Source organism: Conger conger, chromosome 5, assembly GCF_963514075.1.
Source record: "Conger conger chromosome 5, fConCon1.1, whole genome shotgun sequence".
Taxonomy (NCBI): Eukaryota; Metazoa; Chordata; class Actinopteri; order Anguilliformes; family Congridae; genus Conger; species Conger conger.
In genome coordinates, this window is record NC_083764.1 from 41,544,740 (window position 1) to 41,615,565 (window position 70,826).

Sequence of the window (70,826 nt, forward strand, 5' to 3'; positions counted from 1 at the left end):
AATAGTAATAAATACCGAATAAATATCTAATAAATTACTCACTGAGTGAGCCTTTATAAACTATGTCCAATCATTTAAATTTGCCACCAGTAGACTCCAATCAAGTTCTTGACACATCTCAAGGATAATTAAAGCAAACAAGATGCATCTGACCATAATTTGAGTGCAACAGATAAGGGTCTGAATACTTATGTAAATGAGAGATTTCAGTTTTTAATTTAGAAAATGTTCTAAAACATGTTTTCACTTTGTCAGTATGGGTTATTGAGTGTAGATTGGTGTAGAAAATGGCAGTTTTATCAATTTAAAATTAAATGTGCAACACAAAAAATGTGCAAAAACTGATCTGAATATTTTCTGAAGCCACTGTAAGTATTTTGGATGCGCATCATATATTTTTAAATTACAGAAATAAGTTGGTTGATATAAGTCACATAGGTATGTTTGTATTTATTTTGCTGGATTGTTTATACTTTGAATCAACTAGTATGCCGAAGGCTCTAGTAAAATCTCATACTTTTAAAAAATGTATTTTGAAAAAAATGGTTCCAAAAGAAACCCTTTGATTCCATAGAAGAACCTGTCTAGATCAAGGATTCTTTGTTGGTCAAAATGGTTCTTTGTCTAGGAATTATCTATGATAGAGGGCGGTGTACTGAGGTTTTTGTTTCGTAATTTAGATTATTAGTGCAATGTTATAAAAGCAGGCTGAAAACACTGCATGTATAAAACCAACTTTAATATCATGTATGAATCCCAATTGGGAAATTCAGAGCAGCACAAGCTGATAGGAACAATGCAGGTAGCACACACACACAGGTAGCCCAAGCATTGGCAATATATCATCATGCACAAAGCTACAACTACTACCTGGAGTGAACTGGCAATTTTAAGTTGAGCAAATATTAATTTTCCAAATATCGAGAAGGGACATCAATAAATGGAAACAACCACAACAAAAGGTTATTTTTATTACAGATTTGTCCTGTTGTTTTATATAATGCCAGTCACAGTCTCAAATATACAATCAGCATTGACCGTAAAAGCAATATGAACTGATTAGCATGGTTGTTGGGGAAAAACAATGTCAATGGTTATTGTGTTATTTTTTAATGATATCTTTTTAATGAAATCCAAAGCAACACTCCAGTGGACTTCCAGTAACAAATGGTGGACTACTAACATGCAAAGTTAAATGGGTCTGGATGGAGGAGCTTGAGTTCAGGCTATAAATACTGCATTGCTTACAGTAAGTACAGACAAAAGAAAAGTAGTTAATTATGTTTCTGTGCTTCAGAATTACATGGGCGTATGCAAGAGGTCCAAAGGTATTTATTACTGTTACATTATTTAGGCGTCTGCTTATAGTAACTAATGGTGTTATAACTGTTACTAACTTGGCTTTCACATGACTCCTCAGGAAAAGTACATCAGTGTGATTGATGCCCTACCTCTCAGTAGAAGCTATTGGCACCTGGACTACAGGCTGTAATTTCGTCCCTGCACCATCCGTCACACCCCTGCTGTTCTACTTATTGCTCCTTTAAATGGTTCCTGAGTCACTCACAGTTGCACCCCAGTGATGGAATACTGTTACAGTTAAACAGAAGGGGGCTGTTTGTATTTAAACACATTCAAGTCCACTGAAGGCATAAGGGAATGAGGCCATTTTGACACCTTGGGCCCTTGGGAGCCAATGACCATGCTGGCCACGCCCCAACAGAGAACCAGAGCAGCTGTGATGCGTACACAGTGTAGCCACGGCGACATGTCCCAGCTGGGCCCGTTCTCCCCCCTCCTGGGCTGGAAGGCTTCAGACACAGCCCTGCTTCCATTCAACGCCTCCAACCAAAACGGCTCCTCGGGAGCCCTCGTAGCGCTGGTGACGGGGGGCCTGGGGGCCGGCGGAGAGCTTCGCTGGGCATCTCTCCTGATCGTCACGCTCATCATTCCCACTATCGGGGGGAACATCCTGGTCATCCTCGCCGTCTCCCTGGAGAGGAAGTTGCAGAACGCCACCAACTACTTCCTGATGTCCCTGGCGGTAGCAGACCTGCTGGTGGGGCTGCTCGTCATGCCTGTTGCCCTGGTAACAGTGCTCTTCAGTAAGTACTGATGCCAGAAACCTACCGCACAATTGCACAGCCTCAACATCAAATAATCATCCCCAATTTGCACTATCCAATCTTTTATTTTCAGTTTTGAGGGTTATCTTCCATGCAAATCATACCTTGCACATGCACACAGTTTAAGAAAACCTACATTTTACATGAAGAATACTGAAATGCTACTCTAATCCTGCCAAATCCTTTCCATAAACAAACAGCTCAATATCCCTTTCATTGTTACATTTCATCCAGTCTGTAGACTTCACAGTTTTCCATTTGGCACTGTACAGAGTTAATTGCATATAAAAATCTAAATGTATATTTATTCAACAATCTGTTTCAATTAGAGGTTACTGTATGCAAGCAATTCAAGCAATCTATGAAGTGTACTTCTGATGGCCATCTGTGTTGTGTAAATTTTGGGCACAGATGTGATTCCTTCCATCTGATATGAATGTGCTCTGTCATGACACAAATTGAGCACCATCTGATGTAGATTCTTTATTGTCCTACCCACTCTGACTGAGTCACAGTTGAGCCCCTCAACTAAGGAGACAGGTGGAGGAAAGAACTGAAAATGAAGCCAGACTTTGATAAAATAAGTTATTGTTTTGGATTAAAATACTTTTCTTCACTTAACTGTGCTTGGCCAGTGTATTGGAACCTATTAAATACTCTCAAAAAGTGAACACCCCGCCTTCTGGTCCTCTTGTCTGAATTGCACCAAGCAAGATCAATCAAACACAGAAAAGTATTTAGAATCCAAAACAATTAAGTATTTGACCCAGTAGACAGTAGACCAAGTAAGCAAATTCTAAATACATGCCCATATATAATTATTATAGGTTACATTGAAGGATTCCCGTTTGGTGTCATACTCGTGTGTTATCACTGGTTTGGTGCTTTTATAATATTTAGCATAAGAAATCCACTTAATTGGAGGCTGTATTTCTAAAGCCGAATACAATTAAAACAGTTTGACTACAATACAATATTGATCGGCAATCAAACTATCTAAGACTTCTTTGAAGAAAGTAGTGGGAATTGCGTCCAGTGAGCAGGTGGATGACTACCCCTTCACTGATTTTACAGAAAGAATTTAGAATTCCCAAAGAGCCACTAACCATCAGGTTCGTCTAATTGTCAACAGTATTGGAATAATAACTTGGATATTAAAGATCTTATCATAAAAAAATTATGCAAACTCCCTTCATTTTGACTGAGAAGCATAGCATATTCGCTCACAAGGCTGGGAAAGATTTAAAAGGTTATCAATGGTAGAAAATACAATTCTGGGGTTATTCACTGATTATAGAAAAATATTCTTCCCATAACGCAAAGCTTTGTACACATATTTGGATTTTATAAAGATCTCTCAGTGGACTGTTAGTTAGCTTTTTCTCCACTAGGGGTGTGAGTGGTTAAACGGTAAACCAAAACTGAGTTGTACACGTTTACCAAAAATTGCTGACCACTAACTGATTCTGTTGTTCTGAAGCTGAAATGGTAACCTTAGTTAAATAAATGCAATTTCACAACCAGTGACAACACACAAATTGGTCTTGCAATTGAAAGAAAGATTTTGGCTGCGTAAGTTAATAACTTCCATCAGGCTAGTCCTAGCAAGCAGTCTTTGGCTATTTCAGGGGGTTAAGAATGCAAACAACACAGGGAATGGAATGCTGCAGTAGTTAGGCTATCAAAGAATTTATTTGTGTATTAACTCTGTAGCTGTTAGTTCACTTATGCTATATTGTATGGCATTTCTTAAGATTCACAGAGGAGTGTTTATTTGTTGACATGTGAATTGAAACTACCGTAAAATTGAACTTAGCTTTCCACTATGCCATGGGCTATATATATATATATATATATATATATATATATATATATATATATATATATATATATACAACCAAATAAAGCAATACATCATTGGACAAATGTTGCACGCGACATTACTAAGTAGGCAACTTGAACAATAAAGGCTATAACCAACAATTCTTACCCTAATAGTGCAATCACTATCCTATATAAGTGTTGTGCTAATGTGCTTGCTCACCATGGTCTGAACACCGCCGTACAAGCCTTTGGTATCAGACCACCCAATTATTAAGTAAGCAAAAGTATTGGAATAGAGAGTAGTATTTAAGTAAATGAAAGTAAATAACACTTAATATTTGGTAGCATATGCGTTACTTGCAGTAACTGCATCAAGCCTACAACCCATTGACATCACCAAACTTACTGCAGCTTATTCAGTTATTGTTTGTTTGGGGGGGGGGGGGGGGTGTCCCTTGAATCTGCTCTTCAGGAGGTGACATTGGGTTATGGTCTGGTGATTGACTTGGCCAGTCTAAAACCTTCCACAAAAAGTATTTTGTTGTGTTGGCAGTGTGTTTTGGGTTATTGTCTTGCTGCACGATGAAGTTCCTCCCAATTAGTTTGGACGCATTTCTCCAGACCGAATACATTTATAGACTTCTGAATTCATCCTGCTGCTCATGATCATGAGCAGATCCCTTCTTTCTCCACACTTTGGTCTTCAATCACTTCGTTAGAGGTTCATCTTGGTCTCATCAGTCCATAAAACTTTGTCCCAGAATTTTGTGGCTCATCTCTGAACTTCTTTGCAAATTGGAATCTCGTCTTTTCCGATTCTTACTACCGATGAGTGGTTTGCATCTTGTAATATAGCCTCTATATTGCTGCTCTCTCAGTCTTCTTTGAACGGTTGATTGAGATACCTTCACCCCTGCCCTGTGGAGATTGTTTGTGATGTCACTGACTGATGTTTTGGGGTTTTTCTTCACAGATTTCACAATGTTTCTATCATCAACAGCTGTTGCTTTCCTTGGTCAACCCGTTGGATGTCTTTTGCTCAGTACACCAGCGGTTTCGTTCTCTTTTCTGGACATTCCAAGTTATTGTATGGTTCATGTTGGTTTATATTTTCTAACACACAGGCAAAACCCAAGGCTAAAACCAAGAGTATACATTCAGAACTATTTATTGTTTAACCAAACAATCTAGCAGGACACATCTGGGCAACAAGAAACACCTGTCAGTCACATGTTCCAATACTTTTACTTTTGGGTGGTCTGATACCAAAGGTGATATGTTCGAAGTTGTTTAACAAATCTAGATAAAAATACCAGGAAAAAAAGCTGACATTCTGATCTGTCATCTCATGTACATCTTTTGACCTCAAACTCAATTGTCTTCAGTGTATAGCAAAAACCATGGAATTGACCTTGCTGTTCCAATACTTTGGGAAAGGGAAAGGGAAAGGACTCAGGAACAAGGGCAAGGAAAACAAGGAGGCTAGAACTGGGGGACGGAATACAAGGGCTCGGGAACAGAACAGGACAAGACGAACTAGCAGCGTGCAACTGAAAAGGACAGGTATAAATACACAGGGGAATGAGACAAACTAGGCGGGGCATGGGAGTGAGGGCGGTCTAAGAAATAAACATCAGGTGAGACACATGAAAGATTAATAGGACAATAACGAGGGGGAAACGAAAACGCGGACTGGATTCACAATGACACACATGTAATACAAACGGCTCCGGACTAGAGAGTAGACAATTGCAGAGAATCAGGAGATGCAGAGATAGAGAGAGACAGGTGCGAATACTTCGCTGAAACTAAGCAAGTCATCAGTGATAGAATAGGGAGGCGGAGTTACAGAACAGAATTGAAACTGGAGATGCGTTAGTAAGTTAGTTAAGTGATTTAAATTACAAATACCCAAAACTAGTGAATGTTAGTTTGTTAGTTTGAAAAACATATTAGTGTGTTAGTATAATTAGTACTGTACAAATTCTATGTTAGTTGGGATTAGTATATTAGTGCTATGTACAAACATGAAATGGAGAGAAAGCAGGAAGTAAGGAATGTAAGATTGGAAGGAAGACTGAACCCCGGAACTACCGTAAACACCCGAATAATGGGGCACGCAGACAAGGGAGTGACTGGGCTAGAAAACATTCAGACTCAGACATCACAGGGGAAGACGAGTGCAAAGACTAACGAATATAAACAGAACACCAGACATGAATATAAAAAATTATAAATTACAAGAATGATGATAATAAACAATGATAAACTAACACACACAACACAGGAACATAACAACATTTTTCAAAAAGGCTTCAGGCTTCTCAATGTTTTCTTTTGCATACTTCAGACACTTAATTTTGTGTTGAGGTCATTCAACTCTGGCATATAGGTCTTTGTTGTTTAAAGTATGTTGTATTGTTTTCCTGTGAACAGCTAGAACTGTGTTTGCTACTATTTTTCTGCAGCCGTTTAGCAATGATTTGTGGGTTATTCTGAGCATTTCTCACCAGGTCTCAGACCATTCTATCTGAAATCTTTTTTGGTCTTCCATTTATCTTCCATTGTCTAATGGACAGTGGAAATAGGTGACCGTGGATATAGGTAGTTTGAAACATTTTTGAGAGATTTGAGAGATTTTTGTAGCCTTCTCCTTCTTGGTGGAAATTAAACATCTTCATTCAGAAATCCTTGGGCAACTGGTTGTTAACCATGGAACCAGATGGAACAGCCACTGCAGTTTGATACTTTAGAAGGCATGGAGTTACTTCAGAATAACAGGTTCAGCCCTGGAATTATACCTGACTCATTGAAGCCCAAATGTGTAAAGTGCCTGGACCTTTGTAATCATCTTTTTAAAGTAACAAAGAATAATCCAAAAGGGTTCCCAAACTTTTGCACAGGGCATTTTTCCTTCTTTTCTTTTACAATTTACAAACAGTAAAAAATGAAAATAAAACTTGCTTTAGAATTTGCAGAAAGGTATCATGTTTAACTCTATTTAGAGTTCAGGTTTGCTTTTGATCACATACAGATTCATTGTAACTGACATTTGAAACAGGGGTGCCCTCATGTTTGCACCCCACTGCACTGATCTTTCTTCTTACTTGAACAACTAGCCTGCACTGATAATAATAAAAAAGCAGATGGTAGTGTGTAAATCAAATGGTAGTGTGTAAATGAAAGTCAACTACCATACCCAAATGACACCCCAGGATAGTGTTAAGCTATATACATGAAATGATTAATTTGAGGTAGTGATATTTGCTTCAGAAGCCAGGTAAAAACCATCACCTCAAGCCACAGTCACCATCACATGTAACAGTTGTCGGCTACTCTCTACCAGTCTTGATATTACACAGAGTCACCAGCATTGTCACACTAACTGAAGCCACAGTAAATACTTTCTTTCTCTCCCTCTCCAAGATTCTGGGTGGCCCCTTCCAGAGTTCCTCTGCCCCATCTGGCTCTTCCTGGACGTCCTGTTCTCCACCGCCTCCATCATGCATTTGTGTGCCATCTCCCTAGACCGTTACATCGCCATCAAGAAACCCATCGAGCACAGCCAATATAAGTCCCGGGCCAGGGCCCTCACCAAAATCGCCACTGTGTGGCTCATATCCATTGGTAAGCAGCCCCAACTCTCCTAAATTGGCATAACTATCATTATGCAGGGTTATACTGACGTTCATCTGGCTGTGAGAGTGATATTGCCTGGATTTCAGTCTCCTCTCTGACATTATAATTCTTGAGGAAGTATAAGTATATTCAATTTCCGTAAGGGTTGGCTTAACATTACAATGAACCAGCATACTTTGAATTGGACTTGTTGTTTCAATTTTCTAGTTAGGGAAAAACAATGCCTCAGGAGTTCCTCTGCAGGTTTGATTAGTAATCATACATTATACATACATATAAGTCTAAAGACTTCTCCCTACTCCTCTTATGCAAGCATCAAACACAGCTGTGACAACCCATTACATTTTGTAATTATGGGAAGTACAGTAACATAATTTGGCAGTCAAATATGGAAGCATATCCACACCAAACTTAAAATGAAAACACAAATTGCCAATTACATTCCGTTTTCATTCCATGAAAATGAAAAACAACATTTTAAATAACAGTTTCTTATTGTAACCGCATTATCCATGACAAAAATCAAATGATAATTCAATTAGCCCTTTAACATTTAATGTTCATGTTTTTGTGGCACATGGTTGACATAAATGAAATGAAATTGCATTGTTTCCTTTGGCCTTATCATTTTCAAAAGAGCATGTGTGCTCAGTCAACTTACCCTGTATAAATAAAGGTTAATGGGAAATTCAACAGTAATGTCAACCTGAGCATGAAAGAATAAATTGACTTATTTATTATGTCCCAAACAGTTGATTATGACCATTTTGAAATCTGATCAAATGTAGGCTAACAACAGGAAAATGCTTAAAAATTGATTTATTAGTCCCATTACCATTGAAATCAATGCTATTTGGCGGCCATCTTTAAAACAGGATTTGTGAGGGAATGTCAAATTGATTAATTGTGTGCTCCCTTACAGGTATCGCTATATCCATCCCAATTAAAGGCCTGAAGAACACCAAGACGACAACCTTCAATAGCCACCATACCTGTCTGCTGAAGCCTGACTGCTTCAGGGAGTTCATTCTGTTTGGCTCCATAGCAGCCTTCTTTGTCCCACTGACCATCATGATGGTGATATACCTGCTAACGATCCAGGTACTGCGAAAGAAAGTGTACCTGCTCAAGTTCAGATCATCACAGAACTTTGGCACATCCACTGTATCCACAGTCTTCCAGAGGGAGCTGCCTACCATCTCCTCCCCTGAAATGGTGGCCATGCTGGATGTCCCCCACAAGGATCTGGTGAAGGGCCACATAGACCCCATCACACTGGAGGAGGTTCCTGTCCGCAAAATGTCCACCATAGGTAGGAAGTCCATGCAGAACCTCAGCAATGAGCAGCGTGCATCCAAGGTCCTGGGCATAGTCTTCCTCCTCTTTGTGGTCATGTGGTGCCCTTTCTTCATCACCAATGTTATCTCAGCGGCCTGCAGAAGCTGTGACGGGCATATTGTGGGCAGGCTGATGGAGATCTTTGTCTGGGTGGGCTATGTGTCATCAGGGATCAACCCTCTGGTCTACACCCTCTTCAACAAGACCTTCCGGAAGGCTTTCAGCCGTTATATCACCTGCGACTTCAGCGGGACACGCCCGCCCACGAGAGCGTCACCCAGGGTCCTGAGCTTCCGTTCCTCAGCCACCCAGAATTCTAAGCTCTTCGTGAAGCACGGGATAAGGAATGGGGGGTACCAGAGTCCTCTGTGTCTGCGGGCCGCCATGCCCACCCAGGCCTCTGCCAGCCTATTACTGGACACGCTCCTCCTCACGCAGAATGAGGGCAACAAACAACCGGAGCAGGACAGCTACGTGTAGCAGCAGCTGCAGCCTTTCATACGAAAGAGGAATTCTGAAGAGTTCTCTTGATGAGGCCAGTCTTCAAGCGGCTGGGCCATGAATTATTTTCACTGAGGGATTTGGTAGGACTGAGCTAAGGAGAAAGAACTGGCCTGTGCCATGTGAACAACATAAACCCTCTGCACAGACAGTGGCCAGTGACCAGGATGTGCTGATTACCTCTATGATGCTTGTGAACAGCACACATTTCACTAGATGGATGTGAAAGCAGGACACATAGAGTGACACATACCAGGAAAAGGACATGTCAGATCCTTTGATGCGTTACAGCAATTTCCGTACACAAATGACATTTCATTCCATAAAATATATCTGCAAACCATATGTATGTGCAGCTTTGGTGACTTCACTAATAAAACTTTTATGAATACACATTCATAATGGTCCAAGAATACAGTCAGAATATTGACAGTCAGACAGTTTGTGCAGGTTGTCCATTTTCAATAGCATTTGATTAATCCACCTATACATACAAAGATGTCGTGCTTATTCGCTTCCCATTTAATTTGACTCATTGTCAACTTGATCTTGAGGGTTTACAGGACCTCAGTGATGAACCACTGCCAAAATAAATGGCTCTTTCTTATCAGCAAATGATAAATCCTCAAAGCAAAGGCGTCGGAGAGACAGCAGATGTGAATGTTTGCCAAACACAGACTAGGGCCATATGAATGTTTCTGTGTTTGCCCCTTGTTTCACGTTACCTTTGTGAAGAATTTGTGAACATGAAGACAGTTTGTCATGCAGTCTGAATTTAATAATTGGCTGATTTAACTGTAAAACCTTGAAGACTTAATTAGCTGCCATTACATGCCATCCTGTACAGTGGCAATTAATTGAAGACATCCTTTGAAGGATATGAGCATATTAAAATTGAATGCTGTGTTAACTATCAGGCTCTTGACGATTTACATGAGTAGGTTGGAAATATTAGTACAATCAATATACAGGTTGATCGACTGCAATTGAATCTCAACATTATTTCAACATTGGAGGGTTCTGGTGAGGAAAGTTGAATGGGATTAGATCAATTGTGCTACATTAGTGCAATAGCAATGTGCAGACCTTTTTAGTATTCACCTTTTGGTCACGCACCTACCAAATATGCATGTGACTTAATGTTATATTAGATCAATGATGTATGCCATGGTGGGGCAGGTAGGATGGTTGCTAGATATGGTTTTTCATGAGGCACAGCTGCACCCGCCCCCACTTAGTATCTCCTGTCCACAACACAATCTGAAGGACTTGCACCAACAAGGATCCCCTGAGAGCTCAGAGGAATAGTTCTGATTGGCTGCATGTCAGGGGGCTATCTAAACACAGAGAAGACTTGCAGCTGGGTTTTCTCACTGACAATCGATCATGCAAATATCACACTACCTTTTTTGGACACAACATAATCCCCATGGTCTTTTGGCACTTGGCCAAGGTATTATTAACAGTGGTGTACTGTGCAAAAGGGAAATTACTTCATTTACATAGAAATATCAAGGACATGGTTTTATAAACAGATAAAAGGGGAAAGTGTGAAGCTAACCAGAAGGCCTTTGCCACCTTCCCTTCTTGCTCAGAGGCACTGTGTGGATAATGACCCCTTTGTACAAGCTGGTCTGTCATATATTCTTCTTATAGAGTTCACATTGTATGCACGCTGTTGTTGACACATTCAAAATCATGTGGTCTATTGCCATCTTGCTATAGGGGACAGCACCAATCTACAGCTATTCTGCAAGGCTATTTTTTGGGAAAGTTTTTCGTGTTTGCGCTGAAGAGGCTCCATCGCAGATGGTTGCGATGCTGTAGGAAATGGTAGGAGTTTTTTCAGCATTTGTGTTTCAGCTTCTTGCATCACCTGGACAAAGCTTGTGGAACAAAGCATCCACAACACTTGTTTGTCTGAGACATTAAGAATCAAACATGAAGCTATTTAATCTCAAACTGTCTGGTGAGTTACAATTACTTTTGAATATGTTTCGGGCAACTGCGCACACTCAAATTCCCTCCAAAAAAACTAGTGCATTTTGCAATGAATTTCAGGTTTCAAAACTTACCCTGATGAAAATTCAAGCTGAAACAGCTGGGTTGCTAAGATGATGTCTGATTTCAAGCTGAGTTTTCTGGACTTCTAGCTGGTCAACGCTGGTCTGTGGCTGGTCTCTAATTGGACACAGCTGGTCAAAGCTGGTTAAGTAAGCTGGTGGCCAAACTGGGGGAGACTATATAGGCTACATATTCCACCAGCTAAAAAACATCTTAAATGAGCTTGATCAGCATAGGCTGGTTTAAGCTGGAATTTTCAGCAGGGTAGTGCTTTCAAAATATGAGGATACCTCCCTTTCTAAACATACATTTGAAAAACAGTAAGAAGTCATCACTGATGAATATTACAAAAATAAATGCACATTTGTAATTTGGAAATTATGAATACCATTAAAAGCTAACACCACAATAGCAATGTAGGAATACAAAGAAAACATGGACACTTTGCTGCAAAATACCGATGTACTTTGGCTGAAACTTCTGCCTGTGCAGAGGTCAAAAGGAACATACAGGACTGAGGTTAGATGCTGTGGATAGCAAATGGTTAAAGCCTAAAAAATATGTTTAATCCATCTAGGGTGTGGTTTACTGTCTGAGGCCCTGATACGCTATATCCCATTCACCAACAAGTAATGATGTATCAACCAGCTACTACTAGAACACAGCATGTAAACTTTCACAATCTATTAGCAATTAATTTCACACAATGACTAAACTATAACAGACTGTGTATACACGGTTGTCCATATACACTGTTCCTCCCTGTCTTTACCCTGTTCCAAACCAACTGCTCAGTAGTCACCCCACACCTTCCAAAAGGGAATGCTTCTATTACCACCAGGAGAAAGAATCTTAAAGAGTTTGGGGAAAGACACATGGACACAAACAATGACAAAGCAGAACTGTTAGCCCCCATGGCCCACAGCTTCCAGGCCCAACTACATCCCATAAATAAAACATACAGTATATCAGACCCCACAATCTCTACCACAAACACTCCAGGTCCTGCCTCCACCACAGGCTCTGCCTCTACTCTAGCCCATCACAGCCTTCCTTCTCTGACGTCCAGCCTGACTATAAAACAATTACAGTTTAGTTCAACAATTGTACTAATCAGACACACTCATTCCCTCAAAACATCAGCACTGTGTGTGTACATCCCTTATGTTTCAAGCTCTACAGTGTGTTACAAAACATTGGGCACCCTGGTTTAAATGTCTGTTACAGTTAACCTGTATGTGATTGAAAGCAAACCTGAACTATAAATGGTACAGTTAAACATGAGAATTTTAAAGCAAGATTGTTTTTTATATTACTGTTTAGAAATTGTAAGAAAAGGAAAAGGGCCCTGTGCAAAAGTTTGGGAACGATTTTGGATTATTCTTTGTTACTTTTTAAAAAGGCCAAGACCCAGGTGATTTACTTATTAGAGCTTCAATGAGTCAGTTGAGTATATTCCAGGGCTAAACATTCAATTCTGAAGTAACACCATGCCTTCTAAAGTATCCAACTGCAGTGGCTGTTCTGTGTTAACAACCATGGATTTCTCTAAACAGTTGTCCAAGGATTTCAGAATGAAGACGGTTAATTTCCAGAAGAAGAAGGCTACAAAATCTCTCAATGTTTCAAACTACCTATTTTCACTGTCAGAAACATTATTAGATAAATGGAACAGTTGGTGTCAAAGCAAGGTCTGGAAGACCAAAAGAGATTCCAGATAGAATGGCCCGAGACCTGGTGAGAAATGCTCAGAAGAACCCACACATCACTGCAAAAGAGCAGTGATGTTTCCCAGTTCGAATCTTGTTCCGCATTGTCCATCTGTTTGGCTCAGCTCCTTGTCATATTCCCCCACAACGTTCAACACAACATGCTCATAAAATGAAATCCAGTTGAAAAATTTTCCCACACAAATACAGCCAGTTACTGAAATAAATGAAATCAAATGAAATTATCTTCCCCATGGGAGACATCGCAGACTATCTGTGCCATGCTCTTTTATTCCCTCTCGTTTTCTGCTATAAACGACTTGGGTGTGCCGTTCTGTTCTTAACCCCAGCCGTTCGATCTGACAGTCTTCTTGCCAACATATTCTACAGCCCTTCTCTTATGACATTAAAGACAAGCTGAAATCAAAAGGAACTTTTTCCTCAATTTAGGCAATTCTTCATAACCACAAACAAAAAAATTAAAAAATTAAAAAAATATCTTAATTTCCAATACTTGTGTATGTTTCTTTTTCCATCGACCTCCTGTAAAAGGGGATATTATGAGATTTGACGTCATTGTGTTCCATGTCGATGAAATGTCCTACAATTTTCTGTTTCCTCCAATCCATATCATTTTCACACAGCGGTGTGCATCCTCATTTGATGTCCCCGCCCTTCAAAAATTCCCCCGAAAGATCAGTTTCACTCGAGCATGTCATATCACAGAAGCTAGTGCTGCTCTAACTTCCATTTCAGCTTGTTTTTAAAACATCAGTTCTAATTGAGCAGATGTTTTTATTGTGCTCTCTGCAACCTTTCAGAAAGTGAATCAGCTTAATATTACTACAGCACCATGACATTTATTTCTGAAACAATCCATTTGGAGTGCTTTCCACTGGGGCCTATAGTAGCAGTGCGCAGTTCATAAGTGCAAGTGTTTATGCTGTAGAGGTAATTTGGCTGAGGTTAGCTCCAAGCAAAGCTAAACACTAAAAACACAGTCAAACAATTCTGCAGTATGACTAAAGGGCAGATTCATGCAACAAAGGGCACCTGATAAATGACAGAATGTGTCTGAATCATACATTACAAAGGAATTTTATTCTACAAACAAATCTCACAAAAACAGTACTGGCGTATCACAAAAAAGCCATTCAGAAATATACTGTGGATAATTCCTTCAAAAACATCAAAGTGTGTTCGCTATTACCCAGAAGGCCCCTCCTCACTGCTTCTGGTACTCCAGGAAATGGACATGATTGCCTTAAATGAAACCGTCAAATCCTCCAAAAATAGGTAATTTATTTTATCTGCTCCCAGGTGACAAATCCAACCTGAAATCATACCTTCCAGGTTTGGTAGAACAAAATAGAAAGTTGACAGTAGGCGGACAGTGAGTTGAAGATGGGCACAAGCCCAATGGGAATCAAAAGAGGAACATGAGTTTCCACAAACCCACAACACCAGAGGAAGCCATAAATTCTGCTCTTTGTTTTGGATGTTACAAATGAGTTCACACACGAAGCAGAATGGCAAGATATATGACAATAAATTCTCATAAGGAATTAGGAAAACATTCCAAGCGCACGGAAGGAATTCTTCCTTTCAGTAAATGCACGCGAGCCGGGCACAGTGGGAGTCTGAGTACTCTGAGGTGTGTGATGGTTTAGTACAGGATTCATCAAATTTGGTCCTCGAATCCAAATCCAGCCCTGGTCATTATCTTTTCTCCCTGGTTATTAACTGAATGATTAGTGCTCCTGATTGGCCAGACTGTCTTCACACCTGACTCTCGGGAAAAGGGAAAGGGAAAAACCAGCAGTTCCGGGCCCACAAGGACTGTGATTTGATGATCCCTGGTTTGCTGACTGCATAGAAAGAGAGGCTGCACTGTATCTGAACATGACGAAGTCTTCTGACATCATTGAGTCCCTCACCTGGTAAAGAGGTCCTTAATCCATTGTTATCAACAACTTCACATTTAAATAAAAGCAGCAACAGTACTCAACAGCCACCATTGACCTTATAACATGCCAAAATCCCAAAAGGTTAGTATCCGTCAAATGTCCTGTTACAATGATAAATGCATTGTATCTGCAGATTTACTTCATAAACTTTAACACTGCAGAAGACTGCCACCTATCAGGAGAGAGGCAACCATTACATGACAACCCAACTGTCCTATGAACTGAGTGCTGCCAGAGAAACATTTTACTATTGACATGCATGCGTGGAATGGAGACCTAACATCATTGTTTGTTTGGGATTACTTACTGGCTACAGCCATGAACACATAGAATACAGATTAAAACATACACCAGCAGAAACACAAATTCCTTGATCCAGTTGTCTGCCTAAGCACTCCAAATTAATTCTGCTCATGGAAGGAGAGAAAATGCAATGTGTTACATTCCTAAAGATCAAAATCAAAAGGTCACATTTCAAAATGCTCTGAAACTTTCACTTGTCTATCTAATCAGACATCTTCATTGGCTATCTTGACAGAGCAACAGCGAGACGGATTTAGAAACACTGCTGAAGTCAAATACAGATAAGGAAAGCCAAATTCCCACAAAGATTTGAGAACAACAGCACAGCAGTTGTTTGAAAATCTGGCATGAGAAGCAAGTGATGCCTATCAAACACCTGTTTTGAAATGTTGTTTATAGTGACATGCCAATACCTGTAGATGCATCTACAGGAGGTAACGGGGTTTGCAGGCAGAGATTTATGATTATGGCTTTGATTGAGCTTGGTCAAGTTGAAATGTATCATATCATCGACCACAGACACAGCCTGTAATGTGAATAAAAACTCTTCACACCACCAGCCCTTACAGGAGTAGATACGCTCTGATGTGCTGTCCTTTTTCCCTGTCCCCCTGACATTAGCAGTGCCCAAAAATGTTTAACCCTTTCACTTCAAAACCTGTCACGTTTAGCATACTGGCTTGCAGTCCACTTCTATGACTGTTCCATCACGCCCATGTCATACAACTTTAACAAGATGATACTTGAATTATTGCTGGAATCTTGTAAAAAATACATCAGAAACCATGGACTTTTGCTCCTTTGGATGCTTCTGTGGCCTTGTTAGTATAGCAGGCTCTGTCTGTTCAGTCGGAACACTGTCTCTAGTTTGGCTGAAAAGACCCATCCACACGAAGAATGATAACTATAATGACTATATATCATTTAAAAAATCGGATGGAGGAGTCGACACCACAACTATAACGACAACAACAGTGACAAATTATTGTAGGAATCAGTTTCAATTTTCATTTTTTTTTTTTCATTTGCATGATTCTACAACATTGACACTGCCCATTACATAGCCCAGAGACTATTACAGAATGTTATCATTAAGCAGTGTGGATGCTCACATCATTATTGTTATAGTAATTATAGTTATAGTTGTTGGTGTGGATGGGCCTTCAGACATTTTCCTGCCTACTGGAGCATTCACAATATTGAACTACAAAGAAATATATTAAAACCAATTAAGTAGTCAATGGACTACACTCAGTAAATGCTAGTAAGAGAACTTGAAACTGAATATTTATCTTGATTACATACAATATTACACCCACCAATTTACACATGTCCATGTTTGCATCAACCAAATTAAAAGATATCTTGCCACGCAACATTATTATAATTCAGGTGAACCAAGTATCATTTGACCAATGCCATAATATGAATATGACTGAGAATAGCACTCGCAGTCCATCCCAATACCCTGTAATTTCTATTTTAATCAACATGAAGTTCAGGTCAGACAACACAGGGAGAGGTCTGGGTTTATGTACACCGATGAAAAGACAACCTCATAACATTAAGATACTCTTTGACCTTATAGAACAACATCAAACAAGTGGACCTTGAAGCAGTCCTGAGATTGCCCAGAAAGCACACCATGAAACTATCAATAAACACTTGTGTTCAAAAACCAATCTTTCAAAACAACCTTACTCCCTTTTTAAGCAGTATGAAAGCCAAAAATGCCCAAAGATTCAACTCATATCTTTGCCAGGGACATAATGTATTGTCTTTTTTTCTTTCTTTTTTTTTTAAAATAAATATTGTATTTTTAATAAATTTTTTCCAGATTTTTCCCTTTTTCTCCCAATTTGGTAGCCAATTGTACCTCGTCTGATTCAATTGGAGGTAGTCGTATTAGATGTACCGCCCGTACCCCGTCCCTCGGCGGCCCGAATGAGAACGACACGCCTTCTTCAAGCCGTCTCGTCTCATGCCCGTTGCCGTGATTCCGAGGCGCCCGAGGTGCTTATTGTGCGGCGATCTAATAACCCTGCCAAGTCCCTCCCTCTGGAGCAGCGAGCCAATTATTGCTGCCCCACGTGAGTCGGCCAAACTTGGCTTTTGGCAGGACCGAGAATCGAACCCCGGTCTGCAACTGCAGCAAACTGCAACCGCAAGTTTGCTGCGTCTTAGCCTGTTGCGCCACCGCGGCTCTTATTGTCTTTTTTTCTGAGTTTATTGACTGTAGGTGTTGCACACATAGAGGCGCCAGCAATCATTACAGGAAGAGGCATCCCAAAGATCAATCAACAATTTCCTTTAGATTATCTTTGATACTTCACAGTGATACATATCAGCGATTAATGTTAATACTAACACTAGCAGAAGTACACAACAGTAATTTGTAAAATCCCTTATGATCTTCCATTAGCCAACACACCTTCAAATGAACTAAACATTCACCATAAACACTTGGAATTCAATATGAAAATGAGTTGAAACATTACATTACATTATTGGCATTTGGCAGATGCTCTTATCCAGACCGACATACAGTTGATTAGACTAAGCAGGAGACGATCCCCCGATCTTGCGTGTCCCAGTCATTTACCTTAACCACTACGCTACAGGCCGCCCCAAAACGATACACAACTTTGCTTGTGTGAGGGTGAGATTGTGGTGTCTCACGGTTCACGTACTTAAACATGTAAGCTAAATTAAAGAAATTGTAAATTTTATGGAGGTAAAAACATATATTATTGAGGTTTTATTGAGTGCCCCAATGGGTTTTTTATTTTTTTTGAATGCGATGAGAAATTTCTGATTTCTGACAGCAGTACAAGCTACTTTCGAGGTAGGCTACTCGTTTCTTGTTTTTCACCCTCAAAACGTACCAAATTTCAAGACCCCTGAATACTGAGAAGTAAACTGCCACTTCAAAAAGAGACTTCGGAGCCAGGGCCAGCAATATCATAGGGCACTGCTCCACTGTGTTCAACAGGGGCATCAAACGTCTTAAATATACGCAGTGGAGACTTCAAATATTAAAAATATGTCCAGTTGGATGGATATAAGGAGTACAACTGGGATTGTAACCTGAAGGTTACATGGTTCGACTTTAAGACTCCATTGAAGGCTCTGCCATTGTACCCTAGAGTAAGGTACTAAACCTGAATTGATTCAGTATACACTCAGTGACCACTTTTATTAGGTATTTTTATACTTATTCTTGGAATTATTCTTCTGTGGTTACGTGTGGTTATTTAATAGACTGCCTATTTTGCTCTGACCTCTCTCATTAACAAGGTGTTTTTTCCCCACAAAGCTGCTGCTCACCGGATGTTGTTTTTCGCACTATTCCTTGTAAACTCCACAGTTCCCAGCAGATCAGCAGTTTCTGAGATACTAAAAGCACCCTGTCTGGTACAAACGATCATTACATGGGGAAAACCACTTAGATTACATTTCTTCCCCATTCTGATGTTTGGTCTGAACAACAAGTGGATCTCTTGGCCATGTTTGCATGCATTGGGTTGCTGCCACATGATCAGTGGATTAGATCATCGTATTAACAAGCTGGTGTACAGGTCTACCTAATAAAGTTGTCACTAAATGTATAGCCAGCTGTATTAAGTGGACAGCATTTCATAAAAATAAAAAAAATAAAAAATGCAAGTAACTAGGAAAAACAGCACTTGCTAATGCCTGTAATGTAAAGTACAAGCTTATAAATACACAGCAGAGACATTTATGAGTTGATCGCATGATAAACTAATGCAAATAATTTCTTCTAAGTGATCTAAGGGTTATTAAATGCATAATATCGCCATTCTATTAGCCAGTCTACCTTCCTAGGCGCATTTTACTGTAGGTCAGATTAAAATGATGTGCAGTAGACAAATTCAATCACAGCTGGGTATAGACGGCAGTCTCTGTGTCCGATGATATCTTTGGTTGGAATGGAGGGGAGCCCCTGTTATCTGAAATAAAAGAAAAAAGAAAACATATTGAACAATTGTGGAGGGGGATGCAAGGCAATACAAACTTCCTGAAGTCAAACTACTTACTACTAGTTACTAGTAGTAGTTACTAGTTACTACTGCCACATGCTTTTACTATGTTATACTTCACTATGCTGCCATGGCCCCAGATAATGTGGAAATCTGAACTTTATGCCAATGTCAATTTGATTTAGGTCTACCCCAGAGTTTAATCCTTATCAGCCTTACTAAGGTCTTCCCCCAATCTTATCAATACCAGTTTAATTAAAACATTAGTCTTAATGAGGTATTTGCCAGTTAAATCCTTACTAGTCTACCCTAAATCTTAGCAATACCAGTCTGAACAAAGTGTACACCAAAGTCTACCCTAATGCTGGGTTCACATCATATGTGGGTTATGAAATGACCTCTTTCCAACGGTGGGAAAAAGTGGTAATTCCGAGTAAGAAAATGTGAACTTTCTGACAGCACCAATATCTCCAACCTGCCAGTCAAACAAGTGTGTGATTGTAGCAAGAAAGATACCTTTCACATATTATTTTACTATTTTGTGTATTTATATTTGCATTTAACAAGGCACATGATTGCCTTCATGAGTTTCCCGAAGCGTGTGTGCGTGACCATGTGTGACCACTTCATGCCATAGCAAAATGTTAACAGCTTAACTGAGTTATACAACTCAATCGTAATCATGCCAAATTGACAGAAGCCTAAGCCCTGGCCTTACCCATGCCAGCTTCACTGAAGCCTCAGCATTGGCCTACCCATGTGATCTTGACTGAAGCCTAACGCAGATCTTAACGTTGTGAGCTTGACTGAAGCCTAACGCAGGTCTTAACGTTGTGAGCTTGACTGAAGCCTAACGTAGATCTTAACGTTGTGAGCTTGACTGAAGCCTAATGCAGGTCTTAACATTGTGAGCTTGACTGAAGCCTAACGCAGGTCTTAACGTTGTGAGCTTGACTGAAGCCTAACGCAGGTCTTAACGATGTGAGCTTGACTGAAGCCTAACGCAGGTCTTAACGTTGTGAGCTTGACTGAAGCCTAACGCAGGTCTTACGGGTATGAGCTTGACTGAAGGCTAAGCCCCGGTGTTACCTGTGTGATCTTGACCGAAGCCAAACCTCTGGTCTTACCCATGTCGGTCTGAGCCCGCCCAGCCGGGCTCCTGTGTTGGCCCTCAATGTGGGCGGTCATCTCCTGCCGAGTAGGGGTGGAGTGGCCGCACTGGAGGCAACTGTAGCGCCCCCTGGTGTGCTCCCAGAGGATGCGGCTGCTGAAAGACTGCCCTAAGCAGGGGGGAAGGGGAGAACATACTCAAGAAAGCCTTTTCAGTCTGTCCAAAACCTGGCACGGGTGGCTCAATGCAAAAGAATTTCCAACCTGGAACATCTGATCAAATTAACGCATCTAAAATGGATCCAGTTGCCAAAGAGGAAAATATTATGACAACCAAAGCAATGACAAATTGGTTTCATTTACTTGCTCTTTATTGATCTATTATATTAAATTGTTAAGGGAGCAGGAGACATCTCTACCCTGGACCAAGACATTGATGTTCAGGGATAAACAGAAGATTCATTAAAATAAAAACGAAGACATTGTAATTATGAAACATTCTTCAAAAGCCTTAGAACACCTCATAATAAAAGGGTTAGTCATTGTGAAAGAATGTTGTTAATACTAACTGCAGCAGCTGTTTTTTTCATTAGAACATGTTTAATCTGTGAAGCAAGCAATGTAAGCAGTCAGATTTCATTCCAGGCTACAGAGAGGCCTGCAAGACATCTGCCACAAAACCACATCCATGCAAGCGTTCTTTCTTTCACTTTCTCACTCACTCACACACACGCACACATACACACAACACTACTCACAGCCAGACAGCCACTAGGGCCAGGGAGGGCAGCAGAGGCAGGGGATTGTGGGAAAGCGTGTTGGAATTAGGGGCTGCTACTGTTAACACAGGAACACTCTAGGGGAGGGCTGGGGGCCTGGCTGGGAGGGCTAGGGGCCTACATGTACACATCCCATGCCCAGTGAGTGGCTGGCTGATAGGAAAGCACACAGCACTCGAGTCAGAGCCACACCCAGGAAGTGTACAGGGAGCACCAAAAGGGTGGGGTTTCTGTGCCGATACGCAAAGCCGTCGCCTCAAGACTCGAGTGCCGTGACGGGCCGCCCCCATCAGTGCATGTGCGGACCGCAGTCTCCGTTCCTCACCTGGGCTTCACCTGCACTTATACTCTGACTGCTGGGATGACTGTTCCTTCTGAGCAATAGGGGCCCGGGCGTGTCTGGCAGGACAGTGCACACGACAAAACACACAGTTCACTCAACACTGGAATGGCCGAGGCTGCGATCGGTCAAGTTGACTGACGCCAGCCCAACACAATTGTCGGAGAAATAGATCACTATGACAACAATTTAGCTTTGGGCTAACTCTTCAAAATCAGCGTCAGTGTACTCAACTGTTTGGACAAAACGGGTATTACATGAGCATTACAAGAGAAGGTGATGGCATTCCACTCAGGATGCTCATGACTAGATTGATATGATCCCTGTAAAAGAAGAAATCATCTCCTGACTCTCTGACTCTCCAACATTTACTGTGGAAAACAAAGTTGATTAAATGTCCATCCACACCAAGAACTATAAAAATAACCATATGATGTGAGCATCCACACTGCTGAACGATAACGTTCTGTAAATACTGTAGGCTATGTCATCAGCCTTTTTCCATGTGGCGCCCTGTAAATTTAGTTGGATTTTGATTGCCAGTCAGAATTTTATCATACATGCAGCTCTAAAAAATCACTCTAAAACTGATTCCAAAGATATTGTTTGTCACTATCGTTGTCATCATAGTCACCACTTTCCAACAATTTGGAAAACAATATATTTAGTTATCGTTCTTGGTGTGGAAGGCTTGTGAAATTGAGATTTTTGGTCAACACTGAAGAAAGAAACGCCTAAAGCTCACTCACCTTGGTTCTTCTTCCACACGGCGTTCGAGCCTGGCGGGGTGGGCGGTGCTGGGGAGGCGGGGGCGACGGGTCGGCCTGGGCGCTGCCCGGGGGGAGCGGGAGGAGAAGTGGAGGAGACGGGGGGAGGGTAAGGCAGTGGAGAGGAGGAGGAGGAGGAGGAGGGTGTGGTGGACGGGATGAAGGACCCGGGGGGCGGTCCGGGCTGCAGCGGCTCAGCGGGGAACGTTGTGGGCTCAGAGAGAGAGAACGAGCCTGGGGGCGGAGCAGGAGCGGCGGCTGGGGCCGGGGGAGAGGAAGGGGAGGTGGGCAGGGCCTGCGGGGTTTCGGGGGGAAGGCTGTTGACCGTAGCCTGGAGGCAGGCGAGGGGCGTGGCGGGGACGGACTCTGCAGTGGTTGGGACGGGCTCTAGCTCCATTGGTTCCTCCTTTATGGGGGTCTGGGCATCGGCGGGAAGACCCCCGGGAGCCGTGCCGTCATATGGTGCGGACTCAGGCACTTCTGTCATAGCCGTGGCGCCCGGCGAGGTCATTTCCTCCCTGGCGGCCTTGCTCTTCGCCACCTTGGCGCAAGTGTGAAGGTGTTTGAAGAGTGCGCGGTAAGACCGGAGTTTGGCCCTGCAGCTCTCACACCTGCATTAACAACGAACAGCAAGGAGCTGAAAAAGACCACGGCAAGACCACAGCTTGGCCCGACACACAACAAAGAATGAACATTACATTACATTACATTACATTACGTGGCATTTAGCAGACACTCTTATCCAGAGCGACGTACAACAAAGTGCAAATCAAATACAAGAACAAGTGCAAAAGTGGACCTGAGAGGACAGTACAGTTCCGAGTCCTAGTGTAAACATACATAAATTCAGAACCCTTGAAGAGTACAAACAACTTTCAAACCAGCATACCACAGTTGGCAGCTAGAATACAACAATACAACAGCCAATAAAAACAACAATACCTATACAAGTAACGATATCTATACATAAGTGCCATTACGGTCTAAGGCTAATCACGGTGATTGTGAGTTGGGGAGGGAAAGGTATAGCCTGAAGAGATGGGTCTTCAGTCTGCGCTTGAAGGAGGTCAGAGACTCTGCTGTTCTGACATCCACCGGGAGGTCATTCCACCACCGTGGGATCAGGACTAGATACTGAAAGATTTTTTTTTTGTTGAGGACTTGTAGTATCCTCCTCCAGCACAACCAAGAATCTTGGGGGACCCTTGATGGTTATCTCACCCTTGCTCCACTCATATCCTTCCTCCACTACCAGAACCCGCAGGCTCTTCCTCCCTAACATACGCTGTACCCATCTCCATCTCCTGATGGAGAAAGCCACCCAGCTCCTAGTCCAGGTCCTCATCATCTCCCACCGGGATTACTGCAAACCCCTCCAGCTGGTCCAGTAAGCTGCAGTCGGCCTGACTACTAGTCAGCCCAGGTTGGCTCATGTCACTCTATTTTTCATTGTCCTCCACTGACTATGTATTACTGCATGCTTCAACTTCAAGGCACTAGTGTTGGCATTCCAGGCTGCTAAGGGGACTTCCCTACTGTACATCCCAACTTTTAAGATGTTAATAAATATCTAATCCCTCCCCATATTTCAACACAGACTGAAAACACACCTTTTCAGATTGTACCTTAAGTCCTCCTTCCTGATTTACACCCCAGCAAGAAAAGAAAATTGCACTTATGATGACTAGTGTTTTTGGTCATAACTGCTCTACATGCATGTTTTGCTATTTATGGATTTGATGCTTTTCACGTGTTGAGGAGCTTATGCACTTGTAAATTGCTTTGGATTAAAAGCATCTGCTAAATGACTAAAATGTAAATGAATAGTCCAAACTAAAAAGAAACAGCTGAGAAGCCAAATCTTCAATTACTTGGTGCTCTAAAATTGGGGGGGCATGTATAAAAAGGGCTGTAATACCAACACAGATCACCAGGTATGGATGTAACCCCTCAAATAAATGGTGCTAGTCTGCACTTTAACCTCATATTCATGGTTTCATTTCAGATTGAATGTGCTGGAATACATAGCCAATACAAATAAATTGCACCATTGTTCAAACACTTACAGACCTCACTGTATCATCACACACTCACAGGAAATAATGGTTTGGCTTGTAGTGGTGCCTCATGTGCTCCATCAAGTGTTGCATGCTGGGAAAGGTGCCATTGCAGCCCAGTGCTGAGCAATGAAATGCCTTCCCTAGAAAGAGACAGACAGCAATTCACAATAAAAACTTGAAATAAATGGTTACAGTGCCATGAAAAAGTATTTTAATGAATTTGGGTTTACACAAGTTTCCCTTGGTCTAATTCTATATTTTAATCCATTCAGTGTGACATGTATCCAATAATAGAGGAAACAAAGAAGGGGGCAAACACTTCACGTCACAGTATATAGTGGTTCATTTATGTAGCATTTTAGGCTCATGATTCACAATATCACAATGACGTCTCATCAATATGCCTAAGACTCCCAAAACATAGTGCTTTGACAAGGGTAAGTTTATGTCAGTTCAACACACTTTTGCATCATTGATTTGAATGACAATTTTGACAATTTGTGACGATGGGGTCCAAAAGTGTGTTGAATTGAAATGGACTTACCCACAACTTGCTGGTCACCTTCCTTGGTGCTTTTTGAATAGTACTGAGATAAGGCAACCCATCAGCATTTCTAATTAGGGTCTGTTAAGCTGCAGTTCAATTCCCTGACTACCTGCCATGCATGTATGAATAGATTACACAGTAACCCAAAACACACTGTTACACTATTATCTTGTGGCAAGTCTGTACCATAATACTCTTCATGGTTTATTCTGTTGTGGGAAGCAGAAATTGATTTAGGCAGCAGTGCTCTGCACTGTGGGACCAGGCCTGAGTGTCATCACCTGGAAGGGACTGTGTGGGGATCTGGTGGCTCTCTATGTGGGTGGATAACTGCTGTATGTTTGAGAAGTTCTGCTTGCAGCCATAGAATGAACAGCTCAAAATGGTTCCTGTGGAAAGAAGAGCAAAAGCCTAAAGAAGGAATCCTTTAAGGATAAATTATTTTATTGTTATATGTTAAAAGGCACTGAACAACATCAATATGAATGCAAATACTTAAAAACAAACAATATAAGAAATTATCAACTAATTGTACGACTACCATGTTCGTTGGTAGATGCTTGCGGTTGTGGGGTCGGATTACATTCGGCAATTCCGGCAGACATCCCTGGTGCTTTTCCGTCAACAGGCCGGGAAGATCCGGTGGAGGTCAGCAGTTTTTGTAGTTCAGACTATCTGGAACACATTGATCATTTTACTGAAATGACACGGGGGTCACACCGAGCAAGTATGACACCAGATGTAACTGATTTAAGCTGGTAGCTGCCTAACAAGTAAAAACACGATATTTCGTTTTATGCTCGGTTGAAAAGCTTAGCTAGCCTTTTACCATTGGCTACAGTTCATGAGTTCATGTTTTGAATAACATGTTTTTATTAGGTAACAACACAAAACATTGGTTGACTGTTATGAGAGCCTTTTGTTTTTGCGAAGAACGACAAACATTGTTTCCGTACTTGATCTAGTGTAAAAAAACGAAAACGCTGTTGGATTGCCAACTGATGCGCTATCGATCTAACGTTAGTAAGTTCATGTTTTTGCATCAAACCGCTAGATAGCTGTTTAGATAATATAAGCCTAATGTATCGCTATCTGCAACATTTAATACCCAGCTATTTTTAACTGCGAGGAACAGTATTTTCCAAAATAACTCACCATAGACTGTATACAACGACTCTGAATGTATATAATTGTTTATAAAGCAATAAGACGGTCAATTAAAAGATAGTAGGAAATGCAGCGTTTCAAACACTGACATTTTATGAATTCACCATTTTGGATCTGAGTTAAATCATCGCGAGAATAGAACAAAGAACAGCGCGCTTGTAATGCGGCAAGAAACCAGAAGAGCGCTGTTGTTATAATGTAGTTTATATATAATTTCCTGGCGTACTTTGCTTGACGTACAAGTATGCTTTTTGTGCATTTTTATGCAGTGTGTGCAGTTTTATGAGCAGCATACACACCAACACAAAACATATGCACACATCAACACATCACACATTTATGTCTGATGTCTGGCCCTGGGTTGCTGAACTGATGATTCTATTTTGCAGAAAGAGATACTGAAGCACATAATGTCCCTCAGAGAAGGGCTCTGTTTATATTCACCCTGAGGACATAAACGATTGCATTATCTCAGATGGAATAAAACATCCTCAGGGAGAGCTGTAAAGTAGAAAGCTTCAAGGTCCCAGTACTGCTGTCAGTATAGTTATGAGTTTTGAGAGAAGAGGTGCATTGCTGTGGTCTGTGTAGAGAGTAGGCTTATTGCAGTATTGATCACAGTGTAAGCCATTAAGATAATTAATACAGAAGAGCTCTGATGTGGACACCTTGTAAAACTGAATATATACGGTGGGCACCTAAATTATTGGTACTAAAACATTTTTAAAAAAACGTTTAAAAAATAAACTATATGATTACTGAGATACACTCAAAATGCTGAATATGTGAAAAATACTGAATTAATGTTTCAATGGAACCAACCAAAATAAAACATTCATTTAAAAAAGAAATATATTGAACCAAAATCAAGTTTCCATAATTAATGCCACCCCTGATTTATTATTTGGTGCATTCATCTCTGGCAAGGATAACAGCATGGAGTATTTTCCTGTAATGCTTGACAAGGTTAAGGAACACATTTGGAGGGATTCTAGACCATTCCTCCATGCAGATAATTCAGTTCACATCCCTGGGTTTGCTCTGCGCTGTGGGACCAGGCCTGAGTGTCATCACCTGGAAGGGACTGTGTGGGGATCTGGTGTTGAATGTTTTGGTCTCTCTCTTTCCTGCACACTACAGAGTTATGCCTGTTAAAACATGGTTTCATTTGAATATAACACCATGTTACATTTATTTATTTATTCATTGCATGACCCTAATGAAACTTTAATAATAATGAGACTATAATATATGAACAGCACTGTCATCAATTAGTTTGCTGCTGAAATGTTTAACCCCCTTTGCTGTTGCCACTCCTGGTACTTGCACACGAGAACAAGCACTGCTTTCCCCACTCCAGCGTTCATTTTTACAAAATGGGTGCCCTCTGATACAGGGTTTGAAGAAATTCTCTGTCCTAGCTGAGGCCACACCAAGCTTGGTGCTTGATTCTCTGGTCTATGCATCTAGTCCAGGGATGGGTAAGGCAGGCCGTATCTGTTTCTGGATTTCAGACCAACTTCTACTCTTCGTTATTTAATTAGCCCAATCGTTTACATGATCTGTCATTTGTAGTAACATTCCGTGATATATACAGAGCTGATAAATGTTCTTGTCTTGTAGCATTTTATTGTGGTCAGATTTACGAGTGAATTGGTCATGGTTCATACGGCTAATTAGCTGATTGAGCCAGGGTAACGGGTGGCAGCAAAATTATTCAACATTTAGTTGAAGTATTCTGAAATTCTATAATATTTTTTGGACAGCTTGCACTCCTGCTGCTGTAGCCTATCCATTTAGAGGTTTGACGGGTTGTGTGTTCAGAGATGCTCTTCTGCATACCATTGTTGTAATGCGTGGTTATTTGCATAACTGTCACCTTCCTGTCAGCTTCAACCAGTCTGGCCTTTGTCTCATTAACAATGCATTTCTGCCTGCAGAACTACTGCTCACTGGATGTTTATTTATTTCTCACACCATTCTCTGCAAACTCTAGAGACTGTTGTGCATGAAAATCAACAGCAGTTTCTGAGATACTCTAGCACCAGCAATCATTCCACAGATTCACATTTCTTCCCCATTCTAACATTTAGTCTGAAAATCATCTGAACCTCTTGACAATGTCTGCATGTTTTTATGCATTTAGTTGCTGCCACATGATTGGCTGATTAAATATGTGAATTAAAAAGCTGGTGTACATGTCTAACTAATAAAGTGATCACTGACTGTATGATTATGTGGAAATCTCTTTTTTCTTATCAGCGCTTTATATTAGCCATCTACTCTGGCATTACAAATGAAAAGTGGGGTAAGTGCATAACATGAAGATAATGGATAATGATAATGAATGAAGATAATGGACTTTGTATAGAAAGCGATGTAATTCCTTCACAGATCACCAAATATGTATGTAGCAGTGGAGGCTCCTCCATAGAGGTGGAGGAGGCCTGGCCTCCCCAATAATTTGAGAGAAGAGAGAGATTTAAAAAAAACAATAAATATATTTATTTTATTTATTTATTTTAACAAAAAACATATTTTTTATTTTTTATATTCATATTATTTTAGTTTTGTTCATAAATCTAAATTTTCCCATGGCTAAAACCCAATATTGCAATTGTAAAGCAACAGGCCAGATTTCCCTATCAGTTTGTATTAAGGGAGGCCAGGCCTCCCCTAGGAAATGAGATTCTCATAGAAGTCAATGTAATGCATTTTTTTTCATGCCAATATGTGATTGGCCAGATCACTGAAAATGGGTGGGCAACGGAGGCCTGGCCTCACCATGCATTGTGTCCAGGGCTGAAAGATTGACATTTTGTTCGTCCAATCACATGCTACTGGTTCATTTGGAATCAACTATCCTTTCCTTTCCTATTCAACACAGAAGCCATTTTGAGAATTCGCTAGTCACTTCAGTCAAACAAACACTCGCCATAGTGGCTACGAGTGTCCTATCAACTTGTGCTTTTCAGGAAATTTAGAGAACACCCCTGGCTATCATCCCTGGAGTTTATAGCTCATTTGGCCAAACACTTTTGTTTAAAACTACCTCGGAAGTCGGCGAGATTCTAGCGCAATTTGAGATCTTGGGCTGGAGATATGCAGATTCCAGATACTAGGGAGTGAGAATGACATTCAATAGGTCATGTTAGACACCATTTGGGATTTATTGAACAGTTTTATTTTTAATGTAGTCCATTTCGTTTTATTACAAGTCAATTTAATAATCTTCCATATCAAATTACCGAATTGTTGCTCTGTGAGGAAATTCACTCTAAATACGAATAGAGTGCTGCCCTCTAGTGGATAACGTTAACGTTAGCTAAAGCCAACTGGAACCATATTTTTACATATTTTATATTAAATATATTGAATAAAACTACATATGATAAAGAAAGTGTTATCTTATCTTTTTTATATGCTAAACTTGATTAAATTGGTGATTACATGTTGAAGCTGTAGAAGAATGAAAAATGTAAGCTAAACAAAATTGTTTTTAACTACATAATTAAAATTCCTGCCTTTTACACATGTTCACTTGGCATTTATATTACATCCAAATGTCATTTCTCAGCTTAATTATCAGGCAGGCTCATAGACTTACAGCAATGTCATTTCTTCAGGAAGGCACAAGGCTAAGCTCTGCACAATGAATTTCATCAGCCAGAACTTTCTGACTGTAGCTTACACTCCAAATAGTATGCCTTTGGCCAGCACAAAGACAGATAAGAGAACAGGGAACATTCCATCGCGAGTGAAGTGAGCAAGCGGAAAAAAATGGCCTCCTCAATTCTGGAAGTCACCAGCCTCCACTGGTATGTAGGTACCTTCAAATTTATATTCATGGTTTCATTTAAAATCCAAGGTGCTGGAGTACAGAGCCAAAAGAACAGAAATTGTACCACTGTCCAAAAACTGATGTATTGCGTTGTATATGGCCTGTTTTTAAGCCTGGTATCTCGTTGCCCAGAAGGCTTATGTGAGTTTTGTGCATGGTGCATTTTTCTGCATTGTTCTACAAACAAGATGCTGTGAGCTGAGAACTAGAAGACTCTAAAAGACATTTTTGAAAAAAAGTAATTATTTTTATTGTCATAAATACATGTGTGAAGTTTTATACAAAAATACTGTTTCAAAGTTTGAAAAAATGCAAGTTGTCTCTGCTTGGAGCCCATTCACTTTGGAATCTTTGAAGCTCAATATCTCAAAACTCTCAGAACGCCTTCTAATTCTCAGCTCACGCCTAGTAATTATACTTGCATATTTGCATTTAATTAAAGGCCACTAAGTCAGTGCTGACCTTTGCAAAAGCTTCTTTGTGATATGTTTAAGAGGCTCCATATTAAGACAGATTTGATGGTTATTCAAAGGCACTCATTGTCCTGAATCTGTTCACTGCGTTGATTTGTGAATGCTTCGGATACAATGGCATTGTGAGAGGCTGAATGTAAAATAACATTTGGATGTACTGAGTCTGCCTTTATGTCTTGTCAGAAGCCGATCAGAGGACTGTCAGTACAGCTCTGTTAGTAGCTGAGCCTCAAAGAAGAATACTATTTCAATCTATTTATTGAACCATTTACACTGTTCTTGCTAACTCACATATTCTAGATACTAAACTAGACTGTTTTATGAAGAAACATGGAAGTTGGTCATTTTAATAGTTCTATTTTTAGACATGATTGAAAGTATGATTCATATGAAATCATATATATAAAAGGAACACTACAGATTGTGGGAAACTACAAATATTAGGCTAATTTCTTGAGCTGAGCTGTCCTCGGGGCTTAGTGATAATTGTAATATTATAATAAAAGTACTGCTGTAGAGAATGTTGTACTTGATATTTTGGTTTGATATTTCTGTCACTTTGCGCATCCACTGTATATTTTATTAAATATGTGCATTTCAGACATTTAGTTCAGGTTTTTATCGCTAGTCTTCTGTTTAAAGGGGCGGGTCACTGTTTTTATTATTAAATTATTATTTATATTCTAGTGCATATTTTAAATTGGCCCAGACAGTTTTGTGTGGAACTAAGGATATTTTAGATATTGGCCTTCCAATTTCTGGTAATGGCTAAAAGTGCATTCAGGAATTTTGAAAAGTGTTGAATTCTACAATATAAAATTGATATTTATGTCCATAATTGTGAATAAATGCTGTAACAGCTTCTGGAAACATAACATCTCTGTAGAAGTTGCATATTCTTCTTTGAAGGTAGGTCTACTTGAAGTGTAGCCTTGAAGTGTAGCCATCCCCAGCTGGTTCGAGAAACTACTGTCGGCTAAATATGTAAAATATCCTTCATTATACATAGAATTAAATAAATACACTAAAACAAATAAATATCCCTTTAACGTAAACAATTGATAACTTTCCAGCAGATGGCGCCACGTCTGTATGGTTTCATTAATGTTGACCATAAATTCGCAGGTTGACATTAGGCTTATTTGAGTTGACTTTCGGCTCGCCTCAAAAACGGGCGAGAGTAGTCGATTACAGTCGGGGGAGGAGTCTGCTCGCCTGCTCGCCTCGCCTAACAATTGCGATATCATGGTCTATTTTTGTTTTGCACATTCAAATTTATAGACCACGATACAAACGAAGAGGTTAGGACTGACTATGAAACATCGATAAAATAGCACCTTTAACTTCTTGTCTACAAGTGAACTGGATACAAATAATACAATAGACTATGGTTGCTGGGAAATTGCTTATTTTCTTACATACGTACACTTACCTAAACATATATATATATACACACACTCAAAGAGCACTTTATTAGGAACATTTTTACTTTATTACACCTACTCATTCATGCGATTATCTAATCAGCCAATTGTGTGGCAGCAGTGCAATGCATACAATCATGTAGATATGAGTCAGGAGCTTCAGTTACTGTTCACATAAACCATCAGAATGTGGAAAAAATGTGGACTTTGACTGTGGAATGATTGTTGGTGTCAGAGTATTTTGAGTATCTCAGAAACTGCTGATCTCCTGGGATTTTCACACTCTCTAGAGTTTTCAAAGAACGGTGCCAAAAACAAACAAAAAAATCCAGTGAGCAGCAGTTCTGCAGACAGAAATGCCTTGTTAATGAGAGACGTCAGGGGAGAATGACCAGACTGGTGAAAGCTGTAACAGTAACACAAATAACCACACATAACAACAGTGGTATACAGAAGTGCGTCTCTGAACACACAACGCATCATAACTCTAAGTGGATAGGGTACAGCAGTATAAGTCTAAATAATAGTCTAATAAATTGCTCAGTGAGTGTATATTAAAATTTACCTGTGTATACAATTGGGCCTACATCTGGCAATTTCGGCTAAGTATAATTTTTGAGACCATTGATAATGTTAATTACCTAATTATTCTTCGGACTATAATACTCACAACAAATTGATCAAGTTTTGACTCAAGAGTGAATCAAGTTTTCATTTATTATTTGTATTATTATTATAACATTAAATTACATGTTATTTAGCTGAGCTTATTATTATTCATTATTATTATTATTATTATTATTATTATTATTAGTAGTAGTAGTAGTAGTAGTAGTAGTAGTAGTAGTAGTATTTGATACAGGAGTTTGTGTACCAAGAGCTTCTTCAACTTACTTTCTCATTATATTTTACAGGTTTTGAAATATCTGTATCAAAACCTTTAAACGAGGTTTTGATACAGATATTTCGAAATTGACTCCATTGCAGAGATATTTATTAAGACAGCATTTATGAGGAATGTGTAAAGTGTTCAATTGTGAATGTCAGTACAGAATTTTTATATACAATTTTTGGTTCCAGTCAGGGAGGAAAGATTGTTTATATCTAGCAAGTATGTAGGCTAGTTGGTTAGCTATCAGCTAGTGAGCCAGTATATACTAGCAAGCATCAGTAATCAGGACACCCTACCAAACCAAACCCATAGAATGATGCATTTGCCACAAAACGAACAGTTCGCAAAGCATGACTACTGTATGTCTTTGGTCGGTGCGTAAAAAACACATGTTTTCGTTGGAATGCCAACCACCTAGCTCAGCTAGCTAGCCAATGAGCTAGCCAAAAAATGTTCTGACATGTTTGTAAACGATCAAAATATCCCAACACTCTAAAATCAACTGCCAACAGGAGAGTCTGATGTCTGTTTTGTGTGTAAGGACTTTGCTAGCTAGCTAAAACTAAAGGGAAGCCCCTTCCTCGGAAGAAGCCAATTCATGTTGTGCACATTCAGTGGCATTAACATCGCATATTAACAACCAGAAATTTGATATCAAAATTCTGAAACTTAATATCAAAATTCTGAAAATTTTTTACTTAAAATCAAATAAAATGTTGCTTGCACTATAGTAGCTCACGAGGTGATCGCTAACCAATTAGCCTTCATAGCTACTAGCTATAAACAATCTTTCCTCTCTGTCCGGAACCTGAAATTTGATATCAAATTTCAGAAAACTGAGAGGCTATCAAATTTCTGTAGACTGAAATTCAATATGAACTGACTGATCTCAAATTGACGAACGTTGGTATCAAAATTCGAAAATCTGATATCAAGTTTCTAAATCTTGATATGTAATTTAAGTTGAAAAAACTTTCGTCAATTTGATATCAGTCAGTTCATATTGAATTTCAGTCTTCAGAAATTTGATAGCCTCTCAGTTTTCTGTATTTTGATATCAAATTTCAGGTGCCGGTCAGAGAGGAAAGATTGTTTATAGCTAGTAGCCTGATATCAAATTTCAACGGATTATAAAACGGCTCTTGCCATACGTGCAGTCGGATTTCCAGAGCAAGTCGGACAACATTCTAACCGTCATGTAATGCGCTTGGCAAGGCGGTGGTCAAATCTGCGCAGGCCTAGCTCATCTCATACAAGCCTATTGTCTTTTTATAACTGCCCTTTAGCCAGGCAGGAGTATGTCTATGGGAGTAGGCCTACCATAAATAACAAGGATTCGTGAAACAAACAGCTGAACCTCAGAGCTGGATGAATTAATCCCAAACCTCATACTTTGTGAGTTTCAACCTACTTTGGTCAATTTTATATGAACGGTTATTTGCTGTAAATTTGCTGCCCTCAGACCCCAGAGGGTTAAGAACTCTCACTTAATTCATATTGGGCCAATACTAGGCTATGTCGGAGGGTCTGGCAGGCTTGATGTAATGTGGTGCCACAGTTTCACACTATTGCGTTGCAAGAGTGGTTGTTTCATTTGGCATGTGGCCATCATTTTGATTTTAATATATTTGAATACATGCCACATGTATACAAGTATTAAGCAATATACGTTTGAATATATTCGTTTTTTCCGTTGAAACCGGTGTCTTAAATATAGTTTTAACAAACTGATTTAATGAAGTGCCAAAGTTGCAGGATACAAAACCGAGTCAGAAGATTCCAAAAGTCTGTGTCACACTCTCATGGCCACAGAAAAAAGCAGTAGACATGTGGAACGGATTAATGTTCAGTCAGTCGAATGTTCTGCCAAGAGCCCCCTCCCTGTTCTTTTCGTGCGGTACGTGTCCAATAAGCGTTCTTTTTTTTCAGAACGCTTCCCAAAACTACTTCACATAACTGAAGTATTCGCGAACAGTTGATGTACTTCATGTAGTCTACTGTGCCGGTGCACAAAAATATGTGTATTTGTTTAATGGACTTGTAACAATTCAGCGAAGGTTAAAGTTTTTTTAGGTGCAGTAGACTACATGAACACAATTTTTTTCGGTGCGGAAATACAAATCGGCTATGCATTCAGAGTCCTGAGCAAAGTGGCAGCACACGTAAAGAGCGTATCTTACCATTTCATAATATATTCGTGAATACGATTCAGATACAGTAGTCAATTTTCCATTTAAATAAAATATATTTCCAAGATCAGAAAAGATGCAAGAAAATATGCTAATTATTGCGCTTTCATGTAATATAGCCCACGATTAAAAAGCCACACGTTGCCATTTAGTTCTGGACCGATCTGGGGAATTGTCCCTTATACATAGCTTGATTCTACCAGTGAGCGTGGTACAGCCACTTTACAGAGTTAATATCATTTAGTTGTAATAATATTGTTCAGCCTAATATAATACAGCAACATATGATCGTTAATCGACAAGAACTACGTCTGTATAGGCTTTGACTGAATCTTATCTAATGAATTTCGTTCTTTAATGAAGGGGAGTTCAGGACACGGCAGAGGTACAGTTACGTAACATTATTTGTTCGCTAAATCATAACAATACCCGTTTCTATGGCATATAAGCCTCCGGCGAGTCTAAACATTAAACCTAAACTATTACTGTCATTATAACTATACTGTCACGGCCCAACCTGTGTTGGGGTGTCTTGTTCCTCTCTCTCCTGCGGGTGGTTGTTCGCTGGGTGGCGCAGGCAGGGGTGTCGCCTGCACATCTGATGGTCATTGTGGCTGCAGGGATAATGGGCTGTTTGGGCCTCAGTGATGTCTCTCTCACTGATTGGCGTGCTGCTGGAGAGAGGGCGCCTGGTCTTGTGTTTGTTGGTTTGTTTGAATTTATTTTTATGTTTGTATTATGTCTTATTTTGTCTGATGTTGTGAAATATTTTGTTTAACTATCTCCCATGCATGATCTCCATTTTTGTTGCAAACAAAACAGACCAGTTTGCAACAATACATAGGCTAAACATTAGACCTAAACTATAAGCCGATTAAGTGGATGCTTTCTAGGTCATTCTCTTTTTCAGAATAGGCCTAAGGTCAACCAATGAACCCATTTTATTGTGAAAATAACATTTCCATATTAATTATTTAGATTGTTTTGTAATCCAGATGATCTCACATGCAACAAAAATGTATGTAAATAAGCAGAAGGTGGTTCATTGACTTAGACAAACTGTTATAAGCCTTTCGTCTTGGAATCAGATCTTGACCATGCTTGAGGTGACTGTGGCTGGTAACCCTGCAGTGTCATTCATAATTGTGTCATTCAGGAAAGGCGAGTTTTGCTTGGCAGAGAATTCCCATCCATGGAAGATAGCAAGAAAACAAAACTCTTGAATATTTGTAATGCATTTTGCATCAAGCGAGTTCACTGTGTAGTCTGCCTTTCTCTTCCCATTTTCTGTATTCTAGTCCCCCTGTGCTTGTGCATGTTTCTTTGTTATGATTGTTGTTAATGTTTGACTTGACCAAATGCTTAAATCATTCACAATAAACAGAGCTGGAGGATACTGTTCTTTTGTTTATTTATTTTTTGTTTCTTTGACAGTTGGTAGAGAGGTAAGGGGTGTGTTTTGGGGGCACACCTAACACCTAATTGATTCTGTTTGCTTATCACATGCTTGTCACGAGTATATAGCTTTGGCAGTCAGAGTCAGCGCGGTGTGTCTTGTGCAGATAAACTGACTGAAACCCTACTATACACAACAAGTACTGTGATAGTCCACCAAGGACATGATAAGATGGGCTTTGAAATGAGGTATGTTTTCCTTTAAAAAGAGCTGGCTCCCACCCCTGTGCCCTGTTCCCTGGTCTCAGTTCTAGGAAAGCTTGAAGCGGCAGAAACATTTGCATAAATCACCATGTGCCCTTGTGAGATGACACTAGGCCTCAAACATTGGTGAATGCTTACATGCATACTCCTGCAGCCTCACTGTTATAACATCCCAACACCCAGGATGCCTCTTGAGAGTTTTATATAACATGTTATTTGAAAATAACATGTAAACAAATGGAGGCACCGCTTTTGGCCCTGAAATATTTCTCTGTCACTGGGTTCTCTGATCTGCTTTCTAACCCTGCTACTGGAACCGTAGATAGAAACACACATTTCAGTGCATGTACCAGAGATTTCAAATAGATGTTCCTTTAACTTACAGACTCATCTCCATATGCTTATACTGAGGAATATTGGCAGTATTGTTGAAGTGGATATATTGATATGTAGATTGATTTATGAGACATATTTTCTGCAGGAGGTTGCTACAGTCAATCTTTGTTGCGGCAACTTGTCTGGGTATTATTTTTACTTCAATGCAGGAATTGAATCATGTGATGTGGTCTGTAGGCCAATGGTTGCAATCTTTGCTGCTGGTTTAAAAGTTCTGAATATCAGCCAATATACACAAGGGAGGAGAGAGGGAAATCACAAGATGTTCTCCGTCTCAAATACAGACTCATTAAATCATAGCAGGACTTCTGGGCTGTGAAATTTGGGTCAGTGTAGCCACAGGAGTGGAAGTTAAAGAGAACACCGTTACAGTTAGGAGACAGGCTTGCTGTCCCTGTCAACAGGGCGAGTTTATTATACTTTAAAGGTGAAATTTAAGTGAACATACTGTTCTGCCTTTAATAAGGGAATGTGACAGAACAGCAACATACAAATGGGAGTTTCAGCTGCCTTCATTTAGATTATTTAAAAATCAAAACATTCAGCAGTCAGCTATTTTAAAGTGAGCATCATTATCCCTGTGGCTCTTGTCTTATCCATGCATTCTTGCCACATTTATTTAAGGCTCCATTAAATAGGCTACATCTTGGCTCTGCACAAGAGAAGGTTATGAAGAGTGCATGTGACAATTCCAGTTTCATAAAATTGCACCATGCACCCAAAGATTAACAGTAGACTACAATTAAAGTTGAATTAATATTTGCAAAATATCAGTTGTGCATCAATGTCAGTTCATTCAGAATAGTATTTGTGTTTTGTAACGAATGTGCTTTTAGTATTACTGCAAGTAGAAAAATAGCTATCGATATAAAATTCAATTTATTGGGCCCATTGATTCCATTCCCTTAAATTACAATGGGTGGTTCAGTTCGAGAATATAAGTCCTATATGCTACGTTGAATTCATGTTTTTTTCAGCGGTCCCCCACTGTAATCATTTTGGCATCCACGATAACACCGATTTTTCATATTGTACTTATAGCATGCAATTATTGTTCAAGTGTATTCAGATGTAGCCTACAATACGAATCGCGAAAAGGTTCGTTTGAAAAATAAAATAATTATATTTCCTCTGCAATACAGAACTATGTAGCTTATTTTGCGATGTACGCTGTTTCTACGTGTTAGATTTTGTCGGAGGCAATAATTTAATTGCACGCTCGCACACTTCGCAGTCTTTTCCCGAATAAGGTTAAAATAAGGCAGCGTAATGTTTATGTTTCTGTTGAGAACAAAGCGATCCGCTTTCAGCGTGTCGTGCCCGTTTCGTCATTCAGCGCTACGCTGTCTACGTGCTGTTTTGGGGGCCGTGTTTACTGTCAAGGGGGCTGGGTTAACTGCAGAGAAGTGGGTGGGAAATGGGATGAGAGGTTATATAAATGCTTTTCAGCAAGGCTGCGGCGTTTCCATAACTTTGAATCGTGTTCGCAATATTCACCGTCCTGCGGCTTTCAAGCAGTGGGTTGAACAAACGGCGTTAAGGCTGGAGCAACGCGGCTAGCAGCGGGGTGAGGATAAATATGTTCCTTCGAATAATTGGTAAACGTATGTAGCATATATCTTGCAAGCCTCGCCTCCAACTTTGCTAGTGTTTGACAGTCAGTGCGACAGAGAATGAAACCAAGTCCAGCAGCTAATTCGCTAACGTTAGCCAGTGTGCATTCGTAGAACATAATAGTATTATCAGGCTAGCTGGCTAACTAGCAAGATAACGGTATCATTTCTGCCTACAAGAGCGCCGAGATATGAAAGACGCTTGTAAAATAAAGTACTTAGCTGGCTAGCTATCGTTAGCCGTTTCAACTGAGCATTTCGAAGTTAGCTGACGCTTAGCGTAACTGGGTCGTTGGCTCTGGCTGTATACGCAAATACAGATGGTATCTTACTGCATCAAAACCAGTTGACTCGGTCGCGATGTTACACGTGTTTTAACGATGGTCCTTTGCATAATTATTTATCTAGCCAGCTAGCTATATTGTGGCTAGGCAGATATTTGGATGAAATGGTTGGTTACTGATTTGGGGTAACTTGATTTTGTTTTGATATCTGCAGGAATCCCGTTAAACCATCCCAAATATTTATCGTCCAGACGTCGCTGGGAAGATTTCTGCTGTCCCTCTGAAATCCGTTTTCGGAGCAAGTGCAGGTTTTGTCACCCACACCGCCGCTACAAAGAGACCCTAATACCAATAGACAAAATGGTTCAGAATAGAATTACCGAAATCACTGGATTTCACCGTTCCTTCAAGGTGAGTTTGTCCCTTTGCTGGTGTCTGCTTCTTGAGCTATGGAATCGTTTTCTATATTGTAGTAGTGGGTTAGCTAAAAAAAAAGCATCTAATCTGGTAGGTTAGCCGTGTGATTCATGTACCAGAATTTGTTAGAGCGTTAGCTGAAACGTTAGTTGCCCGGATGAACTTTAGGGTATATTATGAAGAGATGTTTTGTCTTGGAATATTCTTGGAATATATTTAAGTGTAAATCAGACCCCCAAAGTAATCATTTGTAGGTTTTTGTACAGTCGGAAGTGAAATTGCAATGTAATTCTCAATGGTACAGTTGTGATTGTGTGTTTATTGTCGAAGGAGTGATTGCTTTGAAGGGAGTTATTCATTTCAGCACATTAAGCACTCACTATCTTTTTAGGGTCAAAACCCTTTTGAGTCTGAATTCTCCAAAACCGGCTCCCATCTCCTTGAATCAGCCTTCAGATTTGACTGCCCCATGAGACCTGGTTAGTGCATCGCTCTTTGCTTTAGAAGTTTTATTTATAAACAGCAGTTGATATGGGTATCCTACATGTGGCATGGGCTGGTGCCAGAGTCTGGTATTGTGTGACATGGTTCAGTAGTGGGTGTGATCTTTCACTGGTTTCATGTTTTTCACCATGGGTGTTTCACAGAAGCTCATCAGTTATCAGTTTAGACAAACCAACCCAGTTCAGGCATTCCACTTAAGACTGTCAGCCACTGACATCATGGACAGCTTTTTGTGTGTGAGGGGTTTGATTGCTTTTGTAAAGTAACACTTGACCTCCTTTAAGCTTTTTGTCAGCAACTCATCAATTTTCCTTTTTTGTGTGAAGACATGCCATCCAGCCAGCCTATTGACATCCCAGACGCCAAGAAGCGAAACAAGAAGAAGAAGCGGTGCAGGGCCACCGACAGCTTCTCTGGACGATTCGAAGGCAAGTCCTATTCCCCAAAATAAAATGCAATTCCCCCAAACTCCCAGGTTTATAGTCTGCTATTGCCTATGAATGTGCAGCGTTAAACCATGTTATAAAAGCAGTAAGCAATTGTGAGAAGCTGTTTGCAAGGTGTTTGGGGGTAGCTTGTGTCTTGCAACCCTCTATTATACCTCTCCATGATACTGTCCAGATATAATGCTTATTGTGTAGCCCATATGTTCTGAGGCTCGGATACACCTGCCGCCAGCATAACACACAGAGCCTACTTTCTAATGGTGTTTTCTGTTTTCTTTCAGATGTGTACAGGTTACACGAGGAAGTTCTGGGAGAAGGGGCCTATGCCAGGGTCCAGACCTGCATTAACCTCATCACCAACAAAGAATATGCTGTTAAGGTAAGAGCCCCTTACGTTTTCTCGGTTACAGAATTTAAACCACGGCTCCATCTCTGAAAAAGTTGACATAATATCTGATCTTGTGCCTAAATGTGTTTAAAGTCTGGCACTAGTTTTAAGTGTTTACTTTCAAGTGATGTAATCTTCAAGGTGATCTGCAATGTTTTGTATTGACTTCAAAGCTATAGAAGGTCGCCAGTTTTATCTCCCAAGGCTTTGTAAGTCAGGTTCTTATCAGCTAGCCTGTACGTTTCCCGGTAGTTGAAGCAGAATGTTACAGTAGGTGGCTAATCGCATTGGCAAGAGTGTGTTGAAAATTTACATGAGGGTGTAAGACCACGGTCTTGACACGTGCTGTACAGCCTTACCAACTGTATTTGGGCTTAAGTCTGTTGTTGATATGATGCAATATTTTGTAACCCTGCTTAGGGGGAGTTATATTTCCTTGAAGCGAACCTCATGGTGTGACACATGGCCTTAAAGGGTCTGCGTGCCTGTAGTTTTGGACACAACAGAATTGTAAAGCAGGGCATCTTATGCAGAAGGATTGATGAATACTGCTTATTCCAATTGGGTTTTTTCCTTTTAGTTTCAGCCTTATTTATAGTTGAGTGTGCGAGCATGTGCTCGTGCGTGTATTTGGGGCCTTGTTGTTCTGCTGCAGCATGTATGCACGGTGCTAGCTCAGCACAGAAACTTCCTTCATAAATATCAGCCGCCCTTGTTTGCCAGCCAATCAGATTGAAGGGGCGGCGGTCTCCGCCCCCGTCATCACTCATTCGATGGGAGGGCCTCGAGTGGCGGGAACAGTATGTCCTGGTAGCCGTGCCAGAACACAAAGCTAGACAGAAGAGGAAAAACAGCTCATGACCAGGGGTGTATACGTAGCATACATATCTACGCTTTATCCTACTGCGTGAAATTGGATAGGGATTTATACAGCGGCCATTTTGAATTCCTGGTATCTTGACTGTACATGCCTAAAGCCTTTTAGGAATTATGAAATCTGTTTTTCAGCAAGCTAAGTGATTTAATGCAAATTTGTGCAGTACTTCTCAGAACGAATAATGTTGTCAGGAGGAGCTGCAAACAACTTCAATCAGTTTGAGCAATTTTTCCGGTCAGGCTTCAAATTAGTCTTGATTTATATGTGGCCTTCAATTATATATGTGTTGTGTAGTGAAACTGAGCAACAATTGTTGACTCCAAGGTCGCCAACTGGGTCATGGGGATTATGGGTGGTCGGGGAAAGTGTGTGTGTGTGTGTGTGTGTGTGTGTGTGTGTGTGTGTGTGTGTGTGTGTGTGAGAAGGTGGGCAGCGGGGTGGTCTGAGGAGGTTTGGTCAGACTGGATAGGGAGCAGATGTCCTGATCTCCCCTCCCCTCGTGTCAGTCTGAACAAAAGCCAAAAACAAAACTGGCCGTAGTGAGGCACCCGACACCGTGCATTCCAGTGGCGGCTCACAACTGTGTGTACACAGAGCTACGCAGGGGCAGGACAACTCGCAACTCTGCTTCTTTATTATATTGCGCAATGTTCTATTTTTTAATGGAAAATGTATAATGCACAGGCATGCATGCGTGCAAGGATACAGACCTTGTGCGTACACACCCACCCACCCACCCACGCACACAAGCGCACACAGCAGAGCAATAGCAGTAGTGGTCGTAGTAGAATAGCGGTAGCGATACAGTAGCGGTAGAATCACGATCGCTGTATAATAGCGCTAGCCGCGGAGCAGTGCTAGCCGCAGAATGCTGATTCAGACGTGGCTCTGAGTCGCTCTGCAGTCAGAGACACCATGTCCCTGTGCGGGTCCCAGCTAGCACCCAACGGGCTGCTTTCAATGGCATTGCTAATCCAGCTTGCAGGCAGGGCCAGGAACCCACTTCAGACAATGGGGGGGTTTACAGAAAGGGAGCCGCACCAATGTGCAAGGCTGCGACTTTCCAATTGTTCCCGGTTCGGCAGGCGCCCTTGACTTTGTCGCGGGCCACTGGCTCCACACAAAGCTCCGAACTAGACTGTACGAGTGATAGCAATGCCCCAGCCTCTCGTTTATGTTACTGGCGGTAGTAGCAGGAGTATTGTCCTTCAGTATTCAAGGTTTTTCCCCTTCTGCTGTAGGGAAATGTTGTTTGACATAAGCTCTTTAAGCCTTCAAAAAGTGTTCTGGACCAGAGTCCCAGTTTCCTGTCAGGAAATCCAGCAGTTTAAAGTGGGTCAGCCAGAATAGCTGCCCTTGTGTTCAGTTCCCGTTTTGGGAACAACTGGCACACAACAGTTTTACTGAAGCCTGAGGATAATTGGCCACATTTTATTGTTGTGAAGCCTCAAACCCATTAAATCTATCCACCCCGCTCGGTGTCGGTGTCCGACACGGCGGTACCTGCTGCAGTTGCACAAAGCCTTCAGCTTTGCCACCGCGCCCTGGCTCTCGAGTCTGAAGTCCCTGTTCTTGCTTTTCAGATCATCGAGAAGAGGCCGGGGCACAGCCGAAGCCGCGTCTTCAGGGAGGTGGAGATGCTTTACCAGTGCCAGGGTCACAGGTACGACGGCTAACGTGCTAAATGTGCTACATCAGTCATAAACGATTTCTAATGGCTGTTATGCATGTCCCTGTTGCATAACGCATGCCAAAGGTCTTTATTTCAAGTAGCTGATGAATGCCTTGTAATTGCCGTAATCCACATACGCCCAGAATTTGTTTCGCTTTTAAGTTACTCAAGTGGGAAGATGGCCAGGGTTGTGTGGAACAGCCTTGAATGAGCACTGGAAAGGATGTTTGTCATTCGATGCAATGGCGTGTACGTGACTGACGTACTGTACCCCAACATTTGAGAGCCTGGTCTTCACGTGGCCATATCTATATAAAGACCCTGGCCAGCATCTCAGAATAATCTATGTGCTGCTTGGCTTGCACTGCAGACATAGAGCACACGTATGGCAAGCTTAATAGCTGGAGTTGGATTTTCTTCGCCTGACACCTGCCTCTTTTCCCCCGCTGTAGAAATATTCTGGAACTCGTAGAGTTTTTTGAGGAGGAGGAGAAGTTTTACCTGGTGTTTGAGAAACTCAGGGGAGGTAAGTGTCCATAACAAATTAAAAAAAGTTTTTTCAAACGTTAAGCCTATTGGATTAGATCGATAAATTGGCTGAGCGCTAAACTTGACATCCAACGTGTAAAAGTTTGATTATCGTTTCTCGGGTCAGGTCGCAAGCGATTCTTAAACAGTATGCGTTTCTGTGCTTCCGGAAGGTTCTGTCCTGACGCACATCCATAAGAGGCGGCATTTCAGCGAGCAGGAGGCCAGCGTGGTGGTGCAGGAAATCGCCAGCGCTCTCGACTTCCTGCACAACAAAGGTCAGCAGCTTTCCCTTAGAGCCGCGCTTGAGCCACTCCCTCTCCGAAGGCATCGGTTTCCCCTTACCGTTTGCTCTTTTTTGGCAGGTATGGCGCACAGAGACCTCAAGCCCGAGAACATCTTGTGTGAGCACGGCGACAGGGTGAGTGGAATGGGACATGTGATAGTCATGGGGTGCCTGGCCAGATCAGAATTATATTTCACGCTCTTCGGCAAGATGCGAATATGCAATCAAAGACGAGCTGCAGTTGCAACATAAATTGTCAGGGCAGCCCGTGGTGATGGGGCTGACCTCGAACGCTTGATTTGACGTCAATTCTTCCTTCTCTTTCGCCTTCACGCAGATCTCGCCTGTGAAGATCTGTGATTTTGACCTGGGGAGTGGCATTAAACTGAACAGCGATAGCTCGCCCATCTCCACCCCAGAGCTCCTCACCCCGGTAAGTGTCTCTGTGTGTCTCTGTGTGTCTCTGTGTGTCTCTGTGTGTCTCTGTGTGTCTCTGTGTGTCCCGAAGGTCTCCACTGCATTTCTCACTGCAATCCTATGTTAATTTCAAATTGTCTCTGCAGAGCCAGTACTTTCAGTTGCCTGAACATTATATGTTAAATGGCTTTTTCCGTTGTAGCTGATATTGATGGTTGGGTCTAATATGCCAGCTGCAGTGTTGCCACCTGACTGATTGCTGTACTCATGGCAGTTTCTGTGGCCTATCACAGCATGAAACCTTCAGTCATGACTGACCATCCCACAGAAATGTAGCACGCACACTGTGTGGCTCTGACGTCTGAAATGCCGCAAGAAACCTGCAGCTCGTATCTGTTGCGGGGAAGCTTTATAGTGGGAAGTGCAGAATGTTATACGGAATGTTCTAGAAAGCGACACGGAGCGTAAAGCCCGGACCCAATATCACGGGTTACTTGCGGCCAGAGACCCCTCTCTCCAGGAGATAAGACGGGCATGTTTACAGGGCCTCTTATCAGGGAGAGCTGGCCAATGTAGTTCAGGGCTTGGCTGCTGTCTCTCGAGGGACACTCTCCCATTGGCTCACCGCGGAAAACCTGCCAGGATCAAAGGCGGCGTTTCTGTAGGGATCACTCGTGCCGCTGAAAACAATATAACGTTAATTTTCATTCGCTCTGCAGCAGTTTGCGATTCAGATATCACACCGAGTGCTGCCCGTCAGGGACACGGCGAGACTTGAAAAACTGAAATTGGGGGGGGGGGGGGGGTTTGGCGGGGGAAAAAGGTGAAATCTGCTTTCCAATAACGCAGCGCCAACCGATTTGGGTTACGCAATGCTGCAGCTCTCTTGCTGGTGAAAAGTTCCTGTGTTTGCCTTACAACCCCCACCCTCTCTGTGTGCTTCGGTTGATTACCGTGAATAAGCTGAGCGGGCGCACATTTTCTCCCTACCCAAGCATGCGTCTGCCCATCTCTCAACCGAGGCATGCGGAGAGGGCGGGGGTTATAATGTAAACGCAGGAATTTTTCTCAAATAAAAGAGCATTGCATAACCAAAACTAGTCCGCCCAGCTTTCTTGGAAAGTTCTGGGTATTGAGGGCGGTGAAGGGTAAGGTTCTCTTGTGTTTGTGTTTAATCTGTTCATCCGTTTGAGGGTTTGGAGACTATTGGTGTCATCTGAAAACAAGCAGACCACTGCAGTCGCCTTGCCCAATGAGACAATAGTGCCTCATCTGGCACCAGCCAGTTAACCCTGGTTATATTAAACATTTGTAAGATAGTAGGCAGTAGGTACTGCTGGAAAGTTTCCTGTTTCAATGAATTTAAGGTGTGGAATTTTTTTTCTTGTTGCAGTTTTGCTTAGGGGTATAAATGTAAATGTGTGGAAGTAGGTTTTTGAATGTGTGTTTCTCTAGGCCATATTGCTTTTTTGAAAGTGCGCCTTCTTTGCATTATATTGCTTTGTGAATTTAATTAATTTGAGTTACTACAGCAAATATTTTTGAGTTGACCTCAAAAGGGCCCAGTCGAGAACAGACGCTCATTCACCCCACAGCCTTTGAGGAATGAACAGGGAGCTTTTCCCCTTAGCAGGTCATGCGTTCCAGTCAAATAGCTGCCTGAGGGTCAGACAGCATAGGCTTGAAGAGTAGGTTTTCTAGTCCGTGTTTCCAGAACTCCATTGCTGTGACATACCGGTTGTGATTGTTACATCAGCATTAGCACGTTTTGTTAAGAACATTCTAGTTGCCTATTTGCACTCTTACACCTTAAATGGTTAACGCAGAAACCGACGGCAAGATTTCCCTGCCATGCCTCTGAGAACTTCCCTCCCCTATCCACCCGCCCCACGGCTTTAAAATCCACCACGGCCGACCTGCTTTCCAGCCATTTGTTGCAGACTAGTGGCTTTAATGGCCGTCTCTGTGACTGCCCGCTTTCTCTCCTGTTTTGAGAATGTATGTATTCCCCGCCGCCCTCCCTTCTGTTATGTTACACAGACGGATCGGCTAATCCACTCGGGCCCTCCCCCGCCTAGCAACTGCTTTCTGATAGGCCGGATCGGCAGGAGGGTGCGTGGGGTGGGGTGCTCTCGTCCAGACCTGCCCAAGCGCCCTGCTGCTGTTTGTCCACGGCTTAGTCATGCTTATCGGATTTTAGCATTTATTTATGTAAAAAAAACCAAAAAAAACCCCTTAATTATTATGCAGTGCAGATCGTGGTATAATTTCTGTACTTTTCTGTACTCCAGCACTTGGGATTTGAAATGAAGCAATGATCATGAGGTCAAAATGCAGATTGTCACCTTTCATTTGAGGGTTTTTACATCCATATCAGGCCATCCGTGTAGGAATTGCATCCCACTTCATACACAGTCCCCTCCATTTTAAGTACCTAGTCTTGAGTCTTGTGGTTTTATTGACATTAGACCACTCACATTAGTGTTTTTAAAGGCGCCACTGTGGTTGCTATGGCGGTATTGATAGTACATTCTGGGAAAAAACGTGGGGAAAGGAGCACCAGCCAGGAAAGCCCTGGGCGTCGCCGAATCGGCCTGCTTCACCCGTAACCCCTCCGGGCCGCGGGGCAGGATTCGGCGGCTGGCTGACGCAAGGCTGCTGTAAGCTTGCGCTCGTGACGCTGCGCCTTACAGCGCCTCGGGACGCGGCTCTGCCTTCACCCGCCGCACACGGCACCGACCTGCCGTCTGGCCCCGCCCGATCGGCGTGTCCCCGGGGCATTAAGCTTGAATGTATGCGCTTTTTTAAACGGAAACTAACGCCGTTTAGAGACGTGTTTGTTGAGTCTGCTGACTGTAAGCTGTGAGGTCGCTTTTATTTGTAGGCTGGCTATAGGCTGTATTTGAGTGCAGGCTAATTTTATGCTGCGATTTCTAGCATGTGGGCTAGCTTTATTCTGTAATGTGGAGGATGTAGGTTAGCTTTATTCTGTAATTTGTAGGATGTAGGCTAGCTTCTTTCTGTAATGTGTAGGATGTTGGCTAGCTTCATTCTGTAATGTGGAGGATGTAGGCTAGTTTAGTAGTGAAACCGTCATCTTGGTTGGCTCAATTGCACCAGCCAAGATCAGTTGAGTGCAGAAAAGTATTTGAATCCAAAGCAATTATGTATTTGAGCCAGGTCTGGCCCAACATCACAGGTTCAGTTTGAAGTGTCCTTCCACAGCAGTTTATCGCTGTTTAGCCATTAGCAGCTTTCACACAGCCATCGTTCTGGGCGCCCCTTGTCCAAGTAATGTTCTCTACAGTAAACACTGTAGAGTGCTGTTTAAATCGCAGCTCTAGCATCTCTGTAAATCTGCAGTAAATCCCCAGACGCAGGATGTAAATGCACCAGAGCTGATTAGAGCTCCCCCTCCCAGGGGGGCTCGTGTGGAAGAGCGCAGTGAATGAGTAACAGGCGGGTTCAACCTATCCCCCCTGAACCGCTGACCCACTTTGGCCTCCAGTGTTTTTCCACTGCCCTGAAATATTAGTGTGTGTGTTTCTCTGAGTGCGCACTTCTGTGTGTGTGTGTGTGTATTTCTGTATATATATGTGCGCTTCTGTGTGTGTGTGTCCTTTTTGTCTGTTTTTCCGTGTGTGTGTTTGTGCATGTTACATAACTGCTTGGCGGTTGTCCAGCCTCTGTGATTTGCTGCCTTTCTGAGGCAGTCTATCCTCTTCCGTGTCGGCCAACCGTTTGGCCTAATTTTCCACGTGATGCAGTTAATGGCAGTTTAGCTGCTGACATGACAGAGCAGTGGAACCGGTTCAGTCCTCGGCGTTTAACTGTGTCACATCTGTCCGCTGTTTAACTGTAACGTCTGGCTGCAGAGAGTGAGGAAGGGAGGGGGTTTATGTGCTCCTGGTGCATCTGAACGCTGTGGCTCTGAGTAGATTATCCCTTTCTCCACGCTCCCGTAGATCTGATGGCCCCATGATTCTTGTAATGCAATGTTCTCTGGGTCATCGGTGCCTTCTGACTTCTGGCTTTGGTGGTTCCCTTTGGCATGTGTTTGCACGTGTGTTTGTATTTCTGCGTGCAGTTAGCTTCGGAGTGCAGTTAGGTGGCTAACGTCTCTCTCTCTCTCTCTCCTCTCCTCCTCCCTCCCCCATTCTGCCACAGTGTGGCTCGGCCGAGTACATGGCCCCAGAGGTGGTGGAGGCGTTCAGCGAGGAGGCCAGCATGTACGATAAGCGCTGTGACCTGTGGAGCCTGGGCGTCATCCTCTACATCATGCTGAGCGGGTACCCGCCCTTCGTGGGCCGCTGCGGCAGCAACTGCGGCTGGGAGTGGGGCGAGCCCTGCACCGCCTGCCAGGTAACAACACCTCACCCGTATTACGGTCCTTATTCAGCTGACGCTTTCAGTTGATTAGACTAAGCAGAGGACAGTCCCTTCCTCTGGAGCAATGTGGGGTTAAGGGCCTTGCTCAAAGACCCACTAGTTGCGTGAACCACCAACCCTCCGGGTCCCAGTGATGTATCTTAGGCACTAGGCTACAGGATGCCCCTGCCCCCTCTATCCATGGTAGCTTTGCTTCGGCCGTCCGTCGGATACGCCTAACGAACCCCCCTTCCTCGCGTCCTTCTGCAGAACATGCTGTTCGAGAGCATTCAGGAAGGGAAGTACGAGTTCCCAGAGAAGGACTGGGCCCACATCTCATCTGGTGCCAAAGACCTCATCTCCAAACTGCTAGTGCGGGATGCCAAAAACCGCCTCAGCGCCTCTCAGGTTCTGGAGCACCCGTGGGTGAAGGGGGTAAGCCTCTCCTCTGTTTGGATCTCTCGTGTTTATAATAATAATACTTTGTTATTTCTCTTATTGGCTTAAACCACTGACCTTCCAGGTCCCAGTCATGTACCTTAGCCACTTGCAAGAATGTTGTGGTTTGTCTCCCCCTGACTTACTGTTAATTATTTCTCCTCTTTTTTTGTAGTGTGCTCCCAACACCCTCTCCACATCCAACTTACTTCAGAGGTAAGCACATGAGCTTTGTGTATCAGTAATGACTCATAGTCTGTATAGCAGGTATCAGTAACTTGTGTTCTTGTTACATTGGGGGTCCAACCAGGGCTGGATTTGGATTTGAGTTGATGATCCCTGCTGTATAGCCTAATTTATACTTTGTCATGTGAGACACTTTGAAGTGAGACACTTAGTTGATTATGATTAGTTTATGACAGTGTCGAGTTCTCATTACCATAGAGACAACAGAGCCCTCCCCGCGGCTCTTAGCTGAAGGTTAAGGGCGAACGTTTCTCACGCGGCCCTTGTTATTGAAATGGTGTCCTACAAAGTGTAAATTGGGCTTGTTATGGAAGAGCTCAGCTGCTGCAGGTCTTGCTGCCTTGAGCTTACTTACCGGATAGTGCTCGGCCTTTGGCATTCAGGACTGGGTGAACGCTTGTGGCATCCTCTCTGACCCCTCCTCTCCCTCTCTCTCCCTCCCTCTACCTCCCTCAGGAACAGCAGTGCCAAGGACCTGACGTTCTTCGCGGGGCAGGCGGTGGCCATGAACCGGCAGCTGGCCGAGCGAGAGGTGGAGACGGAGGAGGAGGAGCAGCAGCAGCACCGCCCCCTGGTGGTGACAGCCAGCTCCTGCACCATGCGCCTCTCCCCGCCTTCCAACTCCAAGCTGGCCAAGCGGAGGCAGAGGAGCAGCCTCCTGAAAGGAGCCCCGGTCTCCGCCTCCGAGCTCCATCAGCTCCTGGCTCCACTGGTCGTCGTCGGGGACTGTTCATGAGAGGCCAGCTCCACCTCTCCCCCCCCACCAACCTACATAGTCTCTCTTACCCCCTCCTTTTTCCAGACTAGAGCTCAGTCTGGCCCCTCTAACCCCCTCCACCAGCCACCAGCAGTCTGCTGTCTTCACGGTTCTTAACCAGCACATCAGCCTGCACTGAGAAACACTGAAGGGAGGGGCGGGTTATTTAATTCTCTTTTCTGCGCTATTGAAGGCCGGGGGGGGGAAATGAATGCGAGCTCATACACCAAAGGACTACCTGTCGCGCTGCTTCCACGTGTTCTAACTGGATCCACTGTGAATTTTATTTTTAAGGGAGAGGGAGAAATTGAATCTCGCAAAACCTTCAGGAACGCTCTCACTTGTACGTACGTGCATGGACTCCCATACAGTCACATACACTCTTATGCAATCACTAGGATGAAGGAGTACCTTTTTGGCCTTGATTCAGCAGGGAATTTTGGGTGGCTGGCTGGCCGGCAATGTCACCTACCCGTGCCATTGTGTTGCTGGGATCTTCTGAGTGCGCAGATTCCTACGGCTAAATTCCTTACCCAGAATTGGCAGTTGACTTTCTGGGGTTTTATTTATATTATTGAAATTTTAGTCTGTGTTTTTGAACGGCCCAGGCTGTTTTTATGTGCAACGAAAGTCATATTGAATGTTTCCAGAAGTTTCTGACCAAATTGGCTGCTGGTGTAAAGCTGGTATCGGGCCATTCTGGTCTAAAGCGGGGAAAAAAACAGTTTGTGCAGCATTTTCCCAGAAGTGAACATATTCATTTTGTTAGCTTTTATTCAAATATGAATGTAAATTATGAATTTTTTAATCATGGCAGTTGCATGTTGCATGCCCCCAGGGAAAATTTCTTAAGAAGTAAGATCATTTCTGAAGAATAATTGAATAATATCATCTTTATATATTACCCGATTATTTCTTAGTTCTTCAGAATTCCCCCAAAAGCTTTTGCAATTTCACTAGGTCAGAAACCTCTTTAAATATCTGATATCCTGTATGGACACAAGGAACTGCCTGCACCTATCAAAACCAAACACTAAAACAACAACAATAATAATAATAAAATAATAATAATAATAATAATAATAATAATAATGGAACATCCCATAGTAAACTATCCAAAGAGTGAAATAACGTTATGCTTTTCTTCCAACGGAGAAAGGCCGCAACAGAAAATGGGACATGAAGTGAATTAAAGCATTAACTCGAGCCTGCTTTCCCGAGTCTTCATAGGCTATTGACAGCCCTGGCCGTCTGTTTACAGAAGACTCGATGCGCAAGCTCGACGCCTAGGAAGCCATTGCGCTGACCCCAGCGCTCCCCCTCAGAACACCCCAGCAGCGGTCAAGCCTCGACACAAGCACATTTTCACACAAACTGCATTTTTTCCGCTCTCGAAAACTTGAGCGAATTCTCGGCGCACCGGGTATACGGCTCCCAGGAAAAGAGTGTTGGAACCGGCGAGTCTTTCCTGTGATAGAACTCATCGTTCGTTTCGTTTTGCCGCGGACGCTTCTGCAGGCAATGTAAGACCTGCGAGCCATTTGAACACATCCTAGGGTATTGAGTCGAAAGACGATGTGTTGTGTCTCCCCCCCCCCCCCCCCCCATATAGCTGGAAATGAGACGGGGAAAAAAAGGCAATCGCAAACTATTTATTTAAAGCTACTGTATTGCCGATGCAGTCCATGACTTTGGGATGGTTTATCCGTCATGGCAGTGCTTGTCGATAGCGCACAAAGAAAGGCCAGCATATTCTGCTGAATGTCTGAAATTTGTCTTAAGTGTTCATGAGCCCCAGATGTAAAATTCAGCCGGGAGACGGGGGGCTCTTGTTTTAATTTACATCTTTCTGCAGCTTGTAAGCAGTGCACTGAACAGTGTTATGGAAAAGAAAGCTCTGATCGGACAATTGAATTGTCCTATCAGAGCTCTTGTTTCTTAGGAAGAGCACATTATTCTTAAGTGAGGGGGTGTTTCACAGGCCCCGTTTGCCTGTTATCCAGGACCAAATTGCATTTGGACCAAGTCGTGGGCCAAGAATTGTTTTTAGTTTTAGATCGGGGCTGATTTCAGTGAAATAACCCCCTGAGCGCCCCCCCCCCCCAAACGTACGCACAGCTCTATAGCGAAGTCTAAAAAGGGTCTGATTGGTCGAATTTTGGAGAATTCCTGCATTAAGGAAACTAAATTCTCAGACCGAAAAATAACTAGGGTATTGGCAGCAAGAGAAAAATGTATAGAAATTGCATTCCAGGAAAGACTCCAAGGAAGATAATTGGATGACTACAAAAGCTTTTTCTTTTGTTTGTAAGAGAAATGTTTACCTTTATATTGTCTGTGGTTAACTCCAAGTCGAATTCAAACTGTGCCACACTGCTGGGTTTTTTTTTTTTTTTTTTTGGTTGTTTATTAAGCTTTTTATTTTTTACTTTTATTCTGAAGCCAATGCTATTGTGTAATTGTTCGGGTGGAAGACCGGATGTTATTTTCCTTTTTTTTTTTTTAAAGTTGTTGGTTTTAAATGGTTCATGTTGTTGAACTGCATTATGGGGCTGTGAAGCATTGCTTAGTTTGTGAGACAGGCAGAGAAAGAAATTTAAACTTTATATATAAAAACGCCCAAAAAAAAAATCTACAAAAAAAAACGTTAACGCTAAAATCTCAAAGGCAAATCGTTGGTTTTACTATGATTTTAAGTGGAAGAATGTGGGCAGTTATCTTTGGACAACAGTTTTCTTGTTTCAATGCGACACCACAGAGCATTCAAGTTAGTCATATTTGGGATCATATTTTTGGTCATCATGAAATCCTTTGTGGTTGTGGCTCAAGTGTCTTTCGGGCTCACTGAGGAGTTAAAATATTTTCCCAAGCACACTATTCTGACTAGCGGTGGCATCACCGGTGTTTAGGGGTGGAGCATGAAATGAAGATGCTGCCCTTTCTTGTGTTGAAAAGGAGCGGTAGGATGCCAATTGCTTACTTTTTTTGCAACCTTTATACAGGTGCATCTTTGAGTTGTTTATGTCTTATAGTAAGACTTTTCTGAAGTACATATGCGCACGCGTTTCCTCGTTTTCCGGAAACTACCTTGTAAGCGAACTAAAATCCAGGCGGCCCCAAAATCAGACGGAAAAAAAGCACAAGCTGGGTTATTTGGTCTTTGGTTGTTTTTAGTTAAAAATGATTATTTTTGTAGTCACAAATTTAATATTAACACCCCCAGTCACTTACAAGGGAGTACTTTGGTGTTTATTTTATGATAAACTATAGAGGCTCCCCCTGCTGTACTTTAATTTATTTTGGTCCAAATCATTTGCTGAAGCAGGGATATAACTGGTGAGGAAGGCTGTATTAATAGGTGACGGACTATATTGTATTTCCTTATATGTAGCTGGGCTCAGTTAAAGCGAATGATTTAGCAGAATGTAAAATGCAGGGGAATTTATAAGTGTGGCAGCCCTTTTGCAGGGCAGGGTTTTAGTTGGTCACCCCAAATAAAGAACTGTGCCCCTCTCACCTTGTGCAGATCAGCTGGGATTTCAACTGAAATATTTCATAGCTTTTCAAACCTTTCTATAACTATGATCAAATCTGGACAGAGAATGTTTTTTTTGTTTTTTTTCTTTTAATGTGATGCCTGTCTGTATTTCCCTATTGTCTGAGGCTTGCCCTTCTTCAGATGTGAAATGCCCCCCTTTTGTGTCTAGCTCTGTTGCTATATCCCCACTACCTCTACACCCCCAATTTCCAACGGCATCCATTATGCAGAAATTGGTGAAGGAAATGTAACTTATAATGCCTAACTCACAGCGATTCAACAAGCACTTTACTGTACCGCGTGACTGACGGCAGGTCACTCCAAGCTAAATTTCTTAAGACCGCTGTTGCCAGAATTTTGTATTGTATTTTTCTGAGACTTTAAATAAAAAAGGCTTTGAACCACCACTACCTGGTTTGTTTTCATTTTTATTTTTAATTTTATTTATTTATTTTTTCCCCTCCCCTGGAAACATTTGGGAGTTTCACACGCTCGTGCCTTCGGTGATAAGGGCTTCCAGGTTTGGATATTATCAAAACCTGGAAACCTGCCGTTTTTTCTATGCTGACAAGTTTTCTCGGAAGGTGGCTGGAAACATGCCTGCTTACTTAAGCAATTGATTTACTTGAATGCTAACCGCTGATCGTCGTGCGCCAATCCGGTAACTGAAGCGACTCAGGTGAGCTGAAAGCTAATCTTCAAGGCAACTGATAATGTTTATTATTTCTGAAAAATAATATCTCTTGAAAGTGTGCCCCAAGGAACAGAGCTAAGCAGATACATTCAGGGCAATGTACAATGCCCCCTACACATAGTCGCCAAAATGGTTTCTACGAAGTTCGCCAATAAATAAAGCAATAGTGTAAATGAGTATTCTTGGCGTTGTTTCTTAAAACGGTTTCATAGATGTAATCCCTGTCAGATAAATCTACAAGGCCCAAGTCCTTATCTTTTTTGTTTTCCTGCCACTTGAAACTGTACTTCCCTCTGGGGCAGAGGTGCACAACAAGGGCCGAACCGCTTCAGGATGTTGTGCCAACTTCTGCTCTTCATAATTTAATTGGCTAAATAATGTCTTGGTCAGACATTTGTATATGCACCTGCTAGTGCTGTAGACTGCAAGTGTATCCTAAATATTTTAATCTGCTCAAGTACAGGAGTGAACCAGCATAACTAGAGCTGTCAGAAAAATACATTAAGCTAATTGGTTAGAACAAAAACCAGCTGGCAGGCCGGCCCCCCAGGACCGGAGTTGTGCACCCCTGCTCTAGGGTCTTACAGCGCACTAGTCCCTGGTTCTGGGTATGCACTTTGTTGTACGTCGCTCTGGATAAGCGCATCTGCCAAATGCCAATAATGTAATGTAAATATGTGTTTGGGTTTAAGTGGAAAATGACGTGTCACTGTAAAACTGATGCAACCTGCTGTAAGGGCTGGGACCCTGCCTACCTGGAGATTTCAGGCGCAACGGCATTCCTTTCCGATGTGTGTGCTCGTGTGTGGGCGAGCATGAGAGAAGGGTGTGTGCATATTGCACACCTGTTTGTATATCGCCATCCTGTGGTGAGAATTGTAGTAATTCAGAGCAGTCTAATTCACATTCAGGGCACACTGCAACTGTACAAAAATGACTAAAATATCAAGTTAATACTAACTCTGATATGGAAATAAGCAATCTGATTAAAAAATAAGATCTAGAGTAGGAGGACAAAGGAAACCAGATTAAAGACAACTTGACATGTATTCAGAGTATCACATGCATACAGTTATGATATACAGTGCAGTGAAAGTTTTTGCCACCTTCTGGATTTTTTCTATCATTGCATTATTTGTCACACTGGATGGTTTCAGATCTTTATACAAAATTGAATATTAGACTAAGGGAACCTGGAGAAACACAAACACATTTTAAAAAAGAATGATGAAATAATGAAAAATGTTATCAAACACCCAAATCACCCCTCTGAAGAAGTAACTGCCCACTTAAATCTAATAATTTGTTGAACCTCTTTTAGGTGCAATGATTGCAACCAAACACTTTCTATAATTTGATATCAGTCTTTGGAATCACTGTGGAGGAATTTTAGCCCACTAGACTTTGACTAGGCCACACTAATGCCCTTTCTAAGGCTCTGGGGCTCAGTGAACCACAGTCAGAGCCATTATCTCTGTATATCTCTGTAAGAAGAGAGGACTACAATTCCATCACAGTGATCTGAAAGATTGATGTGAAATTTTAGGAGCATTTGGTTGCCATCAATTACTATGTTTAAGGGGGTAATTACTTTTTCGCTGGGGTAATAGGGTGTTTGATAACAATGATATTTATTTAATAAAAATGTATTTTAAAATGTTCTTTGTGTATACTTAGGACTATTGCATTTCATGCAAGGGGGGGGGGGGATACTTTTTCATGGCACTGTATGTATACTCACTATAATATATATAACAATTGTCAGACAGACAAAATGGTTTAATAGACTTCTTGTTAATTTCATTCCAAAGCTGTAGTCTAGAATTTGGCATGATGTATTTTATGTCTGTACTGTACATACATTTACACTAGGGGGCAGTGTTCATTTTCAGTAGGCTTAAATATTAATCGGACAGTTTTTGGAGATGTATATTTTATGTTATGTTTTATATGGTTCATGTTTTATTTAAACTGTTTGCTGGAGTACAGAGCGAAAACAACATAAAATTTGTCACTGTCCAGATAGTTATGGGCTGCACTGTATATCCCAAAAGCACATGTGCGAACAGTTTAGGTGGGTGTGGGAAATATGTTTTTCAGTCTGCTTTTCAGCTGTTGTTATTGGGCTGACTGCAATAGCGTCGCTTTTTATCTGTGTGTGCCTTATCCTCCAGGCTGTGTGTGCATTTTATTTCAGTCTTCAAGTATCTGAAGCTGTACAATATCTGGCCATCTGTCTGTTAGTGTATGTCTGTCTGTCTGAATTTATGCTTGCCTGGTCTGTGTGTCTGCCTGTCTCTGTGTCTCCGGGCTCTTTATTGATGATAGTATGTGTGAGTTCTTTAGCCAGCCATTCTAATTTATTTCACTGAGAAATACAAGAAAAAATGTTTGTCGTATTGACCCCAAAACATATTTTGAGTTTTAGAAGCTAATTGAAAGAGGAGAATGGAAGCTTTCTAATAATACCAAAGTTATCTCTCTACTCCAGATATCAAGGGAGCTTCGTTTCATTTTGACTGGCACCAAGCCATGTTTTAGAGAAAAACGGCTTCAAAGAGAGTTACGTGAGGCTCTGAGACACTGGGATAACAAAAACTCTGGGGCTATAACTTTTCATCTTATGTATTAACCCTTTAAAACTATATTTTTACTCTGAACATGACATTAAGACATACAGACCATTAAAGCAAATACATAACACTTGGAACAAGAACGCAGCTGATGTGGTTGTTTGTGACTGGTGAACAGTGACAAGCTGGCTAGCCTCCAAACAATGCACAACTCTGGTGTTCTTTCACTTTGACATCTGGCATTAAAATCTTAATTAAAAAATTAAAATTTTTAATCTGAATTTGGCATTAAGACATTCAGATTATGAAAGTCAAGATATTGTTTTACAAAGTGAAGACTCAAACTAAAACTGGCAAAACATAAATATCAATTTATGTGAAATTGGTCGTCGCGACTTATGATAGAACGGGTCACAAAAGTGGTTACTGAGGGGCAGTCTGGTGGTACAGCGTAGGCACTTGATCTTAGCACGTTAATGCAGCTCATGGTTTGGCTTGAAACTTAATGGTGCCAGTGGAATCTGTGCCTGGAGGTCGCACGGAGCATACTTGGCCACAGCTTTGCCCAGGGAGGGTTTCAGCTGGCAGGGTGTTCCATTACATTACATTATTGGCATTTGGCAGATGCTCTTATCCAGAGCGACGTACAGTTGATTACATTATTGGCATTTGGCAGATGCTCTTATCCAGAGCGACGTACAGTTGATTACATTAATGGCATTTGGCAGACGCTCTTACCCAGAGCGACGTACAGTTGATTAGACTAAGCAGGAGACAATCCTCTTCAGGAGCAATGCAGGGTTAAGGGCCTTGTCAGTACAGAGGGATTAATAACAGTACTGGCGCTCTCAGTTCTTTGGCTGCTAATGGAGAGGCTGTTATGTCTAGAAGTAGTTGTTGAGTTTATTAGTTCTTGGCTGTCAAAGACTGAAATCACACACCAATTTGCATAGAACATTGCATCATAACATGTTTTGGTACAGAGTGACAGCCCATCAACTGTATATTTTGAAACCCAAATTTAAAGACTGTTTTGTTTAAAAAATAGCAGTACAACATCAGTAACTTGATGAACCACTGTTATTAGTAGTAGTGATATTTCTGCATGGCAAATAATTTACTTACAGATGTTGTAGTGTAATAGAAAAACAACAGACCCAACTGTGACATGCACGCTGCTTGTTCTGAGTAATTGCCTCATTCATTCAAAGGGGCATGTTCAAAATAATAACAGTGTGGAGTTTAATTAGAGAATTCATTCATTCTGTGAAAAAAGGTGCCATTAATTGTCCTTAAAGGGAAGCAAATGTTTCATACATTTTTATAAGATATATTTCCTTATACGATGCTCAGCTAAAATGATCTCAAATGCTTTAAAATGGCAACAAAAACCCGATACACGCGGAATAAAACGAGCTACTACTGTTAAAATGGATTGAAGAATAGTCAGAATGACAAAGATTCAGCCATTCATCAGCTCCAGAAAGACCAAAGATCATCTACAATGACCTGTAAGTGCTGTTACAGTCAGAAGACGTTTGATCGAAGCTATCAGCAAGAAGCCCGCCGTAAAGCACCATTGTTGAAAAAACGGCACATGCGGAATCAGTTAAAATTTGCCAAGGAACACATTGATTGGCCCAAAGAGATATGGCATAGCATTCTGTGGACTGACGAGAGAAAAATTGTTCTTTTCGGGTCTAGTTTTTGTTATTGTTTAACTAGCCACTGTGGTCTGGTGGAAAAACTCACCACTAAAATTTTACCAGACCAGACCTTTGTTTCTGCATGAAAATCTCTAGCAGCCTTACACGTCACTAGCCAGTAATATCCTCCACTTACCATTAAGAGTCTGTTTTTTTTAACCTTGCTTCAGTCAGGACCACTGTTGTCAAAGTAAGAATCTTTATAACAATTTGAGAAGGCAACACAGTTATGTTTGGCAATGTGGCTCTGTTCTGGAAGACCTCCTGGCATGGATGGAGAAGACGAGGAGGAGGCAGCGGACACCCCCCAGAGGGGTACACACAGAACAGTTCCAGCAGTACAGGACACAGTTATTTGTAAGGGATTGGTTGACAGCAAGGAAGGAAACCAGAAGTAACCTACGCAGACACGGGAAGAACATGCAAATTTCACACAGAAAGGCTCTGTTCGGATTGAAATCCGAGACGTTCTTGCTGTGAGCTGGCAGTGCTATCCACTGGACCACCGTGCTGCCCATATACAATACTCTAATAAACACAAGGGAGGAGCAGGGGTGGAGGGGGTTTAGACTAGCAGTATGTAGTGAGCATACATGGTTTATACTAGCAGTCTGTAACGAGAATACATAGTTTAAACTAGCAGTCTGTAGTGAGCAAACATGGTTTAGCCCAGCAGTCTGTCGTAAGCATATGTCGGAGGGTCAGGAGTCGCACTAGCTTCCCCTGCTACACCCCTACCACAGGTACTGGAATCCACCCACCACGAACAACCAGGACACAGGGATAAGGTAAGCAGAGTCTTTAATCCATTTTTTAAAACCGCTCATGACAGGGCAGCCGCCCCGTCCTGACCCCCCCTCCCATTGCCATCACCCCCCTGCTCATGTGGTGGTCCCACCCACCGAATAACCCAAGGCCACATGGGGATCAACGCACCAGGGAGAGGGGGGTTCACACACTCATGCACATGCACACAGAGGCACACACACTCATACACACAAAATATTATCTGGACTACGTTTATACTAAGTTAACTCTAACCCTTACGCTGGAGGCAAACTACCTACAGGATTTGCTTCCAAGAGGGCGAAAACCCCCTAAAAAAACCTTGTCAGCTTGATGAGGCCTGATTATTTAACCGGGATACAGCCGAGTGCCAACAAAGGAAAAAAAGGGGGAAATTCCCTCTCTGTCCCTTAACGGCAACAAAGGTTTTCACCTTAAAAGCAAATCTACTTACTGTGTTTAAAATAGCAGTTTTTTTAAATACGATCTAATATTAGCCTCCGATTCAAAGCACTAAATAAAACACTTGATCTCCTTCTTCCCTTTGCAAACACACAACACCACAAACAGGAAGTGCGTAGACACGTAGGTGCGTATCAAACCAACAGCGTCAACCACCTACATGCACACACAGAGGCCCACAAACACACATACACAGAGGCACACATACACACACTCACACATACACAGAGACACACACACACACACACACATACAGAGGCACACACAGGCATACACACACATTCACACATACATAGAGGCACACACACGCACACAAACAGAAATCTAAGGGTGGGATGCGACTCGGCCCGCGCCACAGGTGCTGGACCGTCTCCGCGTCCCAAAATAAAAACCAAAACCAAAAGGGACTGCTCCTCATTCCTGCCATCTGGAACTGCCGTGGCAAATGCTGTGGGTTTCCTGGATTGCAGTATCCTCCGGTCAGTGGAACAGGGCCGCACTATGGAGAGGAGAAGGCACAGCACAAATTACCCCACTGTGGACTGGGCAGAATGGGACCCACTCATGCTTGCGTTGATCTTGGTGCACATCACACCACAGGGGCTCCGCTCCTGCTAACCTTTAAACGGTTTAAAACAACATCGCATTGAAAAGTAAATTAATAATTGTAACTCATAATTGTAATTGTAAATTAATAATTGTAAATAATTGTAATAATTGTAACAAATTGTAACTTAACTTAACTTATGTAATGTTTTGCTAGTTATTAAAGTAATTGTTTTGTAATGCTATTGCGAAAGCATGACTTTTGCATGCCTGTTTCTCAACATTTATTTGTCGACTAGCGACTATTTAGAGTATATGAATGCAAATAATAAGCATTCAGCGTTCAACAGTCCACCCAACCCTGGAGGTCACCACAGGGGCTCCGCTCCCGCTAACCTTCAGCCCAGCCCGGGGCTCGCTGGTTCACTCCCGCTGCCTTCTCCTCCCTCTCGTCATTCCACAGCCGTCACCACCGTCCCTCTTCACACGGTCCCAGGCCGGCCGCCCCACTGCCACGCTCCCTCAATCACACCTAAAAGAAATGCCCCTCGCATGGTTTCTCCTCAAGCAAAAACTAAAGAAAGGAAAGAAACAAAAGTTACGGCCAACAAAAATAAAGGGTAAAAAAAAAAACTACTTCAAAACCTTCAAAAAATAATGAATAATGTGGATGTGCGCTTGTTTTCTCCCTGGCTGACCGAACACCCACTGCCACAAACTTTGCCCCTTTATCCCTTTCCCTGTGTCAGAGGAAACCAGTGGCAGCTGTGTGAGTTAATCAACCGGGCGGAGCTGAGCAGACTAGGTACCCCAGTCCACATTCCCATGCGTGCTCCCAATTACCAATCAAGGAAAGTGCTCTCACCAAGCCAGCGGCTTGTCAGGCTGACCTCATGACAGCTCCCCCCCCACTTTTGTCCAGACAATGTCTCTTCAATGTACCGGTGCAGGGGTTGCCCTCTCGTCCGACGAACGGAGGGGCACCGCATCCGGCTGCTCAGGAGGCTCCACCGCCTTCTCCTGACACTGTTCCTCTTGGGGAAATGCTGGCTCACGTACAGGACCCACACCGGGTTCCAGCCCAGGGCCCACCTCAGCGGTCCTGCTTCCAGTTCCCATTTGGCTTCCTCCTTGTCTGGGACCTCCTTCCAGGCGTCGCCCACCGGACAGGCACGTAGGTTGGTCCGGAGTAGGGTCAACTCCTCCCAACCTCCATCAGGCCAGAACACATACAGCGGCTGCAGCTGATCGGATAGGGAGACCACCTTGTGGCCAGCTTACCTCCCTCCCGGCAACTAAAGTTCTGCACCAGCACCCGGTCCCCCAGCAAAGTCGCTGCTACTATGAATGCCATTGTTATAAGCCTGGAGCAGAGTGTGCAGGTGCTCCAGCCACCGGCAACCCTAACCCTAACCCTAAACCTGTTCACCCTCCTGAGGAGTTTGGTTGAACCGCTCGCAGGCCCCATTGCCCTGCTGGTGGTAGGGGATAGTGCAAATCTTAGTGCACCCATAGAGCTCGCAGAAAGACGCCACCCACGAGGACTCGAAAGCCGCCGTTTAGTCTGAGAGGAGCCTCTCAGGGCACCCCCAGTGCTGCACCAAGCTGGTCCATATCCAGCGGATAGGAGGTGGAGAGGGGGGCCAGGGGGCGCTGTACCTCCGGCTCGGCCTCCACTGCCTTACATCGTTCCCAACCCCAGCCAGTAGAACCGCCAACACAGGACAACAACCTACACCTTGTTGGGTCCCAGGTGGCCCAAGGCCTGATGGTACCACTGCCAGATGCTGCGTGCCATCCTCAGGGGCACCAGAACCTGCCACAGTGGCCCATCTACCAGGAGATCTTCCAACCGGTGGTACAGGATCCCCCCTCTACCCGCAACTGCTCCCACTCCCTCCACCACCTACTCTCCTCCGGTGGGGCCAACCTCCGCTCCTCCCACCAGGTGTGCTCCCCCTGCCGTACCAGCTGCAGAACCGACCAGTCCCACACATAGTGGCGGGAGTGGGTTGCATGTAGTTGCGGGTAGGATCCTGCACTGCCTGTTGGAAGAACCCCTGGTAGATGGCCACTGTGGCAGTTGCTTTTGCCCCTGAGGGTGGCACGCACCATCTGGCAGTGGTACCACCAGGCCTTGGGCCACCTGGGACCCAACAAGGTGTAGGTTGTTGTCCTGTGTTGGCGGTTCTACTGGCTGGGGTTGGGGAATGACGGCCGGCAGAGGAGGCCAAGCTGGAGGTACGGGTCTCCCTTGTCCTCCTGGTCCCCCTCTCCACCTCCTATCCTCTGGAGGTGCTGGCCATTGACCAGCTTGGTGCAGCACTGGGGGTGCCCCGAGCGGCTCCTCTCAGGCCTTTGAGTCCTCCTTGGTGGCATCATTCTGTGAGCTCTATGGGTGCACTAAGATCCGCACTATCCCCTACCACCAGCAGGGCAATAGGGCCTGCGAGCGGTTTAACCAAACCCTGCTGTCTCTCCAGGAGGCCGAACGGGTCCGGTGGCTGCAGCGCCTGCCCACTCTGCTCCAGGCTTACAACAACGGCATTCATAGTAGCATAAGACCTTGCTGTTATTGCCAGGGGACCGGGTGCTTGTGTGGAACTTCAGGTGCCGGGAGCGAGGTAAGCTGGCCCCAAGGTGGTCTCCGCGTCAGTTTGTTGTTGTCCGCCAGCTGCAGCCGGAGCGGCCGCTGTATGTACTCCAGCTTGAAAGAGGTCGGGAGGAGTGGACCCAACCCCGGACTAACCTGCGTGCCTGTCCGCTGGGCAACACCTGGAAGGAGCCCCCAAACCAGGAGGAAGTCGAACAGGAACCGGAACCAGGACCACGAAGGTGGGCCGGGGGCTGAAACGCGGTGTGGGTCCTGGCCCAGGGTCCTGTACGTGAGCCAGCTCTTCTCCTAGAGGAACAGCATCAGGAGGAAAAAATGGAGCCTCCTGAGCAGCCAGAAGTGGTGCCCAAACTCTCGTTGTCTGAACTGCTCTACGCTGCATTCTGCCACAGTCTCCTGCTGGCCATCTGGGGAGAGACAGGGAGCAGTTTGTGAAACCATACCCATGTGTATGAATGTACGCAAGGAATAATGCTGTATTAGCTCCGTTTTAGCACATTGTATTGCACCTCTGCATTACCGCTGGATAAGAGTGTGCCGTTTGCATTCTGTATTAGCACTTGGTATTAGTGCTGTGTGAGGTAGTGCTTAGTGTTTGTGCTCTACATTTGCACTGCTTGAGGGTGCCCTGTATTATAGTACCGACTGCTCAGTATTTGTACTGGCCCAGGGTTTGCTGGGTTAGCACTATGTATGAACGCTCTGTGTTGATGTTATATAAAATTATTCTTGGCAGAGCGCTTGTCATGAATGATCTATTATCAAGCATTTATCTTAAATAGCTATTACTGCATATTGTGAGGTGTGCTAGTAGCAGATAGTGCAGCCAAAAATTTGGAGAACTGACTTTTCCCATGGAGGGCCTCCTGCTTCGTGGAGAAACCAGAGCTTGATGTGAAGGCTGGAGGTCTCTGGACGGCAACCTTTTGACAAACAGCCTCACCAAACCTGGAAATAAGACACAAGCACAGCATTAAATCACAACCACCGTAGTAGGTAGACCTGATTGGCTTCTATACTCATGTCTTCCACAGGCTGCCTGCTGTCATTCCCATGTGTGCTCCCAATTACCAATCAAGGAAAGTGCTCTCACCAAGCCAGCGGCTTGTCAGGCTGACCTCCTGACAGCTCCCCCCCCCCACTTTTTTCCAATGTCGCTTCAATGTACCGGTGCAGGGGTTGCCCTCTCGTCCGACGAACGGAGGGGCACCACTTCCGGCTGCTCAGGAGGCTCCACCGCCTTCTCCTGACACTGTTCCTCTTTGGGAAATGCTGGCTCACATACAGGACCCACACCGGGTTCCGGCCCAGGGCCCACCTCAGCGGTCCTGCTTCCAGTTCCCGTTTGGCTTCCTCCTTGTCTGGGACCTCCTTCCAAGCGTCGCCCACCGGACAGGCATGTAGGTTGGTCCGGAGTAGGGTCCACTCCTCCCAACCTCCACCAGGCCAGAACACATACAACGGCTTCAGCTGATCGGACAGGGAGACCACCTCGGGGCCAGCTTACCTCCCTCCCGGCAACTAAAGTTCCGCACCAGCACCCGGTCCCCCAGCAAAGTCGCTGCTACTATGAATGCCATTGTTATAAGCCTGGAGCAGAGTGTGCAGGTGCTCCGGCCACCGGTAACCCTAACCCTAACCCTAAACCTGTTCACCCTCCTGAGGAGTTTGGTTGAACCGCTCGCAGGCCCCATTGCCCTGCTGGTGGTAGGGGATAGTGCAAATCTTAGTGCACCCATAGAGCTCGCAGAAAGACGCCACCAAGGAGGACTCGAAAGCCGCCCTTTGGTCTGAGAGGAACCTCTCAGGGCACCCCCAGTGCTGCACCAAGCTGGTCCATATCCAGCGGATAGGAGGTGGAGAGGGGGGCCAGGGGGCGCTGTACCTCCGGCTCGGCCTCCACTGCCTTACATCGTTCCCAAACCCAGCCAGTAGAACCGCCAACACAGGACAACAACCTACACCTTGTTGGGTCCCAGGTGGCCCAAGGCCTGATGGTACCACTGCCAGATGCTGCGTGCCATCCTCAGGGGCACCAGAACCTGCCACAGTGGCCCATCTACCAGGAGATCTTACAACCGGTGGTACAGGATCCCCCCTCTACCCGCAACTGCTCCCACTCCCTCCATCACCTACTCTCCTCCGGTGGGGCCAACCTCCGCTCCTCCCACCAGGTTTGCTCCCCCTGCCGTACCAGCTGCAGAACCGACCAGTCCCACACATAGTGGCGGGAGTGGGTTGCATGTAGTTGCGGGTAGGATCCTGCACTGCCTGTTGGAAGAACCCCTGGTAGATGGCCACTGTGGCAGTTGCTTTTGCCCCTGAGGGTGGCACGCACCATCTGGCAGTGGTACCACCAGGCCTTGGGCCACCTGGGCACCAACAAGGTGGAGGTTGTCCTGCATTGGCGGTTCTACTGGCTGGGGTTGGGGAATGATGGCCGGCAGAGGAGGCCAAGCTGGAGGGTCTCTCTTGTCCTCCTGGTCCCCCTCTCCACCTCCTAGCCGCTGGAGGTGCTGGCCATTGACCAGCTTGGTGCAGCACTGGGGGTGCCCCGAGCGGCTCCTCTCAGGACGTTGAGTCCTCCTTGGTGGCATCATTCTATGAGCTCTATGGGTGCACTAAGATCCGCACTATCCCCTACCACCAGCAGGGCAATAGGGCCTGCGAGCGGTTTAACCAAATCCTACTGTCTCTCCAGGAGGCCGAACAGGTCCGGTGGCTGCAGCGCCTGCCCACTCTGCTCCAGGCTTACAACAACGGCATTCATAGTAGCATAAGACCTTGCTGTTATTGCCAGGGGACCGGGTGCTTGTGTGGAACTTCAGGTGCCGGGAGTGAGGTAAGCTGGCCCCAAGGTGGTCTCCCCGTCAGTTTGTTGTTGTTCGCCAGCTGCAGCCGGAGCGGCCGCTGTATGTGCTCCAGCTCGAAAGAGGTCGGGAGGAGTGGACCCTACACCGGACTAACCTGCGTGCCTGTGCGCTGGGCAAAACCTGGAGGGAGCCCCCAAACCAGGAGGAAGTCGAACAGGAACCGGAACCAGGACCACGAAGGTGGGCCGGGGGCTGGAACCCGGTGTGGGTCCCGGCCCAGGGTCCTGTACGTGAGCCAGTTCTTCCCCTAGAGTAACAGCATCAGCATGGAGCCACCTGAGCAGCCAGAAGTGGTGCCCAAACTGGCACCGTTGTCTGAACTGCTCTACGCTGCATTCTCCCACAGTCTCCTGCTGGCCGTCTGGGGAGAGACAGGGAGCAGTTTGTGAAACCATACCCATGTGTATGAATGTACGCAAGGAATAATGCTGTATTAGCTCCGTTTTAGCACATTGTATTGCACCTCTGCATTACCGCTGGATAAGAGTGTGCCGTCTGCATTCTGTATTAGCACTTGGTATTAGTGCTGTGTGAGGTAGTGCTTAGTGTTTGTGCTCTACATTTGCACTGCTTGAGGGTGCCCTGTATTATAGTACCGACTGCTCAGTATTTGTACTGGCCCAGGGTTTGCTGGGTTAGCACTATGTATGAACGCTCTGTGTTGATGTTATACAAAATTATTCTTGGCAGAGCGCTTGTCATGAATGATCGATTATCAAGCATTTATCTTAAATAGCTATTACTGCATATTGTGAGGTGTGCTAGTAGCAGATTTGAGAAAATTTGGAGAACTGACTTTTCCCACGGAGGGCCTCCTGCTTCGTGGAGAAACCAGAGCTTGATGTGAAGGCTGGAGGACTCTGGACGGCAACCTTTTGACAAACAGCCTCACCGAACCTGGAAATAAGACACAAGCACAGCATTAAACCACAACCACTGTAGGTAGACCTGATTGGCTTCTATACTCATGTCTTCCGCAGGCTGCCTGCTGCCATTGGCTGATCTTTCAGGGCCATCTGCAGTTCTTTGGCCACAGCCTGGAGACAACAAGAGGAATGAATGATAAGCATTGATGAATGGGTGAAAGGCATGCATTAAAAATGTATTAAAGATCTGCATTAGCTATGTACGAAATGGCCAATGGTAAACTGCCCATAACAGTGGGCAGATGTGATGGATTGCACTGTGTTGATCATTTTGGGACCGATTGTTCACCTGGGCTTTGAAGAAGCAATCTCTGGTTTCTGGCTCCACGATTGTCTTCACTTTCTCTATTCCTAAATGCAAGCATTTTTTAATTTGGGATGCGAAGATATGGTGCCAGTCCCACGCTTAGATTTGTTTTTGTGTGCATGTGTGTGAGTGTGTGTATGTATGTACGTGTGTGTGCATGTGAGTGTGTGTGTATGTGTGTGCGTGTGTGAGTGTGTGTATGTGTGCATGTATGTGTGTGTGTGGACCCCCCTCTCCCTGATGCATTGATCACCCTGGGGTGATTGAGTGTGGGCTGGCCTGTGCCGTGTGGGCAGGCTCAGGAGAGGGTCCAAGAGTGAGCACAGAGTGGAGCACAGGGGGGTGGGGAGGGAGGGTACTTACCAGTGTGGGGTGTAGTGGGTTTAAGTGTCCGCACTAGACCGCGACCCACTACACCACACACTGGTAAGTCCCCCCCCCCAGGGTAATTACCAGTGTGGGATGCAGTGGGTTTAAGTGTCCGCACTACACCGCGACCCACTACACAACACACTAGTAAGTACCCCCCCCACCCAGTGCTCCACACCCCCAACACTCTGTGCCGCACTATGGACAGCTGCCTTCTCCCACCTCTCGCAATTCCACAGCCATCACCACATCCCCTCTTCCCTTAGCCGCCAACACAGTCCTAGGTCTGCCGCCCCACTGCCACGCTCAAGTATCCCGATCCATATTCCCATGCGTACTCCCAATTACCAATCAAGGAAAGTGCTCTCACCAAGCCGGCAGCTTGTCAGGCTGACCTCCTAAAATATACAAGGTTTAGACTGGCAGCATGCAGCAGCTCACATGCACAAGGAAGCAGCATTGAAAACTGATTAAAAAGAAAAATGCTAAATACGAACGAACGTTATTAAAGTAATTGTTTTGTTATGCTATTGCGAAAGCATAACTTTTGCAGGCCTGTTTCTCAACATTTATCAGTGGACTAGTGGCTATTTAGAGTATATAAATGCAAATAATAAGCAGGCCCCCCTGTCCCCCCTCCCCCCGTTCGATAGTCGACCTCCACCCAAACCTCCCCACCCCCCACCCACCTTACCTGAAGAATTTTTCCTCGCTTGTCTCATGCACAGTAGCCAGATCCTCCTGCAACTGCGGCTCTCTGCTGTCGAATTTGCCTCTTGGCTGCCAGTTTGTCCCTTGTAGCCTCATGCAGGTAGTTCAAGTCTATCAGTTTTTTCTCAATGGTCTGGAGCAGGTCTGAAATGGCTGGCAGCTTCTCTTCGCTTGTGTCATGCACAAGTCCAAGCTGCTTCTCGGTTGCCAGATTGTCCCTCGTAGCCTCGTACAGCTTGGTCATGGCAGTCAGTTTGTCTTCCATGGTCTGACACAGCTCTGACATGGCAGCCAGCTCCTCCTCCTTGTTCCTGCATAACTGCGTCATAGTCTCCAGTATTTCTCCTTTCTCCTGTCCAAGCTGCTTCTCAGCTGCCAGGTCGTCTGTTGTAGCCTCAAACAGGTAGGTCAAGTCTGTCAGTACTTTCTCCGTGGTCTGCCAATGGTCTGACATGGCGGCAAGCTTCTCTTCGCTCGTCTCAAAATTCAAAGTCATGACAGCCAGCTCCTCCTCCTTCTTCCTGCATAACTGCGTCATAGTCTCCATTATTTCTCCTTTCTCCTGTCCAAACTGCTTCTCAGCTGCCAGGTTGTCTGTTGTAGCCTCAAACAGGTTGGTCAAGTCTGTCAGTACCTTCTCTGTGGTCTGCCAACGGTCTGACATGACCTCCAGCTTCTCTTCGCTGGTCTCAAAATTCAAAGTCATGGCAGCCAGCTCCTCCTCCTTCTTCCTGCATAACTGCGTCATAGTCTCCAGTATTTCTCCTTTCTCCTGTCCAAGCTGCTTCTCAGCTGCCAGGTCGTCTGTTGTAGCCTCAAACAGGTAGGTCAAGTCTGTCAGTACATTCTCCGTGGTCTCCCAATGGTCTGACATGGCCGCAAGCTTCTCTTCGCTCGTCTCAAAATTCAAAGTCATGACAGCCAGCTCCTCCTCCTTCTTCCTGCATAACTGCGTCATAGTCTCCAGTATTTCTCCTTTCTCCTGTCCAAACTGCTTCTCAGCTGCCAGGTTGTCTGTTGTAGCCTCAAACAGGTTGGTCAAGTCTGTCAGTACCTTCTCTGTGGTCTGCCAAAGGTCTGACATGGCCTCCAGCTTCTCTTCGCTGGTCTCAAAATTCAAAGTCATGGCAGCCAGCTCCTCCTCCTTGTTCCTGCATAACTGCGTCATAGTCTCCAGGCTTTCTCCTCTCTCCTGTCCAAGCTGCTTCTCAGCTGCCAGGTCGTCTGTTGTAGCCTCAAACAGGTAGGTCAAGTCTGTCAGTACCTTCTCCGTGGTCTGCCAAAGGTCTGACATGGCCTCCAGCTTCTCTTCGCTGGTCTCAAAATTCAAAGTCATGGCAGCCAGCTCCTCCTCCTTGTTCCTGCATAACTGTGTCATAGTCTCCAGTATTTCTCCTTTCTCCTCTCCAAGCTGCTTCTCAGCTGCCAGGTTGTCTGTTGTAGCCTCAAACAGGTAGGTGAAGTCTGTCAGTACCTTCTCCGTGATCTGCCAAAGGTCTGACATGGCCTCCAGCTTCTCTTCGCTGGTCTCAAAATTCAAAGTCATGCCAGCCAGCTCCTCCTCCTTGTTCCTGCATAACTGCGTCATAGTCTCCAGGCTTTCTCCTTTCTCCTGTCCAAGCTGCTTCTCAGCTGCCAGGTCATCTGTTGTAGCCTCAAACAGGTAGGTCAAGTCTGTCAGTACCTTCTCCGTGGTCTGCCAATGGTCTGACATGGCCGCCAGCTTCTCTTCGCTCGTCTCAAAATTCAAAGTCATGAAAGCCAGCTCCTCCTCCTTCTTCCTGCATAACTGTGTCATAGTCTCCAGTATTTCTCCTTTCTCCTGTCCAAACTGCTTCTCAGCTGCCAGGTTGTCTGTTGTAGCCTCAAACAGGTTGGTCAAGTCTGTCAGTACCTTCTCTGTGGTCTGCCAACGGTCTGACATGACCTCCAGCTTCTCTTCGCTGGTCTCAAAATTCAAAGTCATGGCAGCCAGCTCCTCCTCCTTCTTCCTGCATAACTGCGTCATAGTCTCCAGTATTTCTCCTTTCTCCTGTCCAAGCTGCTTCTCAGCTGCCAGGTCGTCTGTTGTAGCCTCAAACAGGTAGGTCAAGTCTGTCAGTACATTCTCCGTGGTCTCCCAATGGTCTGACATGGCCGCAAGCTTCTCTTCGCTCGTCTCAAAATTCAAAGTCATGACAGCCAGCTCCTCCTCCTTCTTCCTGCATAACTGTGTCATAGTCTCCAGTATTTCTCCTTTCTCCTGTCCAAACTGCTTCTCAGCTGCCAGGTTGTCTGTTGTAGCCTCAAACAGGTTGGTCAAGTCTGTCAGTACCTTCTCTGTGGTCTGCCAAAGGTCTGACATGGCCTCCAGCTTCTCTTCGC

General features: G+C 43.6%; 4 protein-coding genes across 8 annotated transcripts in view; 2 read left to right on the plus strand and 2 right to left on the minus strand.

Annotated features, from left to right (window-relative positions):
• The first annotated feature begins 1,254 nt into the window (after positions 1-1,254).
• On the plus strand, positions 1,255-10,131 carry LOC133129372 (5-hydroxytryptamine receptor 2B-like). Its single transcript, XM_061243418.1, has 4 exons — positions 1,255-1,328; positions 1,421-2,105; positions 7,377-7,577; positions 8,512-10,131. The coding sequence occupies exons 2-4, from the start codon at positions 1,697-1,699 to the stop codon at positions 9,405-9,407; spliced, it is 1,506 nt and encodes a 501-aa protein (XP_061099402.1). The 5' UTR covers positions 1,255-1,328; positions 1,421-1,696; the 3' UTR covers positions 9,408-10,131.
• A 4,152-nt stretch (positions 10,132-14,283) lies between these two features.
• LOC133129611 (zinc finger protein 414-like) lies at positions 14,284-26,359 on the minus strand. Of its 3 annotated transcripts, none has more exons than XM_061243818.1 (8): positions 26,231-26,359; positions 25,614-25,750; positions 25,357-25,464; positions 24,563-24,668; positions 22,451-23,079; positions 21,687-21,760; positions 20,600-20,752; positions 14,284-19,442 (listed from the first exon to the last, which is right to left on the minus strand). In XM_061243818.1, the coding sequence occupies exons 2-7, from the start codon at positions 25,678-25,680 to the stop codon at positions 20,657-20,659; spliced, it is 1,080 nt and encodes a 359-aa protein (XP_061099802.1). In that variant the 5' UTR covers positions 25,681-25,750; positions 26,231-26,359; the 3' UTR covers positions 14,284-19,442; positions 20,600-20,656. The 3 variants fall into 3 exon arrangements, with proteins under 3 accessions (XP_061099802.1, XP_061099801.1, XP_061099800.1); XM_061243817.1 differs by having other exon boundaries at positions 25,617-25,746; positions 26,231-26,347; XM_061243816.1 differs by having other exon boundaries at positions 25,614-25,746; positions 26,231-26,347.
• A 12,194-nt stretch (positions 26,360-38,553) lies between these two features.
• Positions 38,554-54,302, plus strand: LOC133128009 (MAP kinase-interacting serine/threonine-protein kinase 2-like). 2 transcript variants are annotated; one of them, XM_061241193.1, is made up of 14 exons: positions 38,554-38,683; positions 39,228-39,424; positions 39,822-39,909; positions 40,261-40,362; positions 40,662-40,759; positions 43,229-43,308; positions 43,770-43,843; positions 44,019-44,123; positions 44,211-44,266; positions 44,469-44,564; positions 48,716-48,910; positions 49,187-49,351; positions 49,530-49,570; positions 50,057-54,302. In XM_061241193.1, the coding sequence occupies exons 2-14, from the start codon at positions 39,374-39,376 to the stop codon at positions 50,334-50,336; spliced, it is 1,431 nt and encodes a 476-aa protein (XP_061097177.1). In that variant the 5' UTR covers positions 38,554-38,683; positions 39,228-39,373; the 3' UTR covers positions 50,337-54,302. The 2 variants fall into 2 exon arrangements, with proteins under 2 accessions (XP_061097177.1, XP_061097176.1); XM_061241192.1 differs by having other exon boundaries at positions 44,019-44,266.
• A 5,350-nt stretch (positions 54,303-59,652) lies between these two features.
• The window catches only part of LOC133128789 (myosin-4-like), a 14,983-nt gene continuing 3,809 nt past the window's right edge, over positions 59,653-70,826 (minus strand). The window contains exons 3-9 of one of the 2 annotated variants that reach the window (XM_061242573.1): positions 68,446-70,826; positions 68,122-68,149; positions 67,365-67,426; positions 66,946-67,186; positions 64,124-64,224; positions 61,059-61,236; positions 59,653-60,615 (exon numbers count right to left, since the gene is read on the minus strand). The exon at positions 68,446-70,826 is cut by the window's right edge and continues 874 nt beyond it. In XM_061242573.1, coding sequence (XP_061098557.1) covers positions 68,470-70,826 — 2,357 coding nt within the window. In that variant the 3' untranslated portion in view covers positions 59,653-60,615; positions 61,059-61,236; positions 64,124-64,224; ... (2 more) ...; positions 68,122-68,149; positions 68,446-68,469. Of the gene's footprint in view, positions 60,616-61,058; positions 61,237-61,527; positions 61,689-64,123; positions 64,225-66,945; positions 67,187-67,364; positions 67,427-68,121; positions 68,150-68,445 lie in introns of those variants that run through there. The other variant, XR_009708787.1, reaches the window with a different exon arrangement.

Bases quoted from the DNA above. Each gene is read 5' to 3' on its own strand.
- LOC133129372 (XM_061243418.1), top strand. From the start codon at position 1,697: ATGACCATGCTGGCCACGCCCCAACAGAGAACCAGAGCAGCTGTGATG. The intron at 2,106-7,376 runs GTAAGTACTGAT...TCCCTCTCCAAG, and splicing joins CCTGGTAACAGTGCTCTTCA to ATTCTGGGTGGCCCCTTCCA. The intron at 7,578-8,511 runs GTAAGCAGCCCC...GCTCCCTTACAG, and splicing joins TGTGTGGCTCATATCCATTG to GTATCGCTATATCCATCCCA.
- LOC133129611 (XM_061243816.1), bottom strand. The intron at 25,465-25,613 runs GTCGTACAATTA...TTCTTTCCACAG, and splicing joins ATCTACCAACGAACATGGTA to GAACCATTTTGAGCTGTTCA. The intron at 21,761-22,450 runs GTGAGTGAGCTT...CTGTCCTGCCAG, and splicing joins CGTGTGGAAGAAGAACCAAG to ACACGCCCGGGCCCCTATTG.
- LOC133128009 (XM_061241192.1), top strand. From the start codon at position 39,374: ATGGTTCAGAATAGAATTACCGAAATCACTGGATTTCACCGTTCCTTC. The intron at 40,363-40,661 runs GCAAGTCCTATT...GTTTTCTTTCAG, and splicing joins CTTCTCTGGACGATTCGAAG to ATGTGTACAGGTTACACGAG. The intron at 49,352-49,529 runs GTAAGCCTCTCC...CTTTTTTTGTAG, and splicing joins AGCACCCGTGGGTGAAGGGG to TGTGCTCCCAACACCCTCTC.